Source organism: Zea mays, chromosome 5, assembly GCF_902167145.1.
Source record: "Zea mays cultivar B73 chromosome 5, Zm-B73-REFERENCE-NAM-5.0, whole genome shotgun sequence".
Classification (NCBI taxonomy): Eukaryota; Viridiplantae; Streptophyta; class Magnoliopsida; order Poales; family Poaceae; genus Zea; species Zea mays.
The window spans coordinates 4,451,221-4,522,820 of NC_050100.1; the positions used below are offsets into that span (position 1 = coordinate 4,451,221).

General features: G+C 45.3%; 3 protein-coding genes across 4 annotated transcripts; 1 reads left to right on the forward strand and 2 right to left on the reverse strand.

Moving 5' to 3' along the window:
* Positions 1 to 35,665: 35,665 nt before the first annotated feature.
* LOC100286028 (uncharacterized) lies at positions 35,666 to 37,158 on the forward strand. The gene is made up of 3 exons (NM_001158916.2): positions 35,666 to 35,999; positions 36,099 to 36,410; positions 36,513 to 37,158. The coding sequence occupies exons 1-3, from the start codon at positions 35,824 to 35,826 to the stop codon at positions 36,568 to 36,570; spliced, it is 546 nt and encodes a 181-aa protein (NP_001152388.1). The 5' UTR covers positions 35,666 to 35,823; the 3' UTR covers positions 36,571 to 37,158.
* Positions 37,159 to 38,173: 1,015 nt separating this feature from the next.
* Positions 38,174 to 41,767, reverse strand: LOC100191329 (uncharacterized). Of its 2 annotated transcripts, none has more exons than XM_020552997.1 (8): positions 41,470 to 41,767; positions 40,484 to 40,613; positions 40,279 to 40,391; positions 39,962 to 40,100; positions 39,745 to 39,853; positions 39,398 to 39,461; positions 39,057 to 39,296; positions 38,174 to 38,473 (listed from the first exon to the last, which is right to left on the reverse strand). In XM_020552997.1, exons 1-8 carry the CDS (start codon positions 41,629 to 41,631, stop codon positions 38,465 to 38,467), a joined length of 966 nt encoding a protein of 321 aa, XP_020408586.1. In that variant the 5' UTR covers positions 41,632 to 41,767; the 3' UTR covers positions 38,174 to 38,464. The 2 variants fall into 2 exon arrangements, with proteins under 2 accessions (XP_020408586.1, NP_001340429.1); NM_001353500.1 differs by having other exon boundaries at positions 38,177 to 38,470; positions 41,470 to 41,682.
* A 12,562-nt stretch (positions 41,768 to 54,329) lies between these two features.
* LOC100285681 (uncharacterized) lies at positions 54,330 to 58,885 on the reverse strand. Its single transcript, NM_001158572.2, has 7 exons — positions 58,551 to 58,885; positions 58,334 to 58,426; positions 58,108 to 58,230; positions 57,373 to 57,438; positions 56,905 to 56,970; positions 56,738 to 56,812; positions 54,330 to 55,856 (listed from the first exon to the last, which is right to left on the reverse strand). Exons 1-7 carry the CDS (start codon positions 58,752 to 58,754, stop codon positions 55,626 to 55,628), a joined length of 858 nt encoding a protein of 285 aa, NP_001152044.1. The 5' UTR covers positions 58,755 to 58,885; the 3' UTR covers positions 54,330 to 55,625.
* Between the last annotated feature and the right edge of the window lie 12,715 nt (positions 58,886 to 71,600).

The window sequence follows — 71,600 nt, forward strand, 5'->3', positions numbered from 1 at the left end:
AAGCAACAAAATGCAGAATGAACCTGATCAAATGCATAAACACACGTATGCTACAATTCAATCCAAGTTCCGCGAATCTAAGACATTTAGCTCACTACGCAACCTGCAAAAGGTCTTCTCATCTAGAGGCTTAGTGAAGATATCGGCTAGCTGGTTCTCGGTGCTAACATGAAACACTTCGATATCTCCCTTTTGCTGGTGGTCTCTCAAAAAGTGATGCCGGATGTCTATGTGCTTTGTGCGGCTGTGTTCAACAGGATTTTCCGCCATGCGGATAGCACTCTCATTATCACATAGGAGTGGGACTTTGCTCAGATTGTAGCCAAAGTCCCGGAGGGTTTGCCTCATCCAAAGTAGTTGCGCGCAACACTGACCTGCGGCAACGTACTCGGCCTCAGCGGTGGATAGGGCAACGGATGTTTGTTTCTTAGAGTTCCATGACACCAGGGACCTTCCTAAGAATTGGCACGTCCCCGATGTACTCTTCCTATCGACCTTACATCCAGCATAGTCGGAGTCTGAGTATCCAACTAAGTCAAAGGTAGACCCCTTTGGATACCAGAGCCTGAAGCAAGGCGTAGCAACCAAATATCTAAGAATTCGCTTCACCGCCACTAAGTGACACTCCTTAGGATCGGATTGAAATCTAGCACACATGCATACGCTAAGCATAATATCCGGTCTACTAGCACATAAGTAAAGCAAAGAACCTATCATTGACCGGTATGCTTTTTGATCAACGGACTTACCTCCTTTGTTGAGGTCGGTGTGTCCGTCGGTCCCCATCGAAGTCTTTGCGGGCTTGGCGTCCTTCATCCCAAACCGCTTTAGCAGATCTTGCGTGTACTTCGTTTGGGAGATGAAGGTGCCGTCCTTGAGTTGCTTCACTTGGAACCCAAGGAAGTAGTTCAACTCGCCCATCATTGACATCTCGAATTTCTGCGTCATCACCCTGCTAAACTCTTCACAAGACTTTTGGTTAGTAGAACCAAATATTATGTCATCGACATAAATTTGGCACACAAACAGATCACCATCACATGTCTTTGTAAAAAGAGTTGGATCGGCTTTCCCAACCTTGAAAGCATTAGCAATTAAAAAGTCTCTAAGGCATTCATACCATGCTCTTGGGGCTTGCTTAAGTCCATAGAGCGCCTTAGAGAGCTTACACACATGGTCGGGGTACCGTTCATCCTCGAAGCCAGGGGGTTGCTCCACGTACACCTCCTCCTTGATTGGCACGTTGAGGAAAGCGCTCTTCACATCCATTTGGTACAACCTGAAAGAATGGTGAGCGGCATATGCTAGCAAGATACGAATGGACTCTAGCCTAGCCACAGGAGCGAAAGTCTCCTCAAAGTCCAAACCTGTGACTTGGGCATAACCTTTTGCCACAAGTCGAGCCTTGTTCCTCGTCACCACCCCGTGCTCGTCCTGTTTGTTGCGGAATACCCACTTGGTTCCCACGACATTTTGCTTCGGACGAGGCACCAGTGTCCAAACTTCATTGCGCTTGAAGTTGTTGAGCTCCTCCTGCATGGCCAACACCCAGTCCGGATCTAGCAAGGCCTCCTCTACCCTGAAAGGCTCAATAGAGGAGACAAAAGAGTAATGCTCACAAAAATTAACTAATCGAGATCGAGTAGTTACTCCCTTGCTAATGTCACCCAGAATTTGGTCGACGGGATGATCCCTTTGAATCATCGCTCGAACTTGGGTTGGAGGTGCCGGTTGCACTTCTTCCTCCATCACTTGATCATCTTGTGCTCCCCCTTGATCACATGCCTCCTGTTGATGAACCTGTTCATCGTCTTGAGTTGGGGGTAGCACCATGGTCGAGGAAGAAGGTTGATCTCGTTCATCTTGTTCCTGTGGCCGTACTTTTCCAATCGCCATGGTCCGTATAGCGGCCGTCGGAACATCTTCTTCATCTACATCATCACAATCAACAACTTGCTCTCTTGGAGAGCCATTAGTCTCATCAAATACAACGTCGCTAAAGACTTCAACCAAACCCGATGATTTGTTGAAGACTCTATACGCCTTTGTATTTGAGTCATAACCTAATAAAAACCCTTCTACAGCTTTGGGAGCAAACTTAGAATTTCTACCCTTCTTCACTAGAATGTAGCACTTGCTCCCAAATACACGAAAGTAAGATACATTGGGTTTGTTACCGGTTAGTAGCTCATACGAAGTCTTCTTGAGGAGGCGATGAAGGTAGACCCTGTTGATGGCGTGGCAAGCCGTGTTCACGGCTTCCGACCAGAAACACTCGGGGGTCTTGAATTCTCCAAGCATTGTCCTCGCCATATCGATTAGCGTCCTGTTCTTCCTCTCTACCACACCATTTTGCTGTGGTGTGTAGGGAGCGGAGAACTCGTGCTTGATTCCTTCCTCCTCAAGAAATTCCTCCACTTGAAGGTTCTTGAATTCGGACCCGTTGTCACTCCTTATCTTCTTCACCTTGAGCTCAAACTCATTTTGAGCTCTCCTGAGGAAGCGCTTGAGGGTCCCTTGTGTTTCAGACTTATCCTGCAAAAAGAACACCCAAGTGAAGCGGGAAAAGTCATCAACAATAACTAGACCATACTTACTCCCTCCTATGCTCAGATAGGCGACGGGTCCGAAGAGGTCCATATGCAGCATCTCCAAGGGTCTTGATGTCGTCATCACATTTTTGGTGTGATGAGAGCCTCCCACTTGTTTCCCTGCTTAACAAGCTGCACAAGGTCTATCTTTTTCGAAATGAACATTAGTTAGACCTATCACGTGTTCTCCCTTTAGAAGCTTGTGAAGGTTCTTCATCCCTACATGTGCTAAGCGGCGATGCCACAGCCAGCCCATGCTAGTCTTAGCTATTAAGCATGCATCTAGACCGGCCTCTTCTTTTGCAAAATCAACTAAATAAAGTTTGCCGTCTAATACACCCTTAAAAGCTAGTGAACCATCACTTCTTCTAAAGACAGACACATCTACATTTGTAAATAGACAGTTATACCCCATGTTGCACAGTTGACTAACAGATAGTAAATTGTAACCAAGAGACTCTACTAAAAACACATTGGAAATAGAATGCTCATTGGAAATTGCAATTTTACCTAACCCTTTTACCTTGCCTTGATTCCCATCACCGAATATGATTGAATCTTGGGAATCTTTATTCTTGACGTAGGAGGTGAACATTTTCTTCTCCCCCGTCATATGGTTTGTGCATCCGCTGTCGATAATCCAGCTTGAACCCCCGGATGCATAAACCTGCAAGGCAAATTTAGGCTTGGGTCTTAGGTACCCAACTCATGTTGGGTCCTACAAGGTTAGCACATATATCCTTAGGGACCCAAATGCAAGTTTTATCACCTTTGCATTTTGCCCCTAACTTCCTAGCAATTACTTTTCTATCCTTTCTACAAATTGCAAAGGGTGCATTGCAAGCATAATAAATGATAGAAGGTTCATTTGTTACTTTCCTAGGAGCATGAATAACATTCTTTTTAGGAACAACATTTTTCCTAGTAACATTTCTATTATTCACATAAGAAGAACTAGGAGCAAACATGGCATGAGAGTCATAAACATATGAATCAAAAGCATCATAACTCCTATTTGCATTTCTAGTATGTCTTCTATCATGATACAAAAAGGCATGGTTCCTTTTAGCACTAGTAGCCATAGGGGCCTTCCCTTTCTCCTTGGCGGGAATGGGAGCCTTGTGGCTTGTTAAGTTCTTGGCTTCCCTCTTGAAGCCAAGTCCATCCTTAATTGAGGGGTGTCTACCAACCGTGTAGGCATCCCTAGCAAATTTTAGTTTTTCAAAATCACTTTTGCTAGTCTTAAGTTGGGCATTAAGACTAGCCACTTCATTATTTAACTTTGCAATAGAGGCTATGTGTTCACTACAAGCATCAATATCAAATTCTTTACATCTATTGCAAATAGCAACATTTTCTACACAAGTTGTTGATTTACTAGCTATTTCTATCTTAACATTCAACTCATCATTAATGCTCTTTAATTTAGAAATTGTTTCATGACATGAAGATAATTCACAAGTAAGCATCTCATTTCTTTTAACTTCTAGAGCATGAGATTTTTGAGCTTCTACAAACTTATCATGTTCTTCATACAACAAATCCTCTTGCTTTTCTAAAAGTATATTCTTTTCATTCAAGGCATCAATTAATTCATTAATTTTGTCTATCTTAGATCTATCTAAGCCCTTGAACAAACATGAATAATCTACTTCATCCTCTTCACTAGATTCGTCCTCACTAGAAGAAGCATAGGTAGAGTTGCGAGTACATACCTTCTTCTCCTTTGCCATAAGGCATGTGTGACGCTCGTTGGGGAAGAGGGTTGATTTGTTGAAGGCAGTGGCGGCGAGTCCTTCATTGTCGGAGTCGGAAGAGGAGCAATCCGAGTCCCACTCCTTGCCTAGATGCGCCTCGCCCTTTGCCTTCTTGTAATGCTTCTTCTTCTCCCTTTTGTTCCCCTTTTCCTGGTCACTTTCATTATCAGGACAGTTAGCAATAAAATGACCAAGCTTACCGCATTTGAAGCATGATCGCTTCCCCTTGGTCTTAGTCTTGCTCGGCTGTCCATTGCGACCCTTTAGCACCGTCTTGAATCTCTTGATGATGAGGGCCATTTCTTCATCATTAAGACCGGCTGCCTCAATTTGCGCCACCTTGCTGGGTAGCGCCTCCTTGCTCCTTGTGGCTTTGAGAGCAAAAGGTTGCTGCTCGTTGATTGGTCCATTCAAGGCGTCGTCCACATACCTTGCCTCCTTGATCATCATTCGCCCGCTGACGAATTTTCCTAAGACTTCTTCGGGCGACATTTTGGTGTACCTGGGATTCTCACGAATATTATTCACCAAATGAGGATCAAGAACGGTAAAGGACCTGAGCATTAGTCGGACGACGTCGTGGTCCGTCCATCGCGTGCTTCCGTAGCTCCTTATTTTGTTGATAAGGGTCTTGAGCCGGTTGTATGTCTGAGTTGGCTCCTCGCCCCTTATCATCGCGAATCGTCCAAGCTCGCCTTCCACCAACTCTATTTTGGTGAGCAAGGTAACGTCATTCCCCTCATGAGAAATCTTGAGGGTGTCCCAGATCTGCTTGGCGTTATCCAAGCCGCTCACTTTGTTATATTCATCCCTGCACAATGAAGCTAGAAGAACAGTGGTAGCTTGTGCATTCTTATGGATTTGCTCATTAATGAATGAAGGGCTATCCGAGCTATCAAATTTCATTCCACTTTCCACAATCTCCCAAATGCTTGGATGGAGAGAAAATAGGTGAGTACGCATTTTGTGACTCCAAAATCCGTAGTCCTCTCCATCAAAGTGAGGAGGCTTGCCAAGTGGAATGGGGAGCAAATGAGCATTTGAGCTATATGGAATGCGCGAATAATCAAAAGAAAAGTTTGAGTTAACCGTCTTTTGTTTGTCGTGGTCGTCGTCCTTTTGGGAAGAAGAGGACTCATCGCTGTCGTAGTAGACGATCTCCTTGATGCGTCTTGTCTTCTTCTTCTTCCCATCTTTTCGCTTGTGGCCCGAGCCCGAGTCATTGGACTTGTCATCCCTTGGCTCGTTGACGAAGGACTCCTTCTCCTTGTCGTTGATCACAATTCCCTTCCCCTTAGGATCCATCTCTTCGGGCGGTTAGTCCATTTCTTGAAGAGAACGGCTCCGATACCAATTGAGAGCACCTAGAGGGGGGGGTGAATAGGTGATCCTGTAAAACTTCAAAACTTAAACCACAAAAACTTGTTAAGGGTTAGCACAAGTATGGCCAAGTGGCTAGAGAGGAGTCAAAACACAATAACCACAAGAAAGCAATCACAGAGTTGACACGGTGGTTATCCCGTGGTTCGGCCAAGTACAAAACTTGCCTACTCCACGTTGTGGCGTCCCAACGGACGAGAGTTGCACTCAACTCCTCTCAAGTGATCCAATGATCAACTTGAATACCACGGTGTTTTTTTTTCCTTTGATCTTTTCCCGTTTGCGAGGAATCTCCACAACTTGGAGTCTCTCGCCCTTACAATTGAGTTCACAAAGAAATACGGAGTAAGGTGGGAATGAGCAACGCACACAAGACTCGAAAATCAGAGCAACAACACGCACACAAGTCGCAACAAGAGCTCGCAACGCAACACAAAGAGTTCACAACTCCACAAGAGCTCTATATGCTATCACAATGAAACGAATGCGTGAGATTGATGTCTTGGTGCTTAGAAGAGTTGTAGGAATGCTTGGTGTACTCCTCCATGCGCCTAGGGGTCCCTTTTATAGCCCCAAGGCAGCTAGGAGCCGTTGAGAGCACATCGGGAAGGCTATCCTTGCCTTCTGTCGTCGGGCGCACCGGACAGTCCGGTGCACACCGGACACTGTCCGGTGCCCGATTTATTTCCATAAACAGCGCAGCCGACCGTTGCCGACCGTTGCAGATCTGGCGCACCGGACAGTCCGGTGCACACCGGACAGTCCGGTGCTTCCTTCCGACCGTTGGCTCGGCCACGTGTCGCACGCCGATCGCGCGGCCGACCGTTGGCCCGGCCGACCGTTGGCTCACCGGACAGTCCGGTGCACACCGGACAGTCCGGTGAATTTTAGCCGAAGTCGCCGGAGAAAAACCCGAGAGCGGCCTCTTCGGCTGGGGCAGCCTGGCGCACCGGACACTGTCCGGTGCACCACCGGACAGTCCGGTGCCCCAGACCGAAACAGCCTCTTGGCTGTACACAGCCAAGTCTTCTCTTCTCTTCTTCTTTCTGTTTCTAACACTTAGACAAGAATATTAGTACACAAAACCAATGTACTAAGGCTTAGAAACATACCTTTACTTGTGATTTGCACTTTGTTCATCCATGGGCATATTTTCACATTTAAGCACTTGTGTTTGCACTCAATCACCAAAATACTTAGAAATGGCCCAAGGGCACATTTCCCTTTCAGCTACCTTCACTGCGGTCCGTCACAATGATGCTTGGAATCACCGTGCCCTTCTCTTCAACCATGAGTGTTGGCTTATGCTTTTGGGGTTTCCCTTGGATTATCGTTCTTCAGAGTATTTGCAGGCCGCCATTGGGTCGTTTGGGAGGTTGATTTTATGGGAGGAGGACCGAAGTGATATCTCTAGAACCCTGCTCCGTGTTCGTGTCACTTCGCTGGAGGAAGTCCCCCAATTTATTGTTTTTTCGGAGGCTGAGGGTTTTGCTGGGGACTCCTGGACTGTGCAATGTGAAATTATTCAGCAGCTCATGCTTGGCGGACAGGCTCAGGATGAGGACCCCATCCCTCCGGCCCCCGAGGATGGACATCAGCTTCCCCTGACCTTCTTCGGGCTGGGTCAGCCATTGCCTCCGGCAGGGCTTGACCTTAACTTTCCTCCGGAGCCTGCGGGTGGAGTGTTGCCGGCTCAGCAGGATGATTTGGGCCATGGAGAGTGGGACCAGTGGATTGTGAATGAGCAGCCCTTTCAGCAAGACCCACAACCCCTTTTGCCAGAGGAGCAACACATTCAGCAGGAAGAACTGCAACTCAGCAACCAACACTCTGGCTTGTCGTCTGATAGCTCCATTGGTGCTGGTCAGCTTGCTCCCCCCGGATGGTCATTTTGCGGTGAATGGTCATGCAATGATTGGGAATGGAATGGACATCAATGCTGCCCCTTTCAATGGGCCTCTGGAGGTTGATGGACCGACGCCTCAGGTGGATCAGGTCCAGGATTTGGAGGTCGTGCCCCCTCAGGCCCATGTTGACGTGCCTAACAATAATCACCTTCAGAATTTGGAGATGAATTTCATGCTCCATCAGGATTGGCAGCCTGACCCCGTCTTCCAGATGATTAAAGAGAGAAATAGAGTTGTCCAGTTCTCTAGGCTCTGGGCCAAATACTTTGCTCCGGCTGGATCGACTGATCACTCGGTGGACGTCCCTAAGAAGTGGGCACCTTTTTTTCTTTTGAATCTTCTTCAGCCGGAGTCATTCAATTGGTCCAAGACTTTTCTTCTGTCAGATATCCCTCCAAAGTTGCAGGAGCAAGGAATGAATTCCATCCCTTTTGTGGTACCTAAGGATTGTCCTGTTGTCCCCTCCTTGGGGGATGTCACCTCTGGGATCTCCAAGGATTCCGTTGGTTATGGTGGGCCGACTCCAATCATTGTGGAGTCAGGGCTCAGAAGAAGCAAACGATTGAAGGAATCACGTGCTGGGTTCAGGCATGGGGCCTGCCCAAAAAAGAACTGCCTCATGTGTCAACATAACTTCGATGGCCCACCCCCGCTATCCTCCAAGGTGCTGCGGAATCTGGGCACCAGGCTTTGTAACCTGTCTGAGGATGACCTTTCTGAGCAGAGGCTGAAGCAAAAGAAATCGTCTGTGGGACCTGTTGGGCCGCGGAGGGTTGACAGGAAGGACCTGGCCGATGAAAAAACTGATGATTCATCTGATGAGGATATACAAGACAACCATTAGGCGGATGGTGGGGGATCTGGGCTTCGGTGTGGGCCCCATTAACTTTTGGGTGTACTCGGTTTTACTTTTGGTTCTTGCAGGTCTTTTGGACTCTGGGCTGGCACCTGGGCGTGCCTGTTTTAATGTTCTGTTCATTTGTGGCTTGTGGACTGACTCGGGTTTTACCCACTGGTGTGGGTATGCCCCAAAAACTTCTGGTGTTCTCAATGAGTAATCCCAATTCTGTTAACTTCATGGAGTGGTCTGTGCTGAGCCACAACGTTAGAGGAATTAACTCTACCGCCAAGTGGAATGCTATTCGTTGTTCTATTCGAGATGCTGGTTGTGAGGTTGTTTGTTTGCAGGAAACAAAGAAGGAGTTCTTTGATTCGGCCTACCTTAAAAACTTTTGCCCTGCTCCTTTTGATTCTTTTGCTTTTGTTCCCTCGATGGGGAACTCGGGTGGATCTGTTATCATTTGGAAGAGCTCTAGGCTTACCGGGAATGTTATCTTTCAAAATAATTATGCTCAATCGGTGGAATTCACTTCAAACTTGTCGGCTTGCTCCTGGATTATTACCAATGTTTATGCTCCTTGTACCCATCATGGGAAAATTGATTTCCTCAACTGGCTGCATAATATCTCTATGCCTCCTGACAAACTTTGGCTCCTCGTTGGTGATTTCAATTTAATCCGTCGGCCGGAGAACAGAAATAGAATTGGGGGGATATTAACCTTATGCTGAAGTTCAATGAAGCGATAAGCAATTTAGACTTGATTGAAATCCCCCTTCACGGGCTCACGTACACTTGGTCGAACAGACAGCAGGAGCCACTTCTTCAGAGGCTTGATTGGTTTTTCATCTCACAAGAATGGTCGACTGTCTTCCCGGACTCCCATGCTAAGACAATGCCGTGGGACATCTCCGATCATGTTCCTTGTTTGGTTTCCTTTAAGTCTAACATTTCTAAACCCAAGTTATTTCGGTTTGAGAATTTCTGGCTTGAATTGGATGGTTTCATGAACCTTTTCCAAACTACTTGGAATGGGATCCCTAACATTCCCGACAAGGCTAAGAATCTGACTGCCAAGTTCAAATATGTTAGGAAAGTTCTGAAAGAATGGCAGAGATCGCTGCCAAAAATTGATATAACGGTGAAGAACATTAAGTTGCTAATTGAGCTTATTGACAACATGGAAGAGCACCGGGATCTCTCTATTGAGGAATGGAATTTCAGGGAAATTCTGCAACAAAAGGTGGCAGATTTGCTTAATATTCAAAAAATTTATTGGAAGCAGCATGCGGCTATTAGGTGGGTTACTGATGGAGACATTTGTTCTCGCTTCTTCCATGCCCATGCCACCATTAAGCACAGGAAAAATTCAATCCCTACTTTGACTGATGACAATGGGACCATGTTCTTTGAGCATGATCATAAGTCTGATCTTCTCTGGGAGGCTTTCAAGTGCAGAATGGGTTCGTTCGACTTTTCATATATCGGGTTTGATCTTTCAGAACTTTTAACTAGCAATGAGCAACTTCAGGGACTAGATCATCCGTTTTCTAAACTGGAAATTGATAGCATCATAAAACTCTTACCTTCAGATAAATCCCCGGGCCCAGATGGTTTCAATACAAATTTCATCAAGAAATGCTGGCATGTCATTGCCCCGGATTTCTATGATCTGTGTGATAAATTCTACCATGATCAGGTTTGCCTCAGAAGTATTAACGGGTCATTCATTGTTTTGATTCCGAAGATTGAGAGTCCTATGAAGGTGGGGGATTACAGGCCAATTTCTCTTCTAAACAATAGTATGAAAATCTTAACAAAGCTGTTGGCAAACCGTCTGCAACCGTTCATGCCCCGGTTAATTCACAAGAATCAGTATGGTTTCATCAAGGGGAGGTCCATTCAAGACTGCTTGTGAGAGCTGAAAGGGAAATGTGCCCTTGGGCCATTTCTAAGTATTTTGGTGATTGAGTGCAAACACAAGGGCTTAAATGTGAAAATATGCTCATGTATGAACAAAGTGCAAATCACAAGTAAAGGTATGTTTCTAAGCCTTAGTACATTAGTTTTGTGTACTAACATCTTGTCTAAGTGTTAGAAACAGGAGAAAGAAGAAAAGAATAGAAGTGGAGAGTGGTTGTGTACAGCCAAAGTCTGCTTCGGGCTGGGGCACCGGACTGTCCGGTGTGCACCGGACAGTGTCCGGTGCGCCAGACCAGCGCGGAGCAAACCAGCCGCTCTCGGGTTTTTCTCCGGCGACTTCGGCTATAATTCACCGGACTGTCCGGTGTGCACCGGACTGTCCGGTGAGCCAACGGTCGGCCGGGCCAACGGTCGGCCGCGCGATCGGCGCGCGACACGTGGCCGAGCCAACGGTCGGAAGGAAGCACCGGACTGTCCGGTGTGCACCGGACATGTCCGGTGCGCCAACTGTGCGCAGATCTGCATCAGAAAGCAACGGTCGGATGAGCTTTTTATGGAAATAAATCGGGCACCGGACAGTGTCCGGTGTGCACCGGACTGTCCGGTGCGCCCGACGACAGAAGGCAAGGATAGCCTTCCAGATGTGCTCTCAACGGCTCCTAGCTGCCTTGGGGCTATAAAAGGGACCCCTAGGCGCATGGAGAAGACATCCAAGCATTCCTTGAGCACTCTTGATCACTCACACATCAATCTCGCGCACTTGTTCGACATTCTAGTGATTTGAGCTCCGTTCTAGTGTGCTAGTCTTTTGAGCTCAAGTCTGGGTCTTGTGTGTGCGTATTCGCTGTGATCCTTGTGTCGTGTGTGAGTTGCTAATCCCTCCCTTGCTCTGTGATTCTCTGTGAACATCTTTTGTAAGGGCGAGAGGCTCCAAGTTGTGGAGATTCCTCGCAAACGGGATTGAGAAAAGAAAAGAAAGAACACCGTGGTATTCAAGTTGATCATTGGATCACTTGAGAGGAGTTGAGTGCAACTCTCGTCCGTTGGGACGCCACAACGTGGAGTAGGCAAGTTTTGTACTTGGCCGAACCACGGGATAACCACTGTGTCATCTCTGTGATTGGATTCTTGTGGTTATTGTGTTTTGACTCCTCTCTAGCCACTTGGCATAAACTGTGCTAACACCTAATCAAGTTTTGGTGGCTATAAGTTTAAGTTTTTACAGGATCACCTATTCACCCCCCCCTCTAGGTGCTCTCAATTGGTATCAGAGCCGTTCTCTTCAAGAAAGGGACTAACCGCCCGAAGAGATGGATCCTAAGGGGAAGGGAATTGTGATCAACGACAAGGAGAAGGAGTCCTTCGTCAACGAGCCAAGGGATGACAAGTCCAATGACTCGGGCTCGGGCCACAAGCGAAAAGATGGGAAGAAGAAGAAGACAAGACGCATCAAGGAGATCGTCTACTACGACAGCGATGAGTCCTCTTCTTCCCAAAAGGACGACGACCACGACAAACAAAGGAAACCGGTTAATTCTAACTTTTCTTTTGACTACTCTCGTATTCCGCAAAGTTCAAATTCTCATTTGCTTTCCATTCCACTCGGCAAGCCCCCACACTTTGATGGGGAGGACTACGGATTTTGGAGCCACAAAATGCGTAGTCACCTATTCTCTCTCCATCCTAGCATATGGGAGATTGTAGATAGTGGAATGCACTTTAATAGTTCGGATAGTCCTATATTCATTAATGAGCAAATCCATAAGAATGCACAAGCTACTACTGTTCTTCTAGCCTCATTGTGCAGGAATGCATATAATAAAGTGAGTGGCTTGGATAACGCCAAGCAAATCTGGGATACCCTCAAGATCTCTGATGAGGGAAATGACGCTACCTTGCTCACCAAAATGGAGTTGGTGGAGGGCGAGCTTGGACGGTTCGCGATGATAAGGGGCGAGGAGCCAACTCAGACATACAACTGGCTCAAGACCCTTATCAACAAAATAAGGAGCTACGGAAGCACGCGATGGACGGACCACGACGTCGTCCGACTAATGCTCAGGTCCTTTACCGTTCTTGATCCTCATTTGGTGAATAATATTCGTGAGAATCCCAGGTACACCAAAATGTCGCCCGAAGAAGTCTTAGGAAAATTCGTCAGCGGGCGAATGATGATCAAGGAGGCAAGGTATGTGGACGACGCCTTGAATGGACCAATCAACGAGCCGCAACCTTTTGCTCTCAATGCCACAAGGAGCAAGGAGGCGCTACCCAGCAAGGTGGCGCAAATTGAGGCGGCCGGTCTCAATGAAGAAGAAATGGCCCTCATTATCAAGAGATTCAAGACGGTGCTAAAGGGTCGCAATGGACAGCCGAGCAAGACTAAGACCAAGGGGAAGCGATCATGCTTCAAATGCGGTAAGCTTGGTCATTTTATTGCTAACTGTCCCGATAATGATAGTGACCAGGAAAAGGGAAACAAGAGGGAAAAGAAGAAGCATTACAAGAAGGCAAAGGGCGAGGCGCATCTAGGCAAGGAGTGGGACTCGGATTGCTCCTCGTCCGACTCCGACAATGAAGGACTCGCCGCCACCGCCTTCAACAAATCAACCCTCTTCCCCAACGAGCGTCACACATGCCTTATGGCAAGGGAGAAGAAGGTATGTACTCGCAACTCTACCTATGCTTCTTCAAGTGAGGACGAATCTAGTGATGAGGATGAAGTAGATTATTCATGTTTGTTCAAGGGCTTAGATAGATCTAAGATAGACAAAATTAATGAATTAATTGATGCCTTGAATGAAAAGAATATACTTTTAGAAAAGCAAGAGGATTTGTTGTATGAAGAGCATGATAAATTTGTTGAGGCACAAAAATCCTATGCTTTAGAAGTTAAGAGAAATGAAATGCTTTCCTTTGAACTATCTACTTGTCATGAAACCATTTCTACTTTGAAAGGTGTCAACAATGATTTAAATGCTAAATTAGAAGTAGCAAATAAATCCAATTCTTGTGTAGAACATGTTGAAATTTGTACTAGGTGTAAGGATTTTGACATTAATGCTTGTAGTGAACACCTAGTTTCAATTTCCAAGCTTAATGATGAACTGGCTAGTCTTAATGCTCAACTTAAGACTAGCAAGAATGATTTCGATAAGCTAAAATTTGCAAGGGATGCCTACACAATTGGTAGACACCCCTCAATTAAGGATGGACTTGGCTTCAAGAGAGAAGCTAAGAACTTAACAAGCCATAAGGCTCCCATTTCCGCCAAGGAGAAAGGGAAGGCCCCTATGGCTAGTAATGTGCAAAAGAACCATGCTTTTATGTATTATGATAGGAGACAAACTAGAAATGTAAGTCATGATGCTTTTGATTCATATGTTTATGATTCTCATGCCATGTTTGCTCCTAGTTCCTCTTATGTGTATGATGGAAATGTCACTAGGAGAAATGTTGTTCCTAAAAGAAATGCTATTCATCATGTGCCTAGAAGGAATGTTATTCATGCTCCTAGGAAAATAGCAAATGAACCTTCTACAATTTATTGTGCTTTAAATGCTTCCTTTGCTATTTGTAGAAAGGATAAGAAAATTGTTGCTAGGAAATTAGGGGCAAAATGCAAGGGAGACAAAACTTGCATTTGGGTCCCTAAGGATATTTGCACTAACCTTGTAGGACCCAACATGAGTTGGGTACCTAAGTCCCAAGCCTAAATTTGCCTTGCAGGTTTATGCATCCGGGGGTTCAAGCTGGATTATTGATAGCGGATGCACAAACCATATGACGGGGGAGAAGAAGATGTTCACCTCCTACGTCAAGAATAAGGATTCCCAAGATTCAATCATATTCGGTGATGGGAATCAAGGCAAGGTAAAAGGGTTAGGTAAAATTGCAATTTCCAATGAGCATTCTATTTCCAAAGTGTTTTTAGTAGAGTCTCTTGGTTACAATTTACTATCTGTCAGTCAACTGTGCAACATGGGGTATAACTGTCTATTTACTAATGTAGATGTGTCTGTCTTTAGAAGAAGTGATAATTCACTAGCTTTTAAGGGTGTATTAGACGGCAAGCTTTACTTAGTTGATTTTGCAAAAGAAGAGGCCGGTCTAGATGCATGCTTAATAGCTAAGACTTGCATGGGCTGGCTGTGGCATCGCCGCTTGGCACATGTGGGGATGAAGAATCTTCACAAACTTCTAAAGGGAGAACACGTGATAGGATTGACTAATGTAAAATTCGAAAAAGATAGACCTTGTGCAGCTTGTCAGGCAGGTAAACAAGTGGGAGGAGCACATCACAGCAAGAATGTGATGACCACTTCAAGACCCTTGGAGATGTTGCATATGGACCTCTTCGGACCCGTCGCCTATCTGAGCATAGGAGGAAGTAAGTATGGTTTAGTTATTGTTGATGACTTTTCCCGCTTCACTTGGGTGTTCTTTTTGCAGGAAAAATCCGAAACCCAAGGGACCCTCAAACGCTTCCTCAGGAGAGCTCAAAATGAGTTTGAGCTCAAAGTGAAGAAGATAAGGAGCGACAACGGGTCCGAGTTCAAGAACCTTCAAGTGGAGGAGTTTCTCGAAGAGGGAGGGATCAAGCACGAGTTCTCCGCTCCCTACACACCACAGCAAAATGGTGTGGTAGAGAGAAAGAACAGGACGCTCATCGACATGGCAAGGACGATGCTAGGAGAGTTCAAGACCCCCGAGTGCTTTTGGACGGAAGCCGTTAACACTGCTTGCCACGCCATCAACAGGGTCTACCTTCATCGTCTCCTCAAGAAGACATCGTATGAGCTACTAACCGGTAACAAACCCAATGTATCGTACTTTCGTGTATTTGGGAGTAAATGCTACATTCTAGTGAAGAAAGGTAGAAATTCTAAGTTTGCTCCCAAAGCTGTAGAAGGGTTTTTGTTAGGTTATGACTCAAATACAAAGGCGTATAGAGTCTTCAACAAATCATCAGGTTTGGTTGAAGTCTCTAGCGACGTTGTATTTGATGAGACTAATGGCTCTCCAAGAGAGCAAGTTGTTGATTGTGATGATATAGATGAAGAAGATGTTCCGACGGCCGCTATGCGCACCATGGCGATTGGTGATGTGCGACCACAGGAACAACTGGAGCAAGATCAACCTTCTTCCTCGACCATGGTGCAACCCCCAACTCAAGACGATGAACAGGTTCATCAACAGGAGGCGTGTGATCAAGGGGGAGCACAAGATGATCATGTGATGGAGGAAGAAGTGCAACCGGCACCTCCAACCCAAGTTCGAGCGATGATTCAAAGGGATCATCCCGTCGATCAAATTCTGGGTGACATTAGCAAGGGAGTAACTACTCGATCTCGATTAGTTAATTTTTGTGAGCATTACTCTTTTGTCTCTTCTATTGAGCCTTTCAGGGTAGAGGAGGCCTTGCTAGATCCGGACTGGGTGTTGGCCATGCAGGAGGAGCTCAACAACTTCAAGAGGAATGAAGTTTGGACACTGGTGCCTCGTCCGAAGCAAAATGTTGTGGGAACCAAGTGGGTGTTCCGCAACAAACAAGACGAGCACGGGGTGGTGACGAGAAACAAGGCTCGACTTGTGGCAAAAGGTTATGCCCAAGTCGCAGGTTTGGATTTCGAGGAGACTTTTGCTCCTGTGGCTAGGCTAGAGTCAATTCGAATCTTGCTAGCATATGCCGCTCACCATTCTTTCAGGTTGTACCAAATGGATGTGAAGAGCGCTTTCCTCAACGGGCCAATCAAGGAGGAAGTGTACGTGGAGCAACCCCCTGGCTTCGAGGATGAACGGTACCCCGACCATGTGTGTAAGCTCTCTAAGGCGCTCTATGGACTTAAGCAAGCCCCAAGAGCATGGTATGAATGCCTTAGAGATTTCTTAATTGCTAATGCTTTCAAGGTTGGGAAAGCCGATCCAACTCTTTTTACAAAGACATGTGATGGTGATTTGTTTGTGTGCCAAATTTATGTCGATGACATAATATTTGGTTCTACTAACCAAAAGTCTTGTGAAGAGTTTAGCAGGGTAATGACGCAGAAATTCGAAATGTCGATGATGGGCGAGTTGAACTACTTCCTTGGGTTCCAAGTGAAGCAACTCAAGGACGGCACTTTCATCTCCCAAACAAAGTACACGCAGGATCTGCTAAAGCGGTTTGGGATGAAGGACGCCAAGCCCGCAAAGACTCCGATGGGGACCGACGGACACACCGACCTCAACAAAGGAGGTAAGTCCGTTGATCAAAAAGCATACCGGTCAATGATAGGTTCTTTGCTTTACTTATGTGCTAGTAGACCGGATATTATGCTTAGCGTATGCATGTGTGCTAGATTTCAATCCGATCCTAAGGAGTGTCACTTAGTGGCGGTGAAGCGAATTCTTAGATATTTGGTTGCTACGCCTTGCTTCGGGCTCTGGTATCCAAAGGGGTCTACCTTTGACTTAGTTGGATACTCAGACTCCGACTATGCTGGATGTAAGGTCGATAGGAAGAGTACATCGGGGACGTGCCAATTCTTAGGAAGGTCCCTGGTGTCATGGAATTCTAAGAAACAAACATCCGTTGCCCTATCCACCGCTGAGGCCGAGTACGTTGCCGCAGGTCAGTGTTGCGCGCAACTACTTTGGATGAGGCAAACCCTCCGGGACTTTGGCTACAATCTGAGCAAAGTCCCACTCCTATGTGACAATGAGAGTGCTATCCGCATGGCGGAGAATCCTGTTGAGCACAGCCGCACAAAGCACATAGACATCCGGCATCACTTTTTGAGAGACCACCAGCAAAAGGGAGATATCAAAGTGTTTCATGTTAGCACCGAGAACCAGCTAGCCGATATCTTTACCAAGCCTCTAGATGAGAAGACCTTTTGCAGGCTGCGTAGTGAGCTAAATGTCTTAGATTCGCGGAACTTGGATTGAATTGTAGCATACATGTGTTTATGCCTTTGATCATGTTCATTCTGCATTTTGTTGTTTATTGTGGTGCTCAAGTTGTACAAACACTCCCTGGACCTCACAAGTCCGTTGCAAAGTGATGCACATGTTTAGGGGGAGATGTGTTACAACTTGACCCTTTGAGACTAACCATGTGCTTGAGTTTGATAATTTAGTCTCGAAGGAGGATTGAAAGGGAAAGGTGGACTTGGACCATGAAAAGACTTCCACTGCACTCCGATGAGAGGGTAACTAATTCCAAGTTCATCTCATGAAATCTTATTGCCATTTGCTCTTAATTGAAGACTTTGGTGAGGCAATGGGGTTAAGGGGCCAAGATTGATCCCGTTTTGGTGCTTGATGCCAAAGGGGGAGAAAATAAAGGCCAAAGCAATAAATGGATCAGCTACCACTTGAGAGATTTTGAAAATAGTAGAATAGAGTTTTTGTTTTGTCAAAAGCTTTTATTGTCTCTTATTGTCTCTATTGTCAAAAGTTGGCTTCTTGTGGGGAGAAGTATTGATTATGGGAATTAGGGGGAGTTTTTGAAATCTTTGATCAATCTCTTTTGGAATGACTCTCTTTATGCTTCAACATGTGTGTTTGACTTAGAGATAGAGATTTGAGTTTGATTTGCAAAAACAAACCAAGTGGTGGCAAAGGATGATCCATATATGTCAAAACTGAATCAAAACCAATTTGAGTTTTTATTTGAAGTGATTTTGCACTTGTTCTAGTTGCTTTATGTTGTGTTGGCATAAATCACCAAAAAGGGGGAGATTGAAAGGGAAATGTGCCCTTGGGCCATTTCTAAGTATTTTGGTGATTGAGTGCAAACACAAGGGCTTAAATGTGAAAATATGCTCATGTATGAACAAAGTGCAAATCACAAGTAAAGGTATGTTTCTAAGCCTTAGTACATTAGTTTTGTGTACTAACATCTTGTCTAAGTGTTAGAAACAGGAGAAAGAAGAAAAGAATAGAAGTGGAGAGTGGCTGTGTACAGCCAAAGTCTGCTTCGGGCTGGGGCACCGGACTGTCCGGTGTGCACCGGACAGTGTCCGGTGCGCCAGACCAGCGCGGAGCAAACCAGCCGCTCTCGGGTTTTTCTCCGGCGACTTCGGCTATAATTCACCGGACTGTCCGGTGTGCACCGGACTGTCCGGTGAGCCAACGGTCGGCCGGGCCAACGGTCGGCCGCGCGATCGGCGCGCGACACGTGGCCGAGCCAACGGTCGGAAGGAAGCACCGGACTGTCCGGTGTGCACCGGACATGTCCGGTGCGCCAACTGTGCGCAGATCTGCATCAGAAAGCAACGTTCGGATGAGCTTTTTATGGAAATAAATCGGGCACCGGACAGTGTCCGGTGTGCACCGGACTGTCCGGTGCGCCCGACGACAGAAGGCAAGGATAGCCTTCCAGATGTGCTCTCAACGGCTCCTAGCTGCCTTGGGGCTATAAAAGGGACCCCTAGGCGCATGGAGAAGACATCCAAGCATTCCTTGAGCACTCTTGATCACTCACACATCAATCTCGCGCACTTGTTCGACATTCTAGTGATTTGAGCTCCGTTCTAGTGTGCTAGTCTTTTGAGCTCAAGTCTGGGTCTTGTGTGTGCGTATTCGCTGTGATCCTTGTGTCGTGTGTGAGTTGCTAATCCCTCCCTTGCTCTGTGATTCTCTGTGAACATCTTTTGTAAGGGCGAGAGGCTCCAAGTTGTGGAGATTCCTCGCAAACGGGATTGAGAAAAGAAAAGAAAGAACACCGTGGTATTCAAGTTGATCATTGGATCACTTGAGAGGAGTTGAGTGCAACTCTCGTCCGTTGGGACGCCACAACGTGGAGTAGGCAAGTTTTGTACTTGGCCGAACCACGGGATAACCACTGTGTCATCTCTGTGATTGGATTCTTGTGGTTATTGTGTTTTGACTCCTCTCTAGCCACTTGGCATAAACTGTGCTAACACCTAATCAAGTTTTGGTGGCTATAAGTTTAAGTTTTTACAGGATCACCTATTCACCCCCCCCCCTCTAGGTGCTCTCAAGAGCACCTAGAGGGGGGGTGAATAGGTGATCCTGTAAAACTTCAAAACTCAAGCCACAAAAACTTGTTAAGGGTTAGCACAAGTATGGCCAAGTGGCTAGAAAGAAGTCAAAACACAATAACCACAAGAAAGCAATCACAGAGTTGACACGGTGGTTATCCCGTGGTTCGGCCAAGTACAAAACTTGCCTACTCCACGTTGTGGCGTCCCAACGGACGAGAGTTGCACTCAACTCCTCTCAAGTGATCCAATGATCAACTTGAATACCACGGTGTTTTTCTTTCCTTTGATCTTTTCCTGTTTGCGAGGAATCTCCACAACTTGGAGTCTCTCGCCCTTAAAATTGAGTTCACAAAGAAATACTGAGTAAGGTGGGAATGAGCAACGCACACAAGACTCGAAAATCAGAGCAACAACACGCACACAAGTCGCAACAAGAGCTCGCAACGCAACACAAAGAGTTCACAACTCCACAAGAGCTCTATATGCTATCACAATGAAACGAATGCGTGAGATTGATGTCTTGGTGCTTAGAAGAGTTGTAGGAATGCTTGGTGTCCTCCTCCATGCGCCTAGGGGTCCCTTTTATAGCCCCAAGGCAGCTAGGAGCCGTTGAGAGCACATCTGGAAGGCTATCCTTGCCTTCTGTCGTCGGGCACACCGGACACTGTCCGGTGCCCGATTTATTTCCATAAACAGCGCAGCCGACCGTTGCCGACCGTTGCAGATCTGGCGCACCGGACAGTCCGGTGCACACCGGACAGTCCGGTGCACACCGGACAGTCCGGTGCTTCCTTCCGACCGTTGGCTCGGCCACGTGTCGCGCGCCGATCGCGTGGCCGACCGTTGGCCCGGCCGACCGTTGGCTCACCGGACAGTCCGGTGCACACCGGACAGTCCGGTGAATTTTAGCCGAAGTCGCCGGAGAAAAACCCGAGAGCGGCTGGTTTGCTCTGCGCTGGTCTGGCACACCGGACACTGTCCGGTGCACACCGGACAGTCCGGTGCCCCAGCCCGAAGGAGCCTTTGGCTTTACACAGCCACTCTCCACTTCCTTTCTTTTCTTCTTCTTCCTGTTTCTAACACTTGGACAAGATATTAGTACACAAAACCAATGTACTAAGGCTTAGAAACATACCTTTACTTGTGATTTGCACTTTGTTCATCCATGGGCATATTTTCACATTTAAGCACTTGTGTTTGCACTCAATCACCAAAATACTTAGAAATGACCCAAAGGCACATTTCCCTTTCAATCTCCCCCTTTTTGGTGATTTATGCCAACACAACATAAAGCAACTAGAGCAAGTGCAAAATCACTACAAATAAAAACTCAAATTGGTTTTGATTCAATTTTGGCATATATGGATCATCCTTTGCCACCACTTGGTTTGTTTTTGCAAATCAAATTTAAATCTCTATCTCTAAGTCAAACACACATGTTGAAGTATAAAGAGAGTCATTCCACAAGAGATTGATCAACGATTTCAAAAACTCCCCCTATTTCCCATAATCAACATTTCTCCCCACAAGAAGCCAACTTTTGACAAAAGAGACAACACAAGAGTTTTGACAAACCAAAAGCTATATTATACTTTTTCAAAATTTCTCAAGTGGTAGCTGATCCATTTATTGCTTTGGCCCTTTATTTTCTCCCCCTTTGGCATCAAGCACCAAAACGGGATCAATCTTGGCCTTTTAACCCCATTGCCTCACCAAAGTCTTTAATTAAGAGCAAACGGCAATAAGATGTCATGAGATGAACTTGGAATTAGTTACCCTCTCATCGGAGTGCAGTGGAAGTCTTTCATGGTCCAAGTCCACCTTTTCCCTTTGAATCCTCCTTCGAGACTAAATTATCAAACTTAAGCACATGGTTAGTCTCAAAGGGTCAAGTTGTAACACATCTCCCCCTAAACATGTGCATCACTTTGCAACGGACTTGTGAGGTCCAGGGAGTGTTTGTACAACTTGAGCACCATAATAAGCAACAAAATGCAAAAAGGAACATGATCAAAAGCATAAGTACATGTATGCTACAATTCAATCCAAGTTCCGCGAATCTAAGACATTTAGCTCACTACGCAACCTGCAAAAGGTCTTCTCATCTAGAGGCTTGGTAAAGATATCGGCTAGCTGGTTCTCGGTGCTAACATGAAACACTTCGATATCCCCCTTTTGCTGGTGGTCTCTCAAAAAGTGATGCCGGATGTCTATGTGCTTTGTGCGGCTGTGTTCAACAGGATTTTCCGCCATGCGGATAGCACTCTCATTATCACATAGGAGTGGGACTTTGCTCAGATTGTAGCCAAAGTCCCGGAGGGTTTGCCTCATCCAAAGTAGTTGCGCGCAACACTGACCTGCGGCAACGTACTCGGCCTCAGCGGTGGATAGGGCAACGGATGTTTGTTTCTTAGAGTTCCATGACACCAGGGACCTTCCTAAGAATTGGCACGTCCCCGATGTACTCTTCCTATCGACCTTACATCCAGCATAGTCGGAGTCTGAGTATCCAACTAAGTCAAAGGTAGACCCTTTTGGATACCAGAGCCCGAAGCAAGGCGTAGCAACCAAATATCTAAGAATTCGCTTCACTGCCACTAAGTGACACTCCTTAGGATCGGATTGAAATCTAGCACACATGCATACGCTAAGCATAATATCCGGTCTACTAGCACATAAGTAAAGCAAAGAACCTATCATTGACCGGTATGCTTTTTGATCAACGGACTTACCTCCTTTGTTGAGGTCGGTGTGTCCGTCGGTCCCCATCGGAGTCTTTGCGGGCTTGGCGTCCTTCATCCCAAACCGCTTTAGCAGATCTTGCGTGTACTTCGTTTGGGAGATGAAGGTGCCGTCCTTGAGTTGCTTCACTTGGAACCCAAGGAAGTAGTTCAACTCGCCCATCATCGACATCTCGAATTTCTGCGTCATCACCCTGCTAAACTCTTCACAAGACTTTTGGTTAGTAGAACCAAATATTATGTCATCGACATAAATTTGGCACACAAACAAATCACCATCACATGTCTTTGTAAAAAGAGTTGGATCGGCCTTCCCAACCTTGAAAGCATTAGCAAGTAAAAAAGTCTCTAAGGCATTCATACCATGCTCTTGGGGCTTGCTTAAGTCCATAGAGCGCCTTAGAGAGCTTACACACATGGTCGGGGTACCGTTCATCCTCGAAGCCAGGGGGTTGCTCCACGTACACCTCCTCCTTGATTGGCCCGTTGAGGAAAGCGCTCTTCACATCCATTTGGTACAACCTGAAAGAATGGTGAGCGGCATATGCTAGCAAGATTCGAATTGACTCTAGCCTAGCCACAGGAGCAAAAGTCTCCTCGAAATCCAAACCTGCGACTTGGGCATAACCTTTTGCCACAAGTCGAGCCTTGTTTCTCGTCACCACCCCGTGCTCGTCTTGTTTGTTGCGGAACACCCACTTGGTTCCCACAACATTTTGCTTCGGACGAGGCACCAGTGTCCAAACTTCATTGCGCTTGAAGTTGTTTAACTCCTCTTGCATGGCCAACACCCAGTCCGGATCTAGCAAGGCCTCTTCTACCCTGAAAGGCTCGATAGAAGAGACAAAGGAGTAATGCTCACAAAAATTAACTAATCGAGATCGAGTAGTTACTCCCTTGCTAATGTCACCCAGAATTTGGTCGACGGGATGATCCCTTTGAATCATCGCTCGAACTTGGGTTGGAGGTGCCGGTTGCACTTCTTCCTCCATCACATGATTATCTTGTGCTCCCCCTTGATCACATGCCTCCTGTTGATGAACCTGTTCATCGTCTTGAGTTGGGGGTAGCACCATGGTCGAGGAAGAAGGTTGATCTCGTTTATCTTGTTCCTGTGGCCGTACTTCTCCAATCGCCATGGTTCGTATAGCGGCTGTCGGAACATCTTCTTCATCTACATCATCACAATCAACAACTTGCTCTCTTGGAGAGCCATTAGTCTCATCAAATACAACGTCGCTAGAGACTTCAACCAAACCCGATGATTTGTTGAAGACTCTATACGCCTTTGTATTTGAGTCATAACCTAACAAAAACCCTTCTACAGCTTTGGGAGCAAACTTAGAATTTCTACCTTTCTTCACTAGAATGTAGCACTTGCTCCCAAATACACGAAAGTACGATACATTGGGTTTGTTACCGGTTAGTAGCTCATACGACGTCTTCTTGAGGAGGCGATGAAGGTAGACCCTGTTGATGGCGTGGCAAGCAGTGTTAACGGCTTCCGTCCAAAAGCACTCGGGGGTCTTGAACTCTCCTAGCATCGTCCTCGCCATATCGATGAGCGTCCTGTTCTTCCTCTCTACCACACCATTTTGCTGTGGTGTGTAGGGAGCGGAGAACTCGTGCTTGATCCCTTCCTCTTCAAGGAACTCCTCCACTTGAAGGTTCTTGAACTCGGACCCGTTGTCGCTCCTTATCTTTTTCACTTTGAGCTCAAACTCATTTTGAGCCCTCCTGAGGAAGCGCTTGAGGGTCCCTTGGGTTTCAGACTTATCCTGCAAAAAGAACACCCAAGTGAAGCGGGAAAAGTCATCAACAATAACTAGACCATACTTACTTCCCCCTATGCTTAGATAGGCGACGGGTCCGAAGAGGTCCATATGCAGCAGCTCCAGGGGTCTTGAAGTGGTCATCACATTCTTGCTGTGATGCGCTCCTCCCACCTGTTTCCCTGCTTGACAAGCTGCACAAGGTCTATCTTTTTCGAAATGAACATTGGTTAGACCTATCACATGTTCTCCCTTTAGAAGCTTGTGAAGGTTCTTCATCCCCACATGTGCTAAGCGGCGATGCCACAGCCAGCCCATGCAAGTCTTAGCCATTAAGCATGCATCTAGACCGGCCTCTTCTTTTGCAAAATCAACTAAATAAAGTTTGCCGTCTAATACACCCTTAAAAGCTAGTGAACCATCACTTCTTCTAAAGACAGACACATCTATATTTGTAAACAGACAGTTATATCCCATATTGCACAATTGACTAACAGATAGTAAATTATATCCTAGTGACTCTACTAAAAACACATTAGAGATAGAGTGCTCATTAGAAATTGCAATTTTACCTAACCCTTTTACCTTGCCTTGATTCCCATCACCGAATATGATTGAATCTTGGGAATCCTTATTCTTGACGTAGGAGGTGAACATCTTCTTCTCCCCCGTCATATGGTTTGTGCATCCGCTATCAATAATCCAGCTTGAACCCCCGGATGCATAAACCTGCAAGGCAAATTTAGGCTTGGGTCTTAGGTACCCAACTCATGTTGGGTCCTACAAGGTTAGTGCAAATATCCTTAGGGACCCAAATGCAAGTTTTGTCTCCCTTGCATTTTGCCCCTAATTTCCTAGCAACAATTTTCTTATCCTTTCTACAAATAGCAAAGGAAGCATTTAAAGCATAATAAATTGTGGAAGGTTCATTCACTACTTTCCTAGGAGCATGAATAGCATTCTTTCTAGACACATGATGAATAGCATTTCTCCTAGACATATTTCTACCATGCATATAGGAAGAACTAGAAGCAGACATGGCATGAGAGTCAAAATCATCAAAAGCATTATAACTCCTATAAGCATTTCTAGTTTGTCTCCTATCATAATACATAAAAGCATGGTTCTTTTGCACATTACTAGCCATAGGGGCCTTCCCTTTCTCCTTGGCGGGAATGGGAGCCTTATGGCTTGTTAAGTTCTTAGCTTCTCTCTTGAAGCCAAGTCCATCCTTAATTGAGGGGTGTCTACCAATTGTGTAGGCATCCCTTGCAAATTTTAGCTTATCGAAATCATTCTTGCTAGTCTTAAGTTGAGCATTAAGACTAGCCAGTTCATCATTAAGCTTGGAAATTGAAACTAGGTGTTCACTACAAGCATTAATGTCAAAATCTTTACACCTAGTACAAATTTCAACATGTTCTACACAAGAATTGGATTTATTTGCTACTTCTAATTTAGCATTTAAATCATTGTTGACACCTTTCCAAGTAGAAATGGTTTCATGACAAGTAGATAGTTCAAAAGAAAGCATTTCATTTCTCTTAACTTCTAAAGCATAGGATTTTTGTGCCTCAACAAATTTATCATGCTCTTCATACAACAAATCCTCTTGCTTTTCTAAAAGTATATTCTTTTCATTCAAGGCATCAATTAATTCATTAATTTTGTCTATCTTAGATCTATCTAAGCCCTTGAACAAACAAGAATAATCTACTTCATCCTCATCACTAGATTCGTCCTCACTTGAAGAAGCATAGGTAGAGTTGCGAGTACATACCTTCTTCTCCCTTGCCATAAGGCATGTGTGACGCTCGTTGGGGAAGAGGGTTGATTTGTTGAAGGCGGTGGCGGCGAGTCCTTCATTGTCGGAGTCGGACGAGGAGCAATCCGAGTCCCACTCCTTGCCTAGATGCGCCTCGCCCTTTGCCTTCCTGTAATGCTTCTTCTTTTCCCTCTTGTTTCCCTTTTCCTGGTCACTATCATTATCGGGACAGTTAGCAATAAAATGACCAAGCTTACCACATTTGAAGCATGATCGCTTCCCCTTGGTCTTAGTCTTGCTCGGCTGTCCATTGCGACCCTTTAGCACCGTCTTGAATCTCTTGATAATGAGGGCCATTTCTTCTTCATTAAGACCGGCCGCCTCAATTTGCGCCACCTTGCTGGGTAGCGCCTCCTTGTTCCCTGTGGCTTTGAGAGCAAAAGGTTGCGGCTCGTTGATCGGTCCATTCAAGGCGTCGTCCACATACCTTGCCTCCTTGATCATCATTCGCCCGCTGACGAATTTTCCTAGGACTTCTTCGGGCGACATTTTGGTGTACCTGGGATTCTCACGAATATTATTCACCAAATGAGGATCAAGAACGGTAAAGGACCTGAGCATTAGTCGGACGACGTCGTGGTCCGTCCATCGCGTGCTTCCGTAGCTCCTTATTTTGTTGATAAGGGTCTTGAGCCGGTTGTATGTCTGAGTTGGCTCCTCGCCCCTTATCATCGCGAACCGTCCAAGCTCGCCCTCCACCAACTCCATTTTGGTGAGCAAGGTAGCGTCATTTCCCTCATGAGAGATCTTGAGGGTATCCCAGATTTGCTTGGCGTTATCCAAGCCACTCACTTTATTATATTCATCCCTGCACAATGAGGCTAGAAGAACAGTAGTAGCTTGTGCATTCTTATGGATTTGCTCATTAATGAATATAGGACTATCCGAACTATTAAAGTGCATTCCACTATCTACAATCTCCCATATGCTAGGATGGAGAGAGAATAGGTGACTACGCATTTTGTGGCTCCAAAATCCGTAGTCCTCCCCATCAAAGTGTGGGGGCTTGTTGAGTGGAATGGAAAGCAAATGTGAATTTGAACTTTGCGGAATACGAGAGTAGTCAAAAGAAAAGTTAGAATTAACCGATTTCCTTTGTTTGTCGTGGTCGTCGTCCTTTTGGGAAGAAGAGGACTCATCGCTGTCGTAGTAGACGATCTCCTTGATGCGTCTTGTCTTCTTCTTCTTCTTCCCATCTCTTCGCTTGTGGCCCGAGCCCGAGTCATTGGACTTGTCATCCCTTGGCTCGTTGACGAAGGACTCCTTCTCCTTGTCGTTGATCACAATTCCCTTCCCCTTAGGATCCATCTCTTCGGGCGGTTAGTCCCTTTCTTGAAGAGAACGGCTCTGATACCAATTGAGAGCACCTAGAGGGGGGGGTGAATAGGTGATCCTGTAAAACTTCAAAACTCAAGCCACAAAAACTTGTTAAGGGTTAGCACAAGTATGGCCAAGTGGCTAGAAAGAAGTCAAAACACAATAACCACAAGAAAGCAATCACAGAGTTGACACGGTGGTTATCCCGTGGTTCGGCCAAGTACAAAACTTGCCTACTCCACGTTGTGGCGTCCCAACGGACGAGAGTTGCACTCAACTCCTCTCAAGTGATCCAATGATCAACTTGAATACCACGGTGTTTTTCTTTCCTTTGATCTTTTCCTGTTTGCGAGGAATCTCCACAACTTGGAGTCTCTCGCCCTTACAATTGAGTTCACAAAGAAATACTGAGTAAGGTGGGAATGAGCAACGCACACAAGACTCGAAAATCAGAGCAACAACACGCACACAAGTCGCAACAAGAGCTCGCAACGCAACACAAAGAGTTCACAACTCCACAAGAGCTCTATATGCTATCACAATGAAACGAATGCGTGAGATTGATGTCTTGGTGCTTAGAAGAGTTGTAGGAATGCTTGGTGTCCTCCTCCATGCGCCTAGGGGTCCCTTTTATAGCCCCAAGGCAGCTAGGAGCCGTTGAGAGCACATCTGGAAGGCTATCCTTGCCTTCTGTCGTCGGGCGCACCAGACAGTCCGGTGCACACCGGACACTGTCCGGTGCCCGATTTATTTCCATAAACAGCGCAGCCGACCGTTGCCGACCGTTGCAGATCTGGCGCACCGGACAGTCCGGTGCTTCCTTCCGACCGTTGGCTCGGCCACGTGTCGCGCGCCGATCGCGCGGCCGACCGTTGGCCCGGCCGACCGTTGGCTCACCGGACAGTCCGGTGCACACCGGACAGTCCGGTGAATTTTAGCCGAAGTCGCCGGAGAAAAACCCGAGAGCGGCTGGTTTGCTCTGCGCTGGTCTGGCACACCGGACACTGTCCGGTGCACACCGGACAGTCCGGTGCCCCAGCCCGAAGCAGCCTTTGGCTTTACACAGCCACTCTCCACTTCCTTTCTTTTCTTCTTCTTCCTGTTTCTAACACTTGGACAAGATATTAGTACACAAAACCAATGTACTAAGGCTTAGAAACATACCTTTACTTGTGATTTGCACTTTGTTCATCCATGGGCATATTTTCACATTTAAGCACTTGTGTTTGCACTCAATCACCAAAATACTTAGAAATGACCCAAAGGCACATTTCCCTTTCAGCTTGGCCTGGGCCTTGGAATATATTCACCTTTGTCACTCCTCAAAAAAAGAGATCATTGTGCTCAAGCTGGATTTCGAGAAAGCCTTTGACATGGTTGAGCATGAGTTGATTATCCAGGTTTTGATCCACAAAGGTTTCAGCCCTAAGTGGATCAACTGGATTCGGAGCATCCTTCACTCTGGCACATCCTCGGTGTTACTTAATGGAGTTCCTGGTAAGCCCTTTCATTGCAGGAGAGGTGTTAGGCAGGGCGATCCTCTTTCACCCCTTTTGTTTGTCCTGGCAGCTGACCTTCTTCAGAGCATCATCAATAAAGCTAGGCTGCGGAATCTTCTCAAGCTACCTTTACCGGATATTGGTGAACAGGATTTCCCGATTATTCAATATGCAGACGACACTCTTCTGATTTTGGAAGCATGCCCTAAGCAACTTTTCTTCCTCAAGGCAATCCTCAACTCTTTTGCCTCCTCTACTGGCCTGAAGGTTAACTATAATAAATCAAATATGTTCCCTATTAACGTGTCCCCGGATAAAATGGTGATCCTGTCCCATACCTTCAATTGCCAGATTGGCGAGATGCCATTCACCTATCTTGGCTTGCCTTTGGGCCTGGTGAGACCCAGAAAGGAACACTATATACCTCTCATTCAAAGGATTCAGAGGAGGCTGTCTTGCTCCTCGAACTTTTTGTCTCAGGCTGGGCGCTTGGAATTGGTAAATTCAGTCTTTTCAGCCCTACCAATGTTCTTCATGTGCACGCTCAAGATTCCTAAAGCCATCATTAAGGAAATTGACATTTTCAGAAAGCACTGTCTATGGAGAGGAAATGACATCAACTCCAAGAAGCCACCTTTGATTGCTTGGAATTCGGTCACTCAGAGGAAAGTGAATGGTGGGCTGGGGGTTCTTCGCTTAGAATCACAGAACGAGGCTCTGCTAATCAAATTCTTGCATAAAATTTTCAACCACAGTGACTTGCCTTGGGTGCATCTTATCTAGAACAATTACTATTTAATCCGAGGTCTCCCTGGCAATAGAAGCATTGGATCTTTCAGGTGGAAGAGCATTGTAAAGCTTCTACCAAACTTCAAAGGACTGGCTATTCCCGCTATTGGTAATGGCAGATCAATTTCGTTCTGGGATGATCAGTGGAGTCAGAGCATCCCGAGGCATATTTTCCCAGAGCTTTTCTCCTTTGCCAAAAACTCAAAAATGACTATTAAAGAGGCCAAGGAACAGGAGCAGTTTCATGGTCTTTTTCATTTACCTATCTCTGATCAAGCGTATGATCAATTTCTGGTGCTGAAGGGGTCATGGGAGCAAATCGTTCTTAATGATGCTCACGACCGCTGGAAGTACATTTGGGGGTCGGACAAATTCTCGTCCCAAAAAGCTTACAGATCTTCCATGGGCCAGATGCAGACTCATCCTATCTACAGACTAGTTTGGAAAAGCAAATGTCAGCCTAAGCACAGAGTCTTCTACTGGCTGTGGCTCAAAAATAGGTTAAACACCAGAAATATGTTGAGAAGGAGAAACATGGAGCTGGACTCCTATTCTTGCGAAAACTGCCTTTGGCAAAGAGAGGAGACCCATTATCATCTTTTCCTCAGATGCAACTTCGCGAAAGCCTGCTGGAACTCAATTGGCATTACTCCGCCCAGAATTTCTAATCCTGAAGAGGCATCAGCGAACCTCAAACACCAGCTCAACGTTCCCTTCTCCATGGAGATCATTATTCTCATGACATGGAGCATCTGGAAAAGCCGAAACGAGTGGCTGTTTTCAAACAAAGATCCCTCGGTGCTCCGCTGTACACAGGAATTTAGTAGAGAAATGCGATTGATCATTCACAGAGCGCGGGGGAAATTTGACACCTCTATCCCGAATTGGCTAAGCCTGTGGCAAACATAGGAATAGTGCTTTCTTTTTCTCTTCCTTGTATTGATTGTAAAAGTTCCAAGTTCTAACCTTTTCTTTTCGCTTTCTAATAAAATGCGCAGTAGGGGTTCCCCCTCCTGATCCTTCAAAAAAAAAACGGCAACGACGAGGACAAAAATTAAAGACGTGGATCAATACTCGGGCTTGGATGAGAAGGGAAGGGAGTAGGAAAATGCAATCAAGGAGCAAGCGTGAGTGGTGCAGACACAGATGAAGAGATGTCAATTTGAGATCAAACACAGCTGAAGGTGAAACAAACGAGTTGGAAGCGCTATCATGCACATGCGTGCCCCCATGTGCATTAACACATGGTATATGCACCATATATGCAGACGAATGTTTGAAGGCTAAGTACTCGCTAGACATATCCAATATGCATGATACAATACATGGTACTGGGCAGAGAACTTAGAGAGGTTTGCAAATTGTACGATCAAGTGACGTACTCACTGGACGTGTTCGGTGAGACACTGGACAAAACACGAGACAGATAACAACAACAAGCTTATGAAACTAGCTATTAGAGTTGCACGAGACGTGTCCGTTGTAGAGAGTAGAGTGGCAATAGCTAGTTGCTTTGTTTGTAGCTACTTGAGGTCTCTTGTCCATTTGATCAGCTAAAGAAAACCCTTAGAGGGGTGAGAAGGTGCCTCTGCCTAGTGAGAAACTTGAAATATGCAAATCACATTCCGATGCTCTCGCGATCGACCGCGGCGCTGGCAGGCCGCACCCGCACGGGACGGCATATGCATTCGCTGCATACCGCGCTGCACATGCCTGGCTGCCTGCAGAGACACCCACCCACGCAGGCGCTCACACACACAGTACGTACACACCGACCGACGAGCGAACAACAACAACCAAACGTCGCCAACAGTGCACGCAACAGGTCGCCGGCCGGCCGCGACGACGACCGGGGCGTGCGGGCGTGACAGCGAGTTCGTCCATTCCCGGCGCTAGCTGTGCTGTGCTGTGCTGTGCGGCGGCGCACCTCCAGGCCACCACCCATTATGGCCATGCCCAGATCTATCGCTGTGTGTGGGGTGGCCACGCACAGCGGGGAGGATTTGCATGGATGGCGCCGCAACGACGACGACGGCACGAGGGGAGATGGAGAGGGACAGGGACAGCCGGGACGGATCATGCATGGACGATGCGTGCGCGTACGTGTTTGTTGGTTCCTTGTCAAGAGGGGACAGGCACCAACTGGCCGGCGGGGCAGCAGCGATCGAAAGCATGTCTGGTCCGGAACCCCTTCCGTCCGGTGCAGGCTGGCCGGTGCGCTTGCATGCGTTGGCGCGCGCGCGCGCCGCCGTCGTAGTCGTGGCTGCTGCTCCGGGCTGGGCTTGCTTAATTGGTTTGGTGTCATTGTACCTAGCAGAGAGCCAGTGACAGACACATGCATGCATGTGTGTGTGCGCGCGCGCGCGCGCGTTGCATAGTTTCTCTTTGCGTGCGTGCGGTTGCTTAATTGCTTGGTTAATTTTGGTTGTTGCACTTGCATTGCATTGCATGCTCTCGCCGTTGCCGTGGCGCCGTGCCCGTGCATGCAGAATTCCCAAGCGCATGTAAATGACTCATTGATTAGCCCCACCATCTCATCTTAAAATTACGGCATGTCTTAACTTTGTTTGAGATTATGTTTACTTACTTGTACGTGGGAGTCACAAATTGCACGAATAAATAAAAAATAAGTCATAATAAACCATTTAAATATTATTAATCTGTATCCACGCATACGTTCAAAATTAAATTATTGTATCTACCAGCGCCTGTGCGCCTGGACTGTAGGTGCAGTGACCACTGACCAGACACAACTTAGGTCGATCGGCATCTCGCAAGAGTCGCGTGGCGTGGACGTATAGATGTCCAGAAAGCACGTGGCCCGTTAGCCCGGCACGAAGCACAGTTTATTAGCACGGCACGAGCCCGACACGGCACGGGTTGAAGCGGGCCCGGGCTTAGCCCGGCCCGTACAGCGTGCCGGGCTCGACAGCAACTTGAGCCCGTTGGGCTGGCCCGAGCACGGCCCGTTATAAGCCGGGCCTGTAAACCGGCCCGTTCACACAGCCACCTACCTAATAAAATTCTGGGCTGCCTCTACCTGCCTCCTCCTATTCCTAATGGCCCAGCCCAAATAGGAGCAGACCGCACTGGGCACCGGCACGGGCGCACGGCGGCACCGCATCCGCGCAGCCCTTATTTACCCTGAGCGAAGACGCGGACACCGTCGCTGTGTAACCCTAACCCTAACGCTCTCTCACTCCCGCGTCCTCTCCTCTCCGTGCGGCGGCTCCCAGATCCGGCTCTCGGAGTCTCGGTCTCTGGCGACGACGTTCCTCTCCGTGCTCGGCGGCGGCGTTCCTCTCCCGCTCTCCGTGCTTGGCTGCCTCCGTGGCTCCGTTGCTCCTCCGGTGCTCTTGGTCCCGTGCGCGTCCGGTGCTCTCGGTACGGTGCGCGGGCGCGCGGCTGCCTCGGTCCGGTACTCCCACCTCCCTGCTCCGGTCCTCCATAGCTCTGGTACTCCCACCTCCCTGCTCCGGTCCTCCATAGCTCCGGTACTCCCACCTCCCTGCTCCCTCCCACCGGCGCGACGCATCCAGTGCTCACTCCTCTAGAGCTCCGGTGCGCACCTGCTCCCTCCTCCCTGCTCCCTCCTCCCTGCGGCGTCGTGGCGCGGCTAGTCGGCATCTGGTGCTCCCCCGCCTCCTCCTCCCTGCTCCAGCTGCTCCAAGTTTTGTGGATCCGTGAGGAACCAGTGCGCGTCGGCTCTCCATCGATCTCCACGGCGAGTCGGCGACGGTACCGGTGCTCCGGATCTGCTGCTCACTATCACTGGTGACCGGATCTGATGCTCACTGTCACTCCCTGTCTAGCACAGAGGTAACCTCATCCACTATTGAAATGTTTTGCTCACTGATGAACTGTTTAGTTTACACCGGATCTACTACTCACAACTGAAATGTTGTTTGTTGGGAAATCGCTATCTGGATCTGCTTGCTGTTGCTGGTATCCGGATGTTTTGCTCACTGATGAACTGCTGTCTTGAACTGCCTTGATCTGTCGAGCTGCGTTTGGCACAGAGGTAACCTGATGATTATGTTCATATGTTAATATCAATTGATGAACTGATGAACTGTGTTTGTTTTGCTCACTGATGATTATGTTCATATGTTAATATCAATTGATCTGTCGAGCTGCTTGCTGTTGCTGGTATCTGGATCTGCTTGCTGTCTTGAACCTTATGTTTTGCTCACATGAACTGATCTAGTCTTGAACTGATATAGTCTTAAACTGATGTTCACATGTTATCAGTCTTGAACTGCCTTGATGTTCACATGTTAATATGAACTGATATAGTCTTAATGTTAATATGCACTGATGTTCACATGTTATTATGAATTGATATAGTCTTAAACTGATGTTCACATGTTATCAGTCTTGAACTGATGTTTTCTTGAACTGCCTTGATGTTCACATGTTAATATGAACTGATGACTGATGTAGTCTTGAACTGATCTAAGCTTGAACTGATATAGTCTTGAACTGATGACTGATGTAGTCTTGAACTGATCTAAGCTTGAACTGATCTAGTCTTGAACTGATGCTGTCTTGAACTGCCTTGATGTTCACATGTTAATATGAGCTGATATAGTCTTAATGTTAATATGCACTGATGTTCACATGTTATTATGAATTGATCTAGTCTTAATGTTAATATGCATTGATGTTCATATGTTCCTATGTTAATATCTCCTTGTTTACTCAATATCTGTGGTAGGCCGTGACCCGTGAGGAACCGGTGCGCGCCACCTTGACGGCGACGGAACTGGTGCTCCGGCTCTCTAAATTCTAGTGATCTGGACATCTGGTGATGTAAACTGTACTCTTAGACATGAACTTATTAAATCAGAGCTGGGCTGTACTCTTTTTTCCTTTCTAGGGTTTTCTCACGAGGAGTGAGTTTTTACCTAGAAAGGTTTTTAATGAGGCAGTCATTGCACAAACAGCTCTAATCCTTTATATTACTTATCTTTATATTTCTGTTCTGTGCATATGTGAATATGTATATACTGTGTGTCTGTGATTTATGATTTTGTGTCATTATGTGGATGCAAATGTAAACTGTGAATTTATGTGCTTGTTTAAATGTGAATTTAGAACTGTGTTAGTTTATATTACTTATCTTTATATTTCTGTTCTGTGCATATGTGAATATGTATATACTGTGTGTCTGTGATTTATGATTTTGTGTCATTATGTGGATGCAAATGTAAACTGTGAATTTATGTGCTTGTTTAAATGTGAATTTAGAATTGTGTTAGTTGGCGTGCTCGGGCTGGACCGGGCTCCTTCGTGGGCCGGGCTTTCCGGGCCGGCCCGGCACGGATGGGCCTATATAGTGCCGTGCTCGGACAGAAGAGTAAGCCCGTCGGGCGGCACGGCCCGGCCCGGCTAACAGGTCGGGCTCAAACGGGCCGGGCTCAAACGGGCTCGGGCTAGGCCGGGCCGTGCCGCCCGTTTGGACATCTATACGTGGACGTATCGATCTGTCTACTGCTGCTCGATCAGACCGCGAGATGCCGAGATACGAGGAGCGATTTGCTGCTGCAACACTGCCTGTGTGTTTTGTTTATAATACTAATCGATGGTCTGCTTGGTTCCCGGCCGGGATATACGATACGGTGGTTTTGTTCCTCGCAAACGCAAACAGCTGGCGTACACGCAGACTGTAGTGTGGTCTGACGAACTAGCTAGAGATACTATATGCATGAGATCGATGTTGTATGAGATCATTTGACATGTAGCCATTTATTTTGCCCTAATAACACGTTCTAACCTAAAAGAAAAAACATTGTTGATTACAACGTACGGGTTTCGGTTTTGGACGGACACAATCAGCTACGGTTGCAATGCAGTGAGAGGTTTCAAGTCTCCAGACTGGCTCGGCAACTCCACCAGTCCACCACCTCCACGCGTATGCGCCGGTACCGGAGTACGCGCCGACGTGGCCCATGAGCTGGCTCCTGCATGCGCCCACGGCCACGGCCCCATCCATCCAAGCGAGACCAGACTGGCCGAGCCGCTACACGTGTGAGCCCCGCACGATGGCAGCAGCGCCACGCCTGGCCTGGCCCACTGAAATCCGGGCCCCGCATCCCACAACCACATGCGCCTGCCTGCCGCTCCGAGGCGACGGGCATCGCAAGGAATCTAGCCCCCGACCTGGTCCACCTCCCAGGCCCCACCTGTCGGCTGGGTGCCTGGGTCCGAACCCGCATACCCACCCGGCGTCGCAGTCCCTCTCCCCTCCCCGGAGGAATGGCAGGTGCACGCAACTGCTACTGGCAACAGGCAACCGCCTGTATATAAGCGAGCCTCGTGGGCACGCAACGGAACGACGAGCAGTGCAAGCCAAGCATTCTCACGCTAGCTGTTCTCTTCTTGCCTCATCCATCGTGCATCTATATTCTCGGCGCGAGTTACGTCTTTTTCGTCGTCCGGCCGGCGAGCATTTTGCTTCTGTGATCGATCGGCGCGCGCGACGTACGGCCATGGAGATGATCGACGCAGAGCTGCGTCTGGGTCCGCCCGGCAGCAGCAACAGAGACGTCATCAACGTCGTGCAGCCTTCGTTGGCGGCGGCGAAACGGCCGTCGTCGTCGGTGGTGGAGAGCGAGGCGTCCGGGACGGACGACCATGACCATGACGACGCCGCACCGACCTCCAAGTAAGTCTCGGCAGCCGCGCACATGGATTTTCCCGTTCGTTAGCAGGCAGCTAGCAGCTGAGCTGATGCTGTGTCCGTGAACGCGCCGCGCGCGCGCAGGGTGCAGGTGGTGGGGTGGCCGCCGGTGAGAGTGTACCGGAAGAACGCGTTCCACGCGGCGGCGGAGGCGAGGAGGACCAGGCGGGGCGAGCAGCAGGGAGGAGGAGGCCTGTACGTGAAGGTGAGCATGGACGGGGCGCCATACCTCCGGAAGGTGGACCTGCGGACCTACGGCGGCTACCGTGAGCTGAGGGACGCGCTGGACGCGCTCTTCGGCTGCTTCTCCTCCTCGGCCGACGGCGGATGCCAGTTCGCCGTCGCCTACGAGGACAAGGACGGCGACCTCATGCTCGCCGGCGACGTGCCATGGGAGTAAGTAGTACCGCCGGGCAGCAGCAGCATCTATATCTATCCATGGATAAAGGAGGAACAACAACACCTGACCTCACTTGCGCACTGCTGTGGAATCTGCAGGATGTTCATCTGTTCTTGCAAGAAGCTCAGGATCATGAGGGGGTCCGAAGCAAGATAACCAAGCAACGAGGATGCAAGGACCTGTTGTATGCATATGCATGGAGGCCGGCCGGACTCATGCTGTCATGCATGAGAGTTTGAGAGAGGAGAAGAAGACGACCTACTGGAACTGAAGGCGGTTGGGTATACCTGCATGGGGAGGGAGCCCACGCATGCACGCGCGCGTCGTCGTGTTCTACGGCCAGCTAGCCACCAGACCGGCTGCCGGCCCATATGCACACCACGGAGATGGAGGTGATGGTTCAAGGATCACGGCGGCGTACGCGCGCGTCATCAGTCACGCCGTCCTGTCATCAGATGAGATGGAGGGGTGATGCATGAGGGCAGTGCTAGCTGTGGACGGCTGGCTGGACGTGCAGATCGGAGCGAGATTGTACTGTGCACGCACATAAGCTTTGTACAGTGGCATGTGCTGGTCATCTGTAATTTTGATTTTTTTCCCCCTCCTTTTGTAAGTGAGCAAGTTTGAGGAAAAAATGTATGAATGAAGAAAAGGAGAGGGGGGATTTCAAATTTGAGTTAATTTCCTTTTGGCATCTCTCCTGATAACAAAACGTCACAAAGAAAATACCACTACTAGTATGGCCACTGATGTTTGTGATAAAGCTGCTGCTTTTCTCATTGTCTCTTCGTGTCTCTCCGTTTCTGAGGCATCGTTCTCCAGTGGACGCCGTTGAGGTTTATTCATGAGAAGAAGAAGAAGAAAAACGGAAGGCTTGGCGATGCATGCATCTCAGATCTGGCTAAAGACGTAAAGTCGACAGGTCCTTTCTGGTAGTCGATAGACGACGATAGCCATCCACGGCCATCGTTTTTCCGCGCTCAACTAATCTGGTACGGTACAGGCGGACAGCATGGAGAGACTGCACATTAAGACTGCCGCACGTACCTTGGCAGGCACAGCACGACCGTTCTTCCCTGCCACCATCTCTCTATGCCGACAGTACTATAAACATGCTGATAAAAGCACGCATTCCCCGGTGTCCCCTTGGTCTTCTGCTTCGTCACGCATATAGTATACCTCAAAGTGAAACGAGAGCTATCACGGAGCTCAGCCAGATGCGTGCCCTGCCCACCACATGAACATCTGAGAGCGACGACACGTAGCATGGAGCGAGCACGCAGCAACACAGCCGGGGACCTGATCAGGGGCCGTGCCATGCCATGCCATGCCATGCATGGCTGCACGAGAAATTCAGGCAGGCGGGCGGGCGGGCAGAGATGACAAGGAGATATTTCTGGCCCGGTGACATCGCTCTGTGAAGAGGAGACCAGAGCACGCAGTATCACAACAGTAAGAGCCCCCCCATGCGGTTGCGACTGGCGGTGAATGCTTCGGCAACGGACAACGCGCACCAGACCCACCACGCCCGCACAGTAGATGCGAATCAGACAGCCGGGCGACAATGCAACATACGTATCGCGCATACAGGTCATGGGATCTCTTGAGAGCCGGGAGCAGCCAGCAGGCGACCCACCCCAATTCACAGCCTACCAAGGATAAAAGCTACCACCATCTCCAGGCCACGGGGTGTACTGAATCCATGGAGCTGTCGCTGTTCCGCGCTTCCCAAGTACTACAGAATCATCGGAGACCATCGGGGGAAAAAAGCATACATAATTTCACGGCGGAAATGACGGACACGCATTCGGTACACTGGCAAGATCTGACCACCGCAAGTGATATCCATGAACAGATGGATGTACAGTCGTTTTACATCAGGATTTAGGAGTGAGGATACAGAATCAATCAACTTGCTCAGACACATCGCACATGCTGTGTCTTCTTTTTTTTCAACTTCTCCAAATTGGCCATGCTGAAAGTCCAAACTTCGCTGGGAATCTGAATTTCCACCGTACCCCCCACAGTTCACGCGCTTTGGGAATATTCATCATGCCTGCTGAGATACAGAGGCAGCGTTGTGAGACTGCGAATATATATATTATTATTATTACAAGAGACAGTTAACCACCATCAACACTGTTTTGTATATGGGAGACAAAACGGTACAGGGCGACGCCAACTACACAGATATCATCACCACCGACTTGCCTCAAAATAGGTTAAGCATAGGGCGCAAAGCTAACCTCCAGCCACACAAACATCAGGTGGCCGGATTTCCCTCAGTATTTTATCACAGTTACTGTTTATGCAGATCTCTACCTTTGATGCATGGAATGTTAATGGCGGTGAACTTATGATCTCTATAAAACCCAATGGATAAACTTCGATAGCTTGGTCATTTGATGGTTACCAAAATATAGATTTCACAGCAGTGTCCAAGGCACCACAATTGGATAAACAATTCACAGTTTAGGCAGAAGTAGCCATATAAGGTGATGAATGAGCTCGGAACCCATAGTGAAGATTGAAAAAAAAAGGATACACGGAAGTTTCAGACACGGTTCATCCTATGTTTTCTGAAACATGTCCATAAAAAGTGGCACAAAAGAAGGGTTTATGGTGTGGATGCAAAGTTATACCAGCTTTCTTTTCTTCTTATGCCTCCTTTTGCGCCGTGGTTTATGAACATCAGAATTTGAGCTCAGATTACTGTTATTATCCGCGGGGCGATTTGGTACTCTTCTATTTTTAAATGATTCGCCGCTTGTGCTGTTTGAAGTACTGCTCGAGCTGGATATCGCACGTTTATCTGCATGTCTGCCTCTATTTGGGGCTAATGAGCGTGGTGGCGGCATAAGAACTCGAGCATCTCTCTGACGCTGCAAAACAGAATAGGTTCAGTTAAACAAAAGGAAATGCAAATTTCAATAGTTTCCCAGAGCTCTGAAGAAAAAAACTGAAACACCCCTAACAAAGGTACCTGGTTCTTTTCATCACTTGACATGCCAGATGCTGCCCTACCTGAAGCACTGGATGCTGGTTCCCTGCAGAAGGTTGGTACATGTAACATTAGCACACCAAGTGAAGAAAAAAGTAGAACACATCAGCACATGAAAGCAAGAAAGAAACAAAGATACATTTGCACAGCAGTACCAATGTTCTCACAGTACCAGAGGGAAGCATATGGACGATATATCAGAAGGAAGCATTAGATTTAGGACCTCACAAGTGATACCATCATACCATGTTACAGGACATGGGGGGGGGGGGGGGGGGGGGGGGCTAAAGCATCTACAGTGTACAAGAGTTGTGGGTTGTGAACCATACTTAGCACTTTTGTCAGTCCACTCATCATCAGCCTCTTCATCACTTGAACTTCCAGACATAAAGAAGTCATCATCACTCACATCCAAGGTATCGTCGTCGCTTGCTGTCTCTGTTAAATGACCAAGAATAAAGTTTAGTATTTCACACATTAGGCATCCAGTAAAAGGGTATCAAAATTCCAAAGGTCATCAACTTAAATAGTAACACAAACAAACACCTTCTAAATCTTTTCCGTTTGCTGCAGCAGCCATGAGATTCTCCTTGATCTGTTTGCGCCATTTATTCCTCTCTTGAACAATATCTTGACTGTTCCCTCCAGTGAACAGCGAGACATATTTCTCATTCTTAGGGAAGAACTACAAATGAGTTGAGATATAGAAGCTTTAGCTCAGGATTCAAGCAGGTACAGATAAAAAATGGTTGATTAGAACCTCCAACCTAATGCAAAGAGAATGATACATCACAGAAAACAAAGTTGTAATGATACTTATATGTCATATCATCATGGGCAGGGCAGTAATGTAGGAAGCTTACTCTAACATATTCAAGATCTTCTCGCAATTTTGACAGATTATTGTTGACACCGTCACCATTTGAACGTTGTTGCTTCTCGAGTCGCCTTATCATCCTCTCAATCTTCCGTCTCTCTTTGTATTTTGAACACCAACATCAAGATGGTAAGTACATTCCATACATGCAGAGAAAAGAAACTTAAAATGAAAAGGAAAGTATAACAGACCAAAGAATTTTATCTTTCTATCTCTAAACTGTAATGTCCGCTGGACAACAAGTTGATTCTGAAGCTCTTGTTGCCTCTTCAGTTCTTCCAGTTTCTTCTCTTGAGCAACCCTAATCTCATCCGGAAGGTCCTGAAAATTAAACATGGAGCAGTAACTAAACAACATGGCTAGACGAAAAGGGGGCTATAGTTCATTGATGTAATCAGAAAATAAAATGGAAGCAGATGTGCTATTCTTTTATATATGTAGGCTGCTCACAATCACATAAAGTGGCCTTGATTTTAAATAACACAACCATGGTAAGCTTATCCGCTGTAGAATTGAATTATACAATCAGTTGCCACTCATGCATAGGGGTGGTAATGGGCTCTAGATTTTACATTATAAAATTGAAGGATCGAATCATGTTAGGACTGGGCTCTATTCCTTTTTATTTTTGAACTAAAAATTATTAAGGGCCCTAACTGTAAAGAAAAATTTGGATCGTGGTCCATTACCACCCTTATGCCTACTTGACTCTTTCCAATATAAGATGAAGATTCTGTCGGCAAGCAATTATATTTAGTTGATGCATAGAAAGAGGCATGAACATATCCATGCTACACTGTTCTAAAACAAGGTCAATTAGGCTTCCTCACTTCCCCTCTGACAAGAACAAATTCCCTTTCACACCATTTTCCGACCAATCAGTTTGAGCAGCATAGTTAACATTTCAGTATGTTAGTATTTCAATCAATACTTGATACTTAATGCAGTGTAGTAATCCAGCTACACCAAGAACTAGTCTACTGAGCCGAATGCAACAAATAGAGGCCTCAGTTGTAGTATTAATTAGCCCCTGCCGTAGCACCAGATTTAAAAAAAATCTATATTCGTGGTTGAGCAATTCATCATTGCAAAAAGACCCAGAAAACACACAGCGCTCCACAAGCAACAGCTAAACCTTCCGAGCTCAGCCGAGCAGACCCCAGGTGTCGGTAAGTACCTTGCGGAGGAAGCGCTCGGTGGAGCGGATCTGGTTCTTAAGGGAGGTGGTCTTGGCGGCGGCGGCGGTCCGCTTCCGCTTGCGGTCGGCAACAGCGGCAGAGGCCGAGGACTTGGGCCTGCGTACGGCAGCGCCGCGGCGCGGGTAGCCGCCGTGCGCCATCGCCGGAACCCTAGGTAGGGACGGAGGCTGCAGTACCCACGAGCGTTCGGCTCGCGTACGCAAGGTGGGGTATGGAATGGGCCGAGTGGGTCGTGCGGTTTAGCACCAAAAATGCAATCGCCATTTGCCAATGCCCACGTCACAATTGTTGGGCCTTCATGCGTGTTTAATGCACCACCAATCAACAAGCGCATGTACAACTTTGACATTGTTGTGCTAAAACACAATATGATATAACAAGTGTGTCAAAAACTTATATATATTCATTATACTAATCAGAGCTAGTTCTCTGTATCGAGGATAGAGCCAAGACACAGTGTCTTCATCAAAATGTGTCTTGAATTTTTTATATTTACCACTTTTGACATACTCGAAGACACATCTCAAGACACCCTTTGTTCATTCCCTAATCGAGAGGATACAAGTAAGGTTATATTTATAGCCCTATAAGTGGGTGGATATATAGAGTTTGAAATAAATAATAAAATAAAGTTATTGTTGGTTATACTCGCTCTGTCCTATTATACAAGATGTAATAATTTTTTTAGTCTTATAATATATAATATAAGGTGTGCTCTCTCTATATGTAAACATTGAATTAGTATATAGAAAATTAAATATATTTGTTAATATTTTATGCCTTATATACCGAAAGGGAGGGAGCAATAATCTAAAAGTGAGGCTAATAATTTAAACTTTTCTGTGTATAGAGCTTGTTCTGAATGCAGAACTAACCGTTAGACTATCTCCAGTAGCTTATTCGTACACATATCCATATTTAAACTATAGCTTTGTGGCCTTAATTTAATAGTATCTCCAGTAGCTTAAACTGTTAGAGCTTATACGTTAGCTCAGTGGCCTTAATTTAATAGTAAAGGGATGTTTGAATGTACTATAGCTAATAAGTAGTGTCGTGGTTCTGGAAACTAGGGCACAATAGATTTGTGTTCGGTGAAAATGCAAGAGTGGATTCACTTCGAATGGTGAATCACAGGGATCTGAGCGATGAACTGAGACATGGGGTTTATAGTGGTTCAGGATTATGCCATAGTCCAATGTAGTGTCGATCGTAGCATTGCTCTGTGGTGTGTTACAACCGGTATGCTCGTGTCCTAGAAAGAAAGTTGTCCTACCCCTTTTATAGCTCAAGGGTGGACTTTACAGTGGAGAGTTGTATTCTACTGGGAGGGAGCTCGGCTTGCTGTCTTTGGATGGTGTAGTTCACCTAACGTCGCCTGTAGGGTCATGCGCTACCGTGCCCCTAGTATGGTGTCCCATCTTATCCATCCGGTATACGAGTATGTAGCTTGCTCGATGTCGATGTTGCGGTACCTGGTGGGCCCACGAGATCGACTTACAACGAGGTTGTGTTCAATACTGCTTCGTCTTCCGTCATGCCCCTTGTGTCGCTATCATGCGTGTGTAGGTATACGTCTAGTATGGGGTATTGTCTCATACTTCTTCGGTGCATGGGCCACTGTAGAGACTCCGGTGATGATGTCTCCACGACCGGAGTTGACCTGCCCTGCGAGTCATTGAGGATATGTCCGAGGGCGCACGCGGGGTGTTCCATCGTGTCTGTCGGAGACCTCTTGGTACTATATGTACGGTTCAGACGTGGTTTGGTGATGTTGCGTCTTGTCGCGGTCGTCGTAGGCTGACTGCGTTAGCCCGGGTTCCTTCCTCGTGGATCCGCTCAACGAGGACTTGGTCGTTTGCCCCGCCTTGCAGACTTGCTCGGCGATGACTTGGTCGTTCGTCCTACCTCGCGGGCTTGCTCGGTGGTGACTTAGTCGGTCGTCCCGCTTCGTAGACTTGCTCGATGGGGACTTGGTAAATGAGTTGGAGAGAGATTTGTGGGCCTTGCCTTGGGTTCCCGATCCTGGGTACCCGACGAGTAGTTGGCTAAAAAAATGTTTGTGGAATTAGCTAGCTAACTATTAGAGCATCTACAAAAGATTAGCTATAAATGCTAGCTAAATTTGGACCATTGAGGGCTATAAAAAGGGAGATAAGTTTCTAATGGATGGTTATATCAAACAAACTCTTTAATTATAGATGATGACCTGTAAAATCTTAACTACCCAACGCATACGGTTCTTTTTTTTTTGCGCATGAAGTTTCATCTACTGTAGCCGACGAACATGACGTGTTTTAGTGCATCAAGTAAATCAATGTATCAGCACACGGGCTCGTTCTGAATTGGCCGCCGTCACGCGCAACACCATCTTCCATCTACTTCATGATAAATCTGCACTGGTTGATCCTTTGCATGCTGTAAATAATATCCTCTTACACTGCTAGTAACAATATAATGAGTACTGATGCTAGTAGTAGTGTGTACTGAATAATTGTCTCATTAGTTATCAACATAGAAGCTTTGGCTGAGAGAATACCAACCACAGTTGCAGATGCAAGAAAACTAGAACATCTACCAGATTCTGAACTATGTCTGTAATGGTTGTATTCAGATGGTGAGCTATTGGTGGCATAGTCAAAGTGTCAAACTTATCAATCTTGATATAAAGAATTCTGGTCGTAATAACATCTAAATATTTAAATGAAATTCGAGATAATATTTCCCCAAGAAGCAGTATTCCTGTAAAATAAAATCTTATAAGTAAATCACCAGCAAAAAATGCATATAGCATTAGCTGGCCAATGATATTTAGCTCAAATCTATCAGGAACAAATGCCAAGAGAGATTTGATCAGAAGGTTAGATTGAAATGATAAGTTGAGAATGGAGTTCAAAATTTTGGAGATGCAATCACTAATCAAATAAAGTTGCACACTCTTACTTTCCATTTTTCAGTTTGTACTGGTAATCTGCATGTGGGCATGCAGACCCCTGTATGCTTGTATTGTCATGTAGAGTTGGTGTTTGTTTGAATAGAAAGAACTGCAGCTGTCTTCACAAAAAAGGACAATATTCGAAGTATTCATCTTCAAAGAGACTACCGGTAGGGGCAACCATATAGCACCTTAAAGCATGGCAACTATCATGTCCTCTTGATGGATAACATAGATACAAATGACGAAATCAACAAATTTTACCAATGATTAAGAAATGGATCCCTTCAGAGGCATTGAGACCTGGGACATATGCAAACTCATTGGAAGGTGCAGAATCCAATTGGAGAATCAAATTTCAGAGGATCCTAATTAATCATGCAATACGACCTGGATCATGTTCCACCTGTCCTGGCAGAAACTGGGAAGGATGAAGCCTCTCTGCAGACGCGGTCAACAAACCAGTTTTCCTAGCCTCCGTCGGACGGGGATGCGGCGGCCTGAGCATGAATGACTGAGGGAGAGCAAACAATGCGGCGGCAAGGGTTGTACACAACAGCGAGTTCTCAAGGAAGGCGGGAGCGAGAGAGGGAGGACGCGTGAGCTATTTTTAACAACACTCTTCCATAAAAACCAACATTTCACTGTTGTGAAATAAAAGTTGGGTCAGCCCCGTTCTTTAGCAAAAGGCTCCCAGTTAGCGGCTACAATTCCACTAAACAACCTAACAAAAAGAACAGGAAAATCAAGTTAAGGAAAGAGCTCCCTGTGGAAAATCCCACGGACTTCTAGTCATCATTCAATAAAGGTCAAGAACTACTGACATTGAAACAAACCATCAAAGTCACACAATCACTCATTTTTTCTCTCTCAGGGGCTTGTAGATTCAAGGAAGCAGTTCACAGACTAACAAGTAAACATGCCCTTACTGGCAGTGAACCTATGTTTTCTGGTCGCTCCACCAGCTAGTCGAACTGGAGGAACGACCAGGCGACTAATCTCGATTAGTCGTCGACTAGGTCGACTAATCGACCTCTGGTCGACCTGGTCGTTTACTAGTCGTCCTGTTCATTCAGGACCTATGTATATAGTATATACTATTATACTATATAGTATATAATTATATAACTATATAATATATATGAAGGATAGGGTAAACATGACATGAATTCAGCAATACTGAAAACAACAAAGAACACCTACTAGTTATTAATACTACCAGTCCCAGATACCACACAACACACATTACCACCCAATTACCTAAAGAAGATCTTCATCCAACTGAAATTCATCACCTGCAGCTCCCCTTCCACCTGATTCTTGTTCGCGCGTGTCTGGACGAGAAACCTGGGCCGGTGATGTCCGGAACTCTAGATTCTAGAACTAGAACCGTGCAGCGCGCACAGATGGTTGCCGGTCAGCCGGTGTACTGGTGAAGTATGGATTCTGGAACGAGAAGTCTAGGAGCCGGTAGAAAAATAAAGATGAAGAGAAGAAAAGGAAAGAGATCGAGATGCCAGGAAAGTAGATGTGAACCATCTGTTTTATAGAGAGTAGAGACGACGCTGGCGTTCCATCTCCCTGTAGCCGGGCCGCCCGCCACGAAATAAAAAATTCAGGATCCTATAAACCCTAGTCGCGCAGAATCGGCTGATCGAGCGACTAATTGCCCCTAATCGTCGACTAGTCGGACGACCAGGGCGATTAGGTGCTCTGATCGGGTCGGATGTGCTAATCGAGTACCTTAAACCGACTAGCCCAACTAATCGCGATTAGTCGGACGACTTGAAAACACAGCAGTGAACACAACAAAAACACCGCTGATGTCCACGAACTAGCATGCAGAGACAATGACGGTGAAGAAGATAGACTCATAACAGAGAACGAAGATAATTCGAAGGATTAATCTCATCCCAACTTTATACGAATGTTCTTATCAAGAGTGTGGATCCATATCTATACTACTTACTAGATATATACTCGTGCGTTGCCACGAGAGTTAAAAATTAGTATTAAACATAATTTTAGAGGAATCATACAAGAATCAGTTCGTTTTCACAGGAAAAACGCAAGAAACGGGAAAATTTCCTCCGCTCCAAATGAGCCCTTAAAATAATTAATTACTCACGTAGGTCACTATCAACCATTTTGCAAAAGGGAAATTGCACAATCATACTACAAAAGATCGAGCATAATGCTACTTACGAACAATGAAACTGTTTTACAAGCGATTGAGCATACTGCTAATTTCTGAATAGTGTATGCACCTCAACGCAGCAATCAATCCTAACCTGGTAGCCAAACTCTCGCCAAGGCACCACACTAACAAGCATCAGTCACCCATGATCTTGACAAAAGCGAGAGGAGAATTGACAAAAGCGAGAGAGACCGAGAAGCAGGCAGGGAAATCGTACCTTCTAGGCCTCGTTCGATCCACGAGCTGCTGCAGCTTCTCACTCTGGCGGTGCTAGAGCACGTCCAGCCGATGCACGCGCGAACCGCTCGACACCCATGATCTTGCGCAGTGCACACCAGACCTAACTTGCGAACTACCAATGAGAATAGAATAGTTGGATCAATTGACAATTAAGGAAAACCCAGTAGAATATATGGATAATTAAGGAAACCCCATCATAGATAAACATTGCAATAGAAGTTTGTTTCCCAAATGACAACCATTCTAGTTATCTAGCAGAGAACATCTTTTGAGCCACGGGCATTAAGGAACAACAACAAGAACAGAATAACTCAATTCACATTCTAGTTATAAAATAGAGAACATTGTTTTTTGAACCACAAGCACCCAGTAGAATAGATGGATAATTAAGGAAAACCCATCATAGATAACAATTGCAATAGGAGCTGATTTCCCAAATGACAACCATTCTGGTTACCTAACAGAGAATATCTTTTGAGAAACAACAACAAGAACAAAGTAAATCACTTCACATTCTAGTTATCAAATAGAGAACATTGATTTTTGAACCACAGGCATTAGGAAATATCATCAACAAAGAACATATTAAATTGCTTCACATCACATGAGGCACAATGGGCAGTTTGGATTGCAACCTCCCAGGCAGATGCCTGCCAGGCATTCCATCGTAGCCATCAGGCGTCCAAAATCAATGGCATGGGATGCTGCTTGGGCCTGACAGGCCCATAGTGCATAAGCATGTTTTCTATCCAAGAATTCAATGTGACTGATGAACTTGAATAGCCGCTACAGGCACCTTGCATTTTAAGCTTAATTATTCCTATTTCTCTGAAAGGATAGTGTTCTAGTAAGGCAAGGAAACCAAAATCTTCATATCAGCAGACCAGACCACACATAAGGGGAGGAAGGGAAAGACACACAGATCGAATATTCAATGTCACCACTGTCATCTTGAATAGTTGGTCGAATATGAGTCTCCAACAATTTTTTTTATCATGGCAACTATTTTTAAATCATCCTAGGGGGGACAGTGCAGGTAAAGAAATATTGTGGGCACTGACTTGGAAACAGTGTGCTGGTCACAATTTCTACAAAAGCTTGGAATTGCCTCGACCTGGTGTTGATGGGTGCGCACCGGATTTTGTCTACAACTGCAGCAGAGGGTCTCAGAAAGAACACATGTGACACCAAGCATGCTTGCCGCACAATAGTGATGAATTCACATGCAAGGGAGTCATCCTCTCTTTGCTTCCCAACCTCGTCGTTCCCTTGATATGCAAGTATACTTTTGGCGCGAGTGGTGCAAACAGGTCTGCAGTAATCAACAGAAAAGATAATGAGAATAATTTGGAGAATATACTTGCTCTACCAAGCTCTACCAAATCCATTCCACGGAGCTAGGGGTCCTCTATTGGGGAGCATGTAGAATGATCATCGTTGACCCAACAACACAGAGATCATAGCCCACCACGCCCATCCGATGCAACTTGCAACTTCTCATTCAATGTGAAATGTGCTAGAACAGTACTGCACATAACAAAACTAAAAAATGACTAACTATTAAAAAAAAGATGTAGTGACTCGGCATTGATAACTGAACTCATAACAAGGAATGACCGGCACAAAAATAAACTGCAATAACTGAATACAATGAATTACTAAATAAAAAATGATAGAGCATACATCAGTTGTAAATCTCACTATTTTTCCCTTCTTCTCCTCTAGTGAAGTTGGAAAATCACTGTCATCATCAGAAATTGGAACAACTGCTTTGCCTTTTGATTTGATTTTGAAATTACTCTGCTGATAGCCGTAGCCTAAAAATGTAAAAAAACAGAATAACTGACTACAAAAATTGTAATGTATAATATGTTATTAGAATGGCTGACTACACAAATTACAATGAAAAATACTCAACACGCTTACAATGACTGACAACGACTAAGCATAGTTTACAATGACTAACTGCACAATTACAATGACTTAGCACACCAAAAAACATTCACAAATAACATTTATGAAGTCAAAAAACAAATTGATCATTAAAAAAGTTCATGGTAAAAACCCTACACACAACAATGACTGACACACTAAAAAACAAATGTCTGAGTACAAAAAAGGCATAAAAACACATACAAAAAACCTGCAAAAAAATATGTAGTACTGCTATTCCATTTAGTTGTCCCAATCTGCACACATTTCAAGTGGAACCGAAGCACCAGAATGATTCCATTGAATAAAAGAAACTTGCTAGGGTTCAAATACTGGGACAAAACTGAAGCACTCACTGAATGCTCCCACCTCCTCGCTTGGATAGGGCGCTGGAGATGGCCAACCAGATCGCAATCCCTGAATACACAAGTTTCAACCGCCACCCCCCCCCCCCCCGACGAACCTCCATCGGCGTGGCTTCCTCCCCGTCGATAGATGAGAGAAAACAGCTGCGAGAGAGCAAGGAGCCCGATGAGCAAACTGCAAAAACAAGGAACAAAAGGCGAGGAGCGCGAGGAACAAACTGCCAGTGTTTAAGCATGGAATGAATCTAGGATGGCGAACGAACGAGATGAAGCTGAGGCAGCAGGGTCGCGCGCTGACCTCGGCCTTCGCGGAGGGCGCGCCGCCAAGGTCGCCCATGTGGATCTCGCTGCCCTCGGTGTCCATCATCACGGCGACCGCGAACCCTTTCTCGTCGTTGAGCCTCCGTACAGCGCGGATGGCTTCGCGGTGCCACTCGCGGTGAAGAGCTTGCGGCTCTCGCCGGCCTCCTCCTCGCCCCCGCCACCACCATTGCCGACGAACCGCAGGGAGGAGTTAGGGATCGGATGTAGGGAGGGGAATGTAGCCTGGTGCTAGGGTTAGGGTTTTACCTGGTCGATTTGGGAGCGAGAGGAGCCCGACGCCATTACGGAAATGCAGCAAAGATGGGGACGGGGCCGGGGGCAGATGGCACCGGATCCACCTTCGCGGCGATCGCGGCGGCCGTGGCGGGTTTGCGGCGGGCTGTGCGGGCGTAGGGAGCGGCATGGCGGCGGGTGTTCCTAGGGGCATGGCGTGCAGATGTGCGGCAGGATTCGTAGGGACGGCGCGGGGGGTGTGGGCGGCCGTGCGCGTGATCCGCGGGGTAAGGGAATCGGCGGGGGCAGTCTACACTGTGCTCTTAATAGTTATATAGTTAGTAGAGATTAAGAGTCTAATGTAGACCATACCCCTGCCCCCGCCTCCGTGACCCCCGCGCACCCCACCCCCGCTCAGGTCCGCCCCCGTCCCCTCCCCCCGCAGGTCCGTGACCGCCGCGCCTATTTCCCCCACACCCCGGTCCACCGGCGACGACCGGACGTACCTCTCCGTGTACAGAAAATCGCCGGTGCCGCCCACCACCGGGTACACCGAGGGTTTGGTGTTGTGGGAGCCCCCAAGGACGGACACGGAGCCCCTGTAGCCGCGGTGGCGGAGCGAGATCTTGGCCGCCAGCAGGTTGTGGAGCCCGTCGAAGCTCCGTGACCCCCGCGCACCCCACCCCCGCTCAGGTCCGCCCCCGTCCCCTCCCCCCGCAGGTCCGTGACCGCCGCGCCTATTTCCCCCACACCCCGGTCCACCGGCGACGACCGGACGTACCCCTCCGTGTACAGAAAATCGCCGGTGCCGCCCACCACCGGGTACACCAAGGGTTTGGTGTTGTGGGAGCCCCCAAGGACGGACACGGAGCCCCTGTAGCCGCGGTGGCGGAGCGAGATCTTGGCCGCCAGCAGGTTGTGGAGCCCGTCGAAGCTCGTCATGATGGAGGCCCCCTCCATCACGCCGGCCACGGGGGAGTCGCTGTCGTTGTGCAGGGTCAGGTCGTCGCGGAAGACGTAGATGCTGCCGAAGGGCCTGGTGTGTCACTCGAGGGGGCGCCTTCGTCGCCGGTGACGACGACGTACCCGGTCTCGTTCAGCCTGTCGTGCTGGTACATGGTGAAGATCTCGATCTTGCCGGCCATTGTTGTCGCGGCCGACACAGGAGAGAATCGATGAGGCTGGAGCTGGTAAACGAGCCATGGGATCAAGCATACCAGCAATGTTTTAGTGTTCGTACCCATGGTGATTGTTTGAATTGCCACCTGACCTTTTTTTTAGAGTTCGAAGGCGAATGTCCTGGCCGTCTCGGTTCGTTCAATGTCACCAGATTGCAACCTGACTTTTACCTGACGTAGGGTGTTTGGTGGCATCGGTAGCTTGTTTCTTGGTGTGCTAAGTGTCAACTTAATTATGTTATCTCCAGCAGATCGTGTATATGATCATGCAAATCGCTGTTTTTTAGGTAAATATAGTGAAATTTAAAATAGCCGTGACGTAGGGTGTTTGATGCTCTGATTGTTTTGGCATGGCAAGATCCTGCAACTGCTCCTCGAGACTAGGCACCATCACGCTAAATAGTAGTTGATTCCTTGGATTTGAGTGGCAGGGCGTTTTGGATCTGCTGCGTGCGTGGGCGATCCAATCCAACAGGGCTCAGGTACGACGACAGGTACTACGACATGTACGACCCTTAATGTTGTGTCAACTCAAAAGAATTAATGAGTTTTTTATCTTGATCCCGAGTTCATTACTAGGTACACTAGCAATTCTTGTCCAATATCTGATTAACTACTTTTCCCCTGCTTCCTCTTCTAGAGGAGAACTGTTGTTGATAAACTTAATATGCGAAATACCTTTGAAGAAAATGATGTTACCTATGTAAGTGTGATAGTTGCTCTATTAATGTCAAGCAGTTGTTTTGTTTTAGCATATGCTGGAAGGAAATGGCAGACATAACTTGAACGCACACTTCTAATGTATCCTGATCATGCATTTTTATACAGAAGTGGAGATAAACAATGGATGTATTAAGTTTTGAACCTAGATGACAACCATGTGATTGTTCTCACTGATGATGGTTTGTAATGATGCAAATTCAGGGCTAAGAGGTCAGCATCTAGAGAATCAAAGGACGTCCAGTGACTCTTCTTAGTGGTACCACTAGAAACAAGGCTCTTTACACTAAGCTAAATGTTGCAAACATAAAGAATCCTAATGAGAAACAAGCAAACAATGGTATGTTGCATGCTCTTAAGTTACCAGTGTAAGTTATATGAATCAGCCAAGAAACCAGCTCTCATGTATGTTCTATATTCTTCTGCAGTTAATCATCCTTTTAAATGTTAGGAGGCTCCTTTGAATTAGCATACCTAAGACATGCTCATATACTAAATGCAGGGTACAACTATATTAACTGAACCTGCTGTTATGTCACTTCATATTATTTTTTACAAAGCATTCATGATAGTTGGGTACTAAATCTTTTTGTTTTCAGTTTTACATGTGCCAACACACTAATAAATCAAATCCGAATAGGTCAATCATTGATTGCTCATTCAGTTCCAGGGCAAAGGTCAGCAAGAAAACAATATAATGAGGATTTGGTAAAGTTTCATTGCTCCAATATAACTGTGCAAAGGTCAGCAAGCTAGCTTGCTCTTTGTTTTGCTCAGTTAGTTATATACCTTTGACTTTGAGCTGATGTTGATTTGTGAATTTTATTATACTGTGTACTTTGGATTTAGGAATCGCTTAGGGCTCTATGGAATGCCTCCTTTCCTGATACAAAGCTCACTAGCTTAGTTTTAGAACAGTGGAAAGACATGGGGTTGGCAGGGCGTCAACCCAGCGACTGATTTCAGGTTAATTTGAGTTTTTTGCCTCTCTATGCTCTATTTTAGATGGTTGAAAATATGTTTCACACTGTTCCTTTTAGTTTTTTTCTGGGAATTTTTTTATAATGCTCCTTGCCGCTTTCTTCTTAGAGGCCCACAATCAGCTATTGGTTTCATGCAACAAACATGTCTGCATTTCCCTAACACATGAAGAGTCTTAACAATATCATCTTACTTTGATTTCAGGGGTTGTGGGTTTGTTTCTCTTGAGAACCTTTTTTTGCAAGAACATACCCGGTAGGTCCTTTGGATCCTATATATAACAACGAATGAACTCCTCCTTACCAAGTGAGCAAAGTATCCATGCATATAGATCTGATGGTTGGTGGTGGCTGATCCAACAATTAAGCAGGCTTCTTTCAAGAGGTTGATGCTGAAGCAGCAAGTAATGTGAACTAGATGGGAGTACCCCTTTGCGGTTGCAGGTGTAAACATCTCATACATGCTGATTCAACTGCTGGAACTCAACTTAGGTATTTTTTTATACTTCGTGGCCGGGCATGGCATTTGATCTCTACATGTGAAACTATCCACTTGCCTGGAATTAATAAGAATTTACATGTATTGACTACGTGCATTGCATTGCATCGCACACACATCAAATTTGTTTTGGTCAATGCACTAATAAAATTACTAATCAGAGCACGTACATCTAAACCCACCTCGTGCATCGCGTTCGTATGAGTCAAACGTCCCTATCATTGTGCAGGCACATTGCAATGTAGTATCAAGTTTTGTTTCCTTTCTTAAGATGTGGAATCTTTGGATTTGATTACGACTGTTGGACAATGAACATGCATTATTATAGTAGGCACATGGACACAGCCGGTGCTAACTGCTAACCAATGTGCAACCATCTCGTCCCATTGCATGTATGTCTTGTGCTGCCACCCATGATTGTCCTACCTCATCATCCATACCAGCACACAGAACAAGCCAGTTCGCGCCAGAATCATCATGTGGATTCAAACAGAAAAATAAAGAAAGGCTTGTTGATTCCCTTTTGTTTTTATGATTCTGCATGTACTATCTCTTTGAAAACAATAGCAGAATGAATGATTTTTATATGATAGTAGGTGTCTGTGACTCTGTGTAACAAACGATTTATGTCTTTAATAGGAACAGAAGTTGTTATTGAGTTTTAGGTGGTAGATGATGCTACACATTTTGATAAGTTACTAATAGCATCTTGCTTGTTTTGTAGGAAACCAAAGGAGATTACCATGTTTTTTTACCTCATCACCGTATGGCAGTTATGTTCATTCCCCTGCTAAAGGTGGCACCAAATGTTCTTTAATGGGAAAGTTCCTTCTAGAGATCAACCCTGAACTATTCATATTGTTTGTTTCCCTCAGACCTTCACATAGGAATGCCAGCTTTGTATCTATTTTGTAGTTTTTCTTAAAAAGGGACTATTCAACTTTGTTTTACTTTATTATTATTATGATCAATGAACATAGAACAACACCTTCCCGTGGAGGCTTCAAGTGCACCAATGTTAAAAAGTTGTGAGGTTACAGGTAGTGAAAACTCACCCTATGTTTTGCTGACCGATCCAGCAGCTGCTGACAACGGCTGACGATCTTCCAAGAATGTTTGTGCTGAAGGAAGAGAAGAAAGACTCATTCTGGCAGCTCCCTTGTGTTGATCTTCTGTCTCTTTACTGTCTGAATACCCCTATAAGGTATAGAAAAAATGTGGGCTATAGAACTAGGTGGTGGAGTTGGTAAAGGTGAAGCAGTTCTTTGGAGCGTTTGTCCTGTCCTAAAATGATCTTGAACCTTGGGTGTCAAAGATGCAGGATTTGGTACCAATGGGGCAGAGTGGGCAACTAAAGTGGGGGATGTTGTATTTTTTGATGTGTTAACAGGTGGTCGAGGAAGCTCATGCAGTTCCTTGATCTTCGGTGAGGAAATGGTGGCGGCGAGTTGCTGAAAGTTCTCTTTGCCCGGGAACATGATCTAGAAGTCGTCTAGAGGGGGTGAATAGGCGAATAAAAAATTATCACTTAAAACTAGAAATTCTTACTATACTCGAAGGCTGGATCACGGTGGAATGAAAGACACTTCAAGTAGGTCGTAGCAGAAATGAAATTCCTGTCTCAAAATACCATGCACTTCAAAGATAGCTTATACCACAGATAAGTATTGAAGTACAAGTATAAAAACAATTAAGACAGAGAGATAGCACACAACACAGAGCAGAGCATCAAGTATAAAAACAATTAAGACAGAGAGATAGCACACAACACAGAGCAGAGCACATTGATGCTGGCGGCGGCTGCTGCCTGGAGGCAGCGGCAGAGCTTATGATCATCGAGACCTTTGATACCAGATTGGTAGGAGTTGTGTTTCCTATACTGACGATATGTTTCCGTTGCAACGCACGGGCATCCACCTAGTATAAATAAAGTATTCAACGCAGATAGCAGATCCACCAACGCTGAAACGCATGCTCAGCCTCCATTGACCAAAGCCTGCCTCGGACCTCCACTTTGGAAAAATGGAGAAGGAAGAACATCGCTATCAACATCATCTTCCATTTCATCCTGTATCTAAACTTTGTCAACCATTTGCGCAGGCCGCAGACACACTCATACATCAGTCCCTTTTGATTAGTCCATATACACCCACTACCAGAAAAGCAGCAGCCCCCCCACCACAAAGTGTATGGCTAGCTAGTGCACTACAGACCCGGAAAGAAACATTATGAGAGCATGCCAGACTCTTTTAGCAGCTCCCTCTCTCCATCACTCACACTCATAGGGGGCATTGAAAGATGGAGGAGCATGAGCAGGTTATTGCTTACCATATCCTTGCAATTAAAGCACCTTTGAACAAAAGATCGGAAAGGGAAAGGCGATATCATATACCATTTGGTACAACTTCAAGTGGAGAGGATCTTTTAGGTCTTTTTTCCCTGCCTCCTCCTTGTTAGTGAATCGAAGCCGGCATTTCTATCTTACGCTTTGATTGGTAGGTTAACGCCTGCTAACAGCCCCGAAAGGATGCAAGTTACGCTTGCTGCCACTATACTAGGAAGGAGTGTTGGGTTCTGGTTTTACTGGTTGTCCGTCCTGCGAATGTTGCGTGTCATAGATTGCCATGGCGAGCGAGATGGGCATCATGCAGAGTGCTTTGGACTGGAGGAATTGCATCGCTGCCCCAATGTCTTCTTCCATCAGCTTTGCGACCTGTCTTTCTGTGCCGTCCGTTGACCACTTCTCCCAAATCTGCTGTTTGCTCCCACTATCACTTGCTTCCCCCTAACGAAACCAAAGGAAGATCCAATTTTAACGACCAATAGATACGGAAATATCGGGATGGAAAAGGACAGTCAAATTGTTTTTTCAAGTCACAACAAGGTCATTCGAGAAAGAAATAAAGCTCGTCATATTATGGCAACCTGAGGATATGTAAGGTCACAGAAATTGGGCTATAGAGATAGTGATGGTAAATCAATAGTGTGGCTGGTATACTTCGTCAAGCTGATGTATAGTAAAGATGAAATCATTTGTTGGTTTGAACTTTAGGCCTACAGACTACACAGTGGTTGTCACTGAAAGCAACGAGTAGAACCAGTTTGTACTGATGTAAAAAAAACATACTAGAAAATGGGTAAAAACTCGTGATTAAAACAAGATGATGAATGGACTTCAACACCATTGCCTAGAAAGCGCTAGAGAAACATTTATGTCAATGACAAACTTCTAAAGGCATTTACAAACTGTAAATGAAATTATTCTTGCAAGAAAAAAATAACCAAAATGTATGTTATGTCCTGATAACAGGATACATAGCATACTTGAACGAAACCTGTTATTAGATGCAATTCTAACAAAGTAACGATTATAGCGTCGGTATGGAAACCAGGATCATAAATGTTTCAAGTTTGAGCACCAAGCTGATGTACAAGGCTATGTATTCCCAATCATCATTCAACATAATGAAAAGAAATTGGCAATGGTTAAAAGGGTTTCAAACTTTGAAGAGTTATAGTTAAAATTTACAAAACCACACAAAAGAGCAATTGGTTTACAGGTTTATCACAGTTGTGGAGCACAAGCAAATTATGCTGATAATCTCGTGGCAGTAAAAGTGAAGTTACCAGAGGGCAATAGTTAGTAGTCACAAATCACAGGCTTACCTTAACTGAAAGTGGGATATCAGCAACCAGCTGTGCCACAGCACCAGCACCACCCAGCCTGCTCATGCTTAGAACCTAATGTTACAGAATCAAGGTCCCATCAGTGATCAAACAAGTAACTCAACTGGTAGTTAATGATTCAAAGATGTTAGCATAATGAGCTGAACCTTGACTTGAAGCCTCAGAAACTTCACATAATCTAGGATCTCATCTAGCATAGCTGCTCTATCTGTCTGCATAGTTTAAAAATGAAACATAATATCAGAAGTTTCTCTTTGTCATCTTTTAACCTTACATGGTGAACGGCACTCTGGATCTTTTAATTCAAAATCATGTGTTGTCCCAAATATTTACATAATCATGAGGATACATATATGTTTAACTCAAAAGTAAAGGCATACAACACTCATGTAGCACAATTCCCGGTGAGATGACAATAAGTCCTTCAAAAGCACTAAGACTTGATTGTCAAAATGACAATGAGGAACAAGCACAACAATAATATAACTTTGTCAAAACATCATGAGCCTAGACCACTTGCTGAGATTCTGTCAGTGTCAGACAGGCAGGCATGTGAACTAGACTGTAGAGTCTTCGCCTATATAATAACACCTACAAGTATGTAACATCAATACCTTGTTTGTATTGGGCACCAATTCCTGTAGGGCCCTCATCCTTTCTGCTATTCTCTCTCTTCTTAGCTGCAGTAGATCAAACATGGTTCAAAAAACTGCTGAATAAGAAGATAGAGGACTGTAATGAGTGGAAATGAAAAGTGAAAAAGCACAGATCTAAACTAAGTGAGAAGAACCATAACAATAAGCACAAGCAGCAGGCATAATTCTTCTGCTATCAGAAGCATGTTACTGAAGTTCAAAGCAAGCAGATACCTTAAGAAAAAAGCATATGCTATATAACATGCACCATCCAACTTATACTACAATACAGTGGTATGGCAGCTGAAACTTAACGAAAAATACCACATGCCCCCAGCACCGCCAAACTACAGCACATAATCTAGCTTAACACAATCAGCCCTCTTTGAACCTGTGGTTATCGATTGCTTGCAACCAAAGAAAATGCATAGCATTGAAAACAAGAGATAAGAAGACCATTTGAAGCTGATCGGACAATCACAGAGAGACGTGACAAATGGTTGCCCGAGCATGTCAGCCTACATGAACTGTAAATTACTCAGCAACCGATTTGTAAACCACGGAAAACACTGAATCGAAACCTAAAAACCTTACTAAATATGCAGGTTATAACTTATACAGATCACACATCACAACAACATCAATTCTGAAACCAAGGACTCAGGCGGCCAAGCCAGACGATAAAAGTTCAGACTTCAGATATCGCTTTGTTACCCTCTCCGCGATGCTGTGGGGGTCGGTCGCCTGCCCACGCCGCGCCCGCACCTTTGGCCTCGGTGCCGGCGGTTGTGGCCCGACTGCCGCACCGCCTTGCTTCGGCTGCTGCGCGTGGAACACCTAAAACCCAGCCAGGACACACAAAAACATGGCACGGTTAGGACTGCAGATTAGCCGCGGAAACACGCGTGATTCTACACCCTCGCTGCGGCGTGCACAGTACCTGTGTAGGCGGGGTGGCGCGGAGGTGGGGTGGCTGCACACCGCCGCCGAACGCCGGCGGGAAGAGCCCAGGGAGCTGTATAGCCTCCCGGTCCTGCAGAGGCGAGCGAAGAGCTTAACATGCAGCACTCAGGGACGCGATCGTTTGGTAGGTGCAACAAGTGCAAAGGCGAAAAGCGAAGCAAAGGGGAAAGCGGGCACGATGGAAGGGCGCTCACCGCCTTGCCACCGTCGGCGTGCTTCCCGCTTCCGGAAGCCTCAGCGGCCGCGGCGTCGAGGCTGAGCGCAAGGGAAAACGGCTGGTCACCCGGTGCGCGGCCGCCGCCCGCGGTTGCGCCGGGGTAGGAGCCGCCGGCCGTCATGGAGAAGAACTGGTCGAAGAAATCGTCTTCGGGGCCCTGCGGTGGCGGTTGCCCGGCCATGTCCTGGCACCAAGTGGCCCACTTTGCCCGCCGGCAACTGTAACTGGTCGCTCGGCCTCGCTCTCCAGCTGCCGCCGACGGCTCGGAACGGAGGCCGTTTGCTCGTCGGCGAGTGAAGTAGGGGGATCGAGGACTCGTGGGTGGGTCGCTTCGCCTTTTATTCACTCTCCCGCGGTCCCGCCGCATGACGAGGTGGGCCCTTAGCCTCATGTGGGCTGAGGCGTGGGCAAGTGAGCACGGGAGAAGGGTGGTAGTATAAATGGGCCGATCGCGGCGCAGTTTCTTTCTCTGGCCTTCGGACTTTTCGTCTAATGGGCCTAGAATACTAGTTTTGAGTGCTTGATAACACATGATTACCTAGGTAATTTATCTATATTCACTTTAAAATGTGAATTGATATTGCAATATGTATTATGTGTTTCTAAATAATTATATATGGTGTGACTCTAAATAATTATATGTGTTTTTAGCTATTTGTTATGTTTTTATTTAATTATTTTAATTATTAATCACACACCAGATGTGGGTTATGGGTGAGTGTTTGTTCCACCCATGTGTAGAGATGGCAATGTGTACCCAAACATCAGACCGTTTTTATTCGATATGAAGGCGGGTACGAGATGATTTCTCTACCCGTGGGTATGTTAATGAGCAATAACCTTTACCCGTTGGGTAGACGGGTACGGGTTGGTACTACCCATACTCATTTACTCATGGGTAAAATATACTCACGCCAATATCGCTATAACCATCTAATAGAGTTCATCTTAGCTAAAATAAAATCCTTCTCTGGCTATCATTTACCTAGCTACGAAGTTATGTAATCATATGATTTGTTATATGTGAAGTTCATCTTGTTTTTATATGTTTGTTTAATATTTTGAGTGCTTGATATATTGGAATTTAAGATTTTTCTAGCGTGTATGGGTTACTCGACGGGTAAATTTTCTCGTGCGGTATGCATGCATAAGATTTTATACCCATGAATATATATGGGCAACTCCACGGATATTTTTCCCAATGTGTACTAGTATGAAATGATACTACTACGAATTGCCGTCCCTAACCACACACATTGCCATCCCTACAAACCAGCCCATTCATGAGGTGTTCGCGCTCATAGAGTTGGGCTCACCGGCGAAGCTACGTTGGGCGTGTTGGGCCTAGGTGGAAATGCACCACGGTAAAAAAAACGATTTCAATTATGGACTTATAGCTAGCAAATATTAATATTCTAAAACGCGTGGATTACTTGCAAAACAGACGAACCACGTTAGGGCCTGTTCGCTTCTTGGGGAATGAACCCAGATTCATTCCAGCTCATTAAAATTTATACAAATTAGGCCTTGTTCGTTTCCGTCGGATTGTAACTGGAATCGTTCCAGCTAATCAAAGTTTATATAAATTAGAGAAGCAATCCGATTAGGAATCGTTCCGATCCACCAATCCGGTAGAAACGAACAAGGCCTTAGAGAAGTAATCCGGCTAGGAACTATTCTGGGGCTCCAATCCGTAAAAACGAACAGGGCATTAGCAAATATTAATATTCTAAAACGCGTGGATTACTTGCAAAACAGACGAACCACGTCACCCAGGATGTCTTCATCGTTGGATCGAGTTACAAAATAATACGAGACGTGTATCTATATTTTACATCTATGGCGTTTGGTTCAGCAAACACAGTGGTAACGGTAATGTAAAGAAAAGACAACTTTATTTGTTACAATGTAATGATTAACTGATTTTGTTTGGATGAGTCATGTAAACGCATTGTTGTCCTTTTACCCCGTTTGCTTTCCTCAGGTAACAGTAATATATCGATCCGCTGGACCTTCATTCTAGAAAAGTCTCTTTACTGCTTCCGATCAGATGACAGGGTTAATTGGCACCGATTCTGGGCCTTCATTGTGCCTGTTTGTTTCGGCTTTTCGCAGCTTCTGGCCACCAAAAGCTGCTGCGGGCTGCCAAACACTCAGCTTTTCAGTCAGCTTCTATAAAATTCGTTTGGGTAAAAACCATTCAAAATCAACATAAACATATAATCGGTTGAGTCGTCGCAATAATAGTAATCCGTCACTTTATAGATCCTGAGCCTCATGGACAACTTTATCTTCCTTCCCACGTAATCATAATAATACTCAGATTCTCTACACAGCCAGATTCTCCCCACAGCTAGATTCTTGGAAAAGCTGGTTAGAAAAAAGCTGAACCAAACAGAGTCATTGTTTCTTCCGCTGGACCTTCAACAGACCTTGCAGTGCGGCGGTCACCGGGCAGACCTTGCAGCTCGCGAGCGGAGGTGGAGTTTGCGGGATAGCTTAACGCTGGGTGGGGAGCGGTAATGAGAAACTATGGCTATGTAACCGATCACAGTGCAGTCAGATACGGACCGACCCAACCAAACGTCCAACAACGGAAACATGTCACATTGTAAATGGATCACGGAATAAAAACGTCCAACCAAACAGCACCTATCCTTGGTGAAACTCTTTTTGTCTCATGGTCCTTCCACCTCCGTTTGCTCTAGAGTCTTCTAGTTCTTCTATACGGAAGAGTTTTTCCCTTCTAAAAGCTAGTTTGCGAACACTATTTTCTCAAGAAAAATTAGTTCATTTTCACATGGTAAAATAGAAATTCATTGAGAAAATGGAGTTCCGAAATTAGCCTTAAAAGTGTTAGGTAACCCTAGTTAGGGTTATGTGGGCAAATACCTGCTTTGCCCCTGAGGGGTCTCACATCTCTATATAAGGAACCTGTACACCCCCTCATAATACAGAGATCAGAAAGAGGCCAGAGGCCCAACCCTATATCCTGTGTCTCGTGTGTTTTCTCTGTTGTGCTTATGGGAAAGGAGACAGGTTCTCTACAGCTTCTTGCGCCTCTACTGCTGACGGGAGGGAAGGGAGCGGATCTGGTGATCCGTGGTAACGTAGTTCTCAACACGTTATCAGCCCGCTCTACCTCAACGTTGCTGCGAGATCAGATCTGCATCAACTCTTCGTCACGCCGGCAGGTCCTTGGCCTAGCCGAACTGTCCTACGCGACAGCCTTCGAATCCTCTTCTATGCAATCAAACGGTATGCAATTTCTAGATTGGATATGTAATTTGTTTTCCAATCTACCATTCGCGGCGTGAAAAATGGGATGACATCGTCTTTCGAGTCTGTCGCACGGTGTGCTATCGAGTCTATCGCTGCGGTGCTACGATTTCACGCCTGTTTCTCTACCGAGTTTATCGGTGTAGACTTGGACGCGCGCTCTCAACCGCTTCGTACCATAAAAAGTGCCACGAGTTCTCCTTCCCCTTGACTAGTGAACGGTCGGCCGATTAACATGCAAATGGTTTCTACGCGCACACGCAGCTGCTTCACTGCAAAGTCTATGACTCCACACGTGCATGTGGTGGGTCCCACGTGCATGTGGTGGCTCAACAAGTCCATACATGACTTCATTGCAAACGCTTTCATTATTTATTTATTCATTTATTTGTGAAAAAAATATGTGGCCAATAGCCTCGGTAATATCTGATGTTGCGGTTTCTACGTTAATTAATTATTTTATAAGGTAAATAATTAGTAGAAAAATGCATGTTTAAATATGGAAACATAGTCTTTTACACCTGATGTGTAATGTTTATATATTAGTTATGGTGTTTATTTTTTCTGCCTTTATTTCCCGTAGTAAATAATTAGCAGAAAATTATTAAAATGCATGTTAACGCTATGTTACGTATTTTCATATCGCTATAAATATTTGTGTTGCGTTGAGCTTTTGGACTCACGTCGAGCGATTAAATTGTATAATGGGAACACAGACACGCTGATCAGGCTGCGTTGGTAATCGACTGAGTTATGGCATTATCTGAATATTGACTGCGCCCTGGCAACACGACGCAATATTTGTGCCGTTCGAACTTGGTTGCGTCATGTGATTGCTATGTCGCGCTCTCCATTAATCGGATCGCTCTCGTTGAGTCAGACCACCATCGCTGAGTCGCGTATTTTTTGCATGCCCTGTAGGCACTGTCTGTCTGCCGCGAGCCACAATTGCGCATGTTGCGCACGTTGCGTGGATTTATCGTGTACCCCAATTACCGAGCCATAATTATGTCTGTTGCGCTTATTACGAAAGCTTGCTATATTGTCGTAGCCCTGATGGCCACACACGCGTTGACGCCAGATACACTAGAGCTTGTACTCGCGTGGATTGTGGTGGGTTGTTCAAGGTGATAGTCGCCTAGAGGGGGGGTGGATAGGCGAAACCTGAAAATTAAAACTTTATCCCCCAACTAGATCCTTTGATTAGTGGTTAGAACAAGATGAACAATTATCGGAGTATAAAAACTAAGTTCTTGCTAGTAAAGAGTAAAGTTTTCAAATAATGTGGAAGTGATAAATCAATACAACTAATAAGTCTATGATAATAAAGCAAGAAAGCTTAGATGAAAAGAGCACTAACTCAAGTTCTTTCTTGCGGAGTGTTGCTTCACTTAAATGAGTGTTTAACTTGAAGCAACACCAACTGATATGAGCAAGGAATAGTGCAAGAGAACTTAGAGTAAAGGAAAGCAAACAAATCACAAGCAAAAGCACAATGAACACGGGTGATTTGTTTTACCGAGGTTCGGCCCTCGAAGGCCTAGTCCCCGTTGAGGAGTCCACTTAAGGACGGGTCTTTTTCAACCCTTTCCCTCTCCCCCGATCACACAAGGATCGGCGAGCTCTTCTTCTTCTCAAGGATCACTCTCGATCCCACAAGGACCACCACAATCTTTGGTGTCTCTTGCTAGCTTTTACAAGCCTCCAAAACTTTGGAGGAAGTTCAATGGGAGTCAAAACTCCACGCGCAAATGAACACAAAGATGAAGCACACACTATCTCTCGATGAATCTCACAAGGCCTAGTGCTAAACTCAAATGAGTAGCTCTCTTTTGCTTGCTCTCTCTTTTGTGGCACTTGTGTTGGTTGTAGTGGTCTAAATCTTGTGTATAGGATGTATCAATGAATATAGGTGGTTGGGAGGGCTTGAGTATGTCAACTAGATGACTTGGAATGTTGCTTGGACTCCCACACGTTGAAGTGGCCGGTTGGGGTGGTATTTATAGCCACCATCCAAAAACTAGCCGTTGATGAAGTCTGCTGGCGATGGGCGCACCGGACAGTCCGGTGCACACCGGACATGTCCGGTGCCCAAGCCACGTCATCCTATCCGTTGAGATTGGAGCTGGTCGACCGTTGGAGGCTTTGTCCTCATGTGGCACCGGACAGTCCGGTGCACACCGGACAGTCCGGTGCCTCTCTGATCCTCTGCTCTGACTTCTGCCGCGTGTACTGTTCTGCACTGTTTCCTGTCAGAGTCGACCGTTGGGCGCAGATGACCGTTGCTCCGCTGGCACACCGGACAGTCCGGTGCACACCGGACAGTCCGGTGAATTTTAGCGGAGCAGTCTTCGTGAAATCCCGAGGCTGCCGAGTTCCTGAGGCCGCGTTCCGTTGGAGCACCGGACACTGTCCGGTGTACACCGGACAGTCCGGTGAATTATAGCGCGCCGGCCCTGGACTTTCCCGAAGGTGGCGAGTTTGAGTCTGAGTCTCCTGGTGCACCGGACAGGTACTGTTCACTGTCCGGTGGCACACCGGACAGTCCGGTGCGCCAGACCAGGGGTGCCTTCGGTTGCCCCTTTGCTCCTTTGTTGAATCTAAAACTTGGTCTTTTTATTGGCTGAGTATGAACCTTTTACACCTGTATAATCTATACACTTGGGCAAACTAGTTAGTCCAAAGATTTGTGTTGGGTAATTCAATCACCAAAATTATTTAGGAACTAGGTGTAAGCCTAATTCCCTTTCAATCTCCCCCTTTTTGGTGATTGATGCCAACACAAACCAAAGCAAATATAGAAGTGCATAATTGAACTAGTTTGCATAATGTAAGTGTAAAGGTTGCTTGGAATTGAGCCAATATAACTACTTACAAGATATGCATGGAATGATTCTTTCTTATATAACATTTTGGACCACGTATACACCACATGTTTTGTTTTGCAAATTCCTTTTGTAAATCCATTTCAAAAGATCTTTTGCAAATAGTCAAAGGTAAATGAATAAGAGTTTGTAAAGCATTTTCAAGATTTGAAATTTTCTCCCCCTGTTTCAAATGCTTTTCCTTTGACTAGACAAAACTCCCCCTAAAAGAGATCCACCTCTTAGTGTTCAAGAGGGTTTTGATATACCATTTTTGAAATACTACTTTCTCCCCCTTTTGAACACAATAGGATACCAAATGATAAATACTTTTGGAAAGCACTAAGTTTTTGAGTTTGGTTTGCAAAACAAAAACAGGTGGTGCGGGCCTTTTGCTTTGGGCTCATTTCTCCCCCTTTTTGGCATGAATCGCCAAAAACGGAATCATTAGAGCCCTCGAAGTAATTTCTTCCCCTTTGGTCATAAGTAAACGAGTTAAGATTATACCAAAGATGAAGTCCGGTCCTTATGCTTTTGAGCTTTTACTCTCTCCCCCAAGGATGAAGTCCTTTTCTTTGATGCTTATTTCTCCCCCAAAGAATAGAGAGATGCTTGGAGTGATGGCGAAGTATGATATACGGAGTGGAAGCCTTTGTTTTCGCCGAAGACTCCATTTCCCTTTCAATCTACGACTTAGCATAGTAATATACTTGGAAACATATTAGTCGTAGTCATGGTACGGGAATAATAGGATATATGCATTTGTACCAAAATGAAAGAGATATGATCAAGAGATATGTCAATTAAGCATGATCATAGTTCTATATAATATAGATTTCTCCCCCTAAATATATGCCTTGAGAGGAATACATATTTTGGCCTTAAATGCCAAGTGCACATAATTAGGTTAATGAGAACAAGTCTATATCATAGAGAAAGTGAAGTGCATTGTGTCATAGTATATGAGTGATGCTCAAGACAGTTTATGCACTTATGAAAGCATGTTGCAAACATTTTAAGCATTTTCCTTTAAGGATTTCAAAGAGACTTAAGGACCATCCACCTTTGGAACAAAGGTAGCTTATCCTCGTTACAAGGTTAAGCTTTAAGCTCTTTGACAATAGAATTACTTCATCTAGTTTTAGCAAAGATGCAATAATGCATGAGTGAAATTTTAAGAGGTTAAACTAGGTATGAAGCAGGGATAAATGCAAAGGACATGCTTTCTCTTCCTTATATATAAGATATGCAAAGAATGCTTATAAGAGGAAGATTTAGGTACAAGTTTAAATGAAAGGAAGTGATTTTACCCTTTTGTACCTTCTCATAGAGACGCTCTCTTCATTGTGCTTTGTCCTTAGTCTTAGATGCTTAAGACCTATACTCAATGACAATATATGGAAATACTTTGCACAAGAGAGAGTTCTACAACTAGTGATCTTTTTCAAGTTATTGTTAGCATATATCAAACGGATCACAAGTTGCATAAATGAATCATGAATTCTCCTTTTTCCTTAGTGCATACCAATTGAAATCAAATTCAAATTACATGAGGCACTAAGAAGCACAAGTGATAATTGAAGTTGTTCAATGATCAATCAATATGCGATCAAGAAAACAACAAAGTCATTAAATTTTCAATCAGGCTTAAAAATAGGAGAATCCAATAAGCATGCTACTTTTAGAAATGAAAGCAACAAACCTTGATAAAAGCGATATTACTTTAACAAGTTTGACTTGATGAGAAGTAGCATACTATATGAGAAACATTATTCTCATGCAAGAGACTATATGAAATTACTAAGATAAAGCAATAGTCTCATAATCAAAATATAATAATGGACTCCCCCTAAAGATATGCATCAAGTAATTGAAAGAATTGATTTCGATGCATTCACTCTTAAGGACATAAAGGGAGAAGCATTATACATTTTGATCAAGGCTCATAAATTTTGCAACAAATAACTTAAGCCTGGTAACCTCATAATGAAAAAGGATTTAGAATGCTTACAACCACACCATTGATTGTTGTGAAAACCTTATTGTCCAAGTAGGTGTTGTTGTCCTTGATGTTCTTCCTTTTTCATTTGAGTGTCCTCCCTTTGTAGTTCTCTCTTTTTCCTTCCAAACTTATTGAAAATACTCAAGAGAGATGTCAATAGCGCAAGGGAGTATATGATGAATGATGAATTTTTTTTTTTTGAAAATAAATGTGAACAATTTATCATCCATAAGTCACACAGACATGAAGTAAAATCCTTAACATTAGTGCATTTCATTTGAGAAAAATGAGTGAGCATCTTTTAGGCATTTTAATAATCATTGGAGATTTTACTTTATCATATTGAAGTTAGTTAATCATCACTTGGAAGCAAATCAATATGATAACATATATATAAATATCGCAAAGGCATTAAATAGATTCTAATGAGCATTAAGAAAATGATATTTGAATGCACACTTAGTTAATTTCGGTCCAATAGCGAATCTATTTCTCACAAGGGTAGAATATGATAATTTAGATTAAATACCCATTGAGATGGGAACTAAACTTAATTAAGAGAATGAGTTCCCATACCTTTGCTTTTACCTTTCTTCTTTTGGGTGAAGATCAACCCATGAGGCTTGTGTACTTTCCCTTCTATGCATATTTATAAGTAAGCTCAAGAGATACGTTAGCAACACAAGCACTAGTTTCCATTTAGTAATCATTTTGATAGGGAATGAAAAGGTGAATTACTAAAGCATGGAAACTTTATAATATGAACTAGATTATTCCATGAAGTATGCCTAGTTTTAAACTCATAAAACAAGCATGGTTAAATTCTTGAAACTTAAGGGAATAAATCTAATTCATTTCATGGAGAGCGATAAATGTAGAAGAATCATATCCAAATAAGCAATAAGAGATACAACATATATTATTGGATTGATTTTCCTTGTCATGATGGATTACGCATTTCCATAGAGAAATTTATCTCTACAAGTGAGACTACTTAAATTACTTAGATAAAAACATTAGTCTCACTTTTCTAGCTATAGAGAGAATTTTCCTTTTATAAGTGTCCTAAGTATTTGAATTCCTTACATGACACCTTATTCTTTTAAGAACATGAAGTATCTCTCTATATCTAGAACATGGCAATAATAGAATAATTAATGTAAAGACATGCCATGAGAACTTGCAACAATTTAAAGCATGTAGATTGTCATAATATAGAATTGATAAATACACAATCTACCATATGAGAGGAATTTCTTCAAAGAATGATGACATAATTTTAAAACATGCTTAAGTGCTTTCTATTTCTATGTGACTACACAAGACACACGACAATTTAAGATAATTGCACTTAAGAATATAAATGTTACCATCCTTTGATTTTCCTCCATGTTGTAGGCTTTGATATTCCGCACATGATGATTCTTTATTTCTTACAACATTAATATCTTCCCGAGATGATATGAGTTTTGAATACAATAAATTGAAGTAACCTTGGGTCAATCTTGAATATGTAGATCATTTGAAGATTGATAGCTTGAGTTGATAAGAATTGAATTAACTCCCTCAAGCACCCCAAAGGTTCATACCATCTCCTTCTCCTACAAAACTTGTCAAGCACATTTTGGTACCCATCGCTTGATGGGTCCGTTAAGGTTAGTGAACAAAGATCTAGGAACCCAAGTGTCCTTTGTGCTAGCGCTTGGTAAACTTGTTACCTTTCTAGCACAAGTTGCAATCTTGGGTTGCCTAGTTATATATGAATCTAATGACAAGTTAGTGGTGGAATTGTTACCAATGGGACAATCCTTGCATTGATGTCCCTTTCTTCGGCATGTGTAGCATAGGCGTTTTTCAAGTTTTGAGGTTTTCTTCTTTCCTTGCTTGTTGCCCGCTACATGGTTAGTAAAAACTTTCTTTTCTAACCCTATGCCTTTTTGTTTTAAATGGGGACAAGATCTAAGCAAGTGTCCCTTCTTAGAGCATTTAAAACAAAGTCTATCATCCTTGTTAATAATCAAGCCATTTTTAATGTAGGGACACGACCTAATCAAGTGCCCCTCTTCAAAGCATTCACTACACCTCTTAATGTGAAGTGTGACTTGATCATTACCTTGGATGTTACCTTTTGTGGAGGCGTGGTTGAGGCTTTTGGAGGAGGTGTTGAATTTCATATTTTGTTCCCTCCTCATTGCAATCCTCAAATCCTTGACATTTTCTTCAAGGGATGTAGTGCATGCAACGGTTGTTCCCGTCTCAAGCTTCTTCACCATGTGATCACAGTTATCTTGAGAAGGTTGGGCAATGCATTTCCCTTTTAGTTGTGTCAAGCTCTTCTTTAGCCTCTCATTTTCTTCTTTGAGCTTTTGATATGAATCATCATTTGTTCCTGCAAATTCTAGCTCAAAGGAAGATTTGCTTGTCGACGGACAACAAGCATTAGCACATGGTAATATAGTATTAATTTGAATACATGTGCACGAGTGAGGTTGTTGGGATTTAAAGTTCTCTATCACAACCTCATGAGCAATGTTTAATATGATATGATCATTCATAAGATTTTCATGAGAACATAGAAGCATATCATATTTTTCTTGAAAAGCTAGATTTTCAATTTTTAGCTTTTCTACTTGGTCCTTTAGCAAGGTATTCTTATTTACTAATTGAGCGATATAATGTAACGCGTTATTTTGCTCAATTGAAATAGTTTCATACCTTTGGACCAAATCAACATGAGAGCACTTTAGCTCCTCATGTTCTTTAGTCAACTCGTCAAGGTGTTGCATCTTTATGGAGAGAATATCTTCTAGCCTTTGACGAGCTTCGCTTTGCTCTCTCGCTCTCTCTAGAAGTTTGAGCATGACCGCCTTATCTTCTTGGCTTAGGCGAGCGTAGAGATGCACAAAGTTTCTTTCTTCCTCCTCATCCTCATTTGTGCTTCCGCTATCATTTTTATTAGCCACACAACACATGTGGGAATCGAAATGGGAAGACAAACCTTTTGGAGAGGTGGATTCATCGTTTGGTCTCCATCGTTCATTTTCTTCTTCTTCCTTGCAAGGGTTAGTATCACAAGGACCAAAGGAAGTAGAAGCACAAAATGAACTATCATGTTTGGACTCATTAAATTTGCTTTTAATTCTAGTCCAAATATCATGCACATCACAAATGGGTTTGTCATATTTTATTATGAAGGCATGGTAATCTTCTTTGCTAAGGGATTTACTTAAGATGTCATAAGCTAGATAATTTAAGTGTATACATCTTAAATCTTCTTCGGAGGCATTTTCCCTAGCATAGTTAAGAGGAATAATACTCTTGTCTAAAATTTGTTCTAATTGTGGATCTATGGTTCTAAAAGCTTTTATCACTCTAGTGGACCAAGAAACATAATTAGAACAATCGGAAAGTAATATCTCAAGAGTTACCTCCTTGTTCTCCTTGGACTTCTTGTTCTTTTGGGATCTTCTACGAGTCATCACTTCGAGTTGTTAGACTCAAGATGAAGTGCCTAGCTTTGATACCAATTGATAGTCGCCTAGAGGGGGGGTGGATAGGCGAAACCTGAAAATTAAAACTTTATCCCCCAACTAGATCCTTTGATTAGTGGTTAGAACAAGATGAACAATTATCGGAGTATAAAAACTAAGTTCTTGCTAGTAAAGAGTAAAGTTTTCAAATAATGTGGAAGTGATAAATCAATACAACTAATAAGTCTATGATAATAAAGCAAGAAAGCTTAGATGAAAAGAGCACTAACTCAAGTTCTTTCTTGCGGAGTGTTGCTTCACTTAAATGAGTGTTTAACTTGAAGCAACACCAACTGATATGAGCAAGGAATAGTGCAAGAGAACTTAGAGTAAAGGAAAGCAAACAAATCACAAGCAAAAGCACAATGAACACGGGTGATTTGTTTTACCGAGGTTCGGCCCTCGAAGGCCTAGTCCCCGTTGAGGAGTCCACTTAAGGACGGGTCTTTTTCAACCCTTTCCCTCTCCCCCGATCACACAAGGATCGGCGAGCTCTTCTTCTTCTCAAGGATCACTCTCGATCCCACAAGGACCACCACAATCTTTGGTGTCTCTTGCTAGCTTTTACAAGCCTCCAAAACTTTGGAGGAAGTTCAATGGGAGTCAAAACTCCACGCGCAAATGAACACAAAGATGAAGCACACACTATCTCTCGATGAATCTCACAAGGCCTAGTGCTAAACTCAAATGAGTAGCTCTCTTTTGCTTGCTCTCTCTTTTGTGGCACTTGTGTTGGTTGTAGTGGTCTAAATCTTGTGTATAGGATGTATCAATGAATATAGGTGGTTGGGAGGGCTTGAGTATGTCAACTAGATGACTTGGAATGTTGCTTGGACTCCCACACGTTGAAGTGGCCGGTTGGGGTGGTATTTATAGCCACCATCCAAAAACTAGCCGTTGATGAAGTCTGCTGGCGATGGGCGCACCGGACAGTCCGGTGCACACCGGACATGTCCGGTGCCCAAGCCACGTCATCCTATCCGTTGAGATTGGAGCTGGTCGACCGTTGGAGGCTTTGTCCTCATGTGGCACCGGACAGTCCGGTGCACACCGGACAGTCCGGTGCCTCTCTGATCCTCTGCTCTGACTTCTGCCGCGTGTACTGTTCTGCACTGTTTCCTGTCAGAGTCGACCGTTGGGCGCAGATGACCGTTGCTCCGCTGGCACACCGGACAGTCCGGTGCACACCGGACAGTCCGGTGAATTTTAGCGGAGCAGTCTTCGTGAAATCCCGAGGCTGCCGAGTTCCTGAGGCCGCGTTCCGTTGGAGCACCGGACACTGTCCGGTGTACACCGGACAGTCCGGTGAATTATAGCGCGCCGGCCCTGGACTTTCCCGAAGGTGGCGAGTT

Bases quoted from the DNA above. Each gene is read 5' to 3' on its own strand.
- LOC100286028 (NM_001158916.2), top strand. From the start codon at position 35,824: ATGGAGATGATCGACGCAGAGCTGCGTCTGGGTCCGCCCGGCAGCAGC. The intron at 36,000-36,098 runs GTAAGTCTCGGC...GCGCGCGCGCAG, and splicing joins GACGCCGCACCGACCTCCAA to GGTGCAGGTGGTGGGGTGGC. The intron at 36,411-36,512 runs GTAAGTAGTACC...TGGAATCTGCAG, and splicing joins GCCGGCGACGTGCCATGGGA to GATGTTCATCTGTTCTTGCA.
- LOC100191329 (XM_020552997.1), bottom strand. From the start codon at position 41,631: ATGGCGCACGGCGGCTACCCGCGCCGCGGCGCTGCCGTACGCAGGCCC. The intron at 40,614-41,469 runs GTACTTACCGAC...TTTAATTTTCAG, and splicing joins CCGAGCGCTTCCTCCGCAAG to GACCTTCCGGATGAGATTAG. The intron at 39,297-39,397 runs GTACCTTTGTTA...TCTGTTTTGCAG, and splicing joins CAAGTGATGAAAAGAACCAG to CGTCAGAGAGATGCTCGAGT.
- LOC100285681 (NM_001158572.2), bottom strand. From the start codon at position 58,754: ATGGCCGGGCAACCGCCACCGCAGGGCCCCGAAGACGATTTCTTCGAC. The intron at 57,439-58,107 runs GTAACAAAGCGA...GATCTACTGCAG, and splicing joins CCCACAGCATCGCGGAGAGG to CTAAGAAGAGAGAGAATAGC. The intron at 55,857-56,737 runs GTAAGCCTGTGA...TGGTTTCGTTAG, and splicing joins ATATCCCACTTTCAGTTAAG to GGGGAAGCAAGTGATAGTGG.